The 72089-nt window shown below is 45.3% G+C and overlaps 3 protein-coding genes across 3 annotated transcripts; all 3 read left to right on the forward strand.

Annotated features, from left to right (window-relative positions):
- Positions 1-5527: 5527 nt before the first annotated feature.
- Positions 5528-20307, forward strand: LOC106597639 (CMRF35-like molecule 5). Its single transcript, XM_045714511.1, has 6 exons — positions 5528-5759; positions 6035-6388; positions 14498-14689; positions 15631-15726; positions 15939-15982; positions 17710-20307. Exons 1-6 carry the CDS (start codon positions 5714-5716, stop codon positions 18025-18027), a joined length of 1050 nt encoding a protein of 349 aa, XP_045570467.1. The 5' UTR covers positions 5528-5713; the 3' UTR covers positions 18028-20307.
- LOC106599184 (uncharacterized) lies at positions 19450-34018 on the forward strand. Its single transcript, XM_045714512.1, has 5 exons — positions 19450-19572; positions 29687-29878; positions 30820-30915; positions 31128-31171; positions 32900-34018. Exons 1-5 carry the CDS (start codon positions 19551-19553, stop codon positions 33215-33217), a joined length of 672 nt encoding a protein of 223 aa, XP_045570468.1. The 5' UTR covers positions 19450-19550; the 3' UTR covers positions 33218-34018.
- Positions 34019-34257: 239 nt separating this feature from the next.
- LOC106596963 (uncharacterized) lies at positions 34258-49207 on the forward strand. Its single transcript, XM_045714513.1, has 5 exons — positions 34258-34762; positions 44877-45068; positions 46010-46105; positions 46318-46361; positions 48088-49207. Exons 1-5 carry the CDS (start codon positions 34741-34743, stop codon positions 48403-48405), a joined length of 672 nt encoding a protein of 223 aa, XP_045570469.1. The 5' UTR covers positions 34258-34740; the 3' UTR covers positions 48406-49207.
- The last annotated feature ends 22882 nt before the right edge of the window (positions 49208-72089 follow it).

Here is a 72089-nt window from a genome sequence, read left to right on the forward strand (position 1 = left end):
CTTTACAATAAGGTATCCTTTCTGTAGTTTTACATGTTGGGAAATGTATATGCACACGATCAGTGGGATTAAACTTTATTTTAATGTATCCTCACAGTAGTTTTTTATGTAAATAATTTATTGATCAGAAATAGCATCCTAATTTGTGCACTGATTCCTGGACCATTGATATGTTGTAGGTCATTTTGAGATCTTGTGGAGTACATCACTGACATGATGTCAGCTGGTCCTTTTGTGGCAGGGCTGAAATGTAGTGGAAATGTTTTGGGGGGATTCAGTTAATTTGCATGGCAAAGAGGGACTTTGCAATTAATAGCAATTCATCTGATCACTCTTCATAACATTGTGGAGTATATGCAAATTGCCATCATACAAACTGAGGCAGCAAACTTTGTGAAAATTCATATTTGTGTCATTCTCTAAACTTTTGCCCACGACTGTACAGGGTCTAAAGAGACTTGAACTAGCTGGGAGCCACAAGTCATCATGGTTATCTTGCTGGTCCCCAAACTGAAGATTGTCCTCCTCTTAGGTGAGTACATCAGACTGAATGAACACATCTCCAGTGACTCCTCTCTATAGTTGGATACATTTGGTTATAACATTTTACAGTGTAACTCCATTCACTCACTGATAATGTTGTTAGATAAAGGGGAGGGGACACTGAGGAACACAAGGTCCATTATGTACTGATGGATGTGATGGATCACCAGTGGTGTACCAGACCAGAATCCACTCTTACAGTATGTGAAATGGAAGCTGGGGTGTTTGTACTGTTCGTAAGGAGACTGATGGTGTGTCCTACAGCTGCTGTGTGGAGTGTGTGTTCAGCAGAGTTGATCACAGTGGAAGGATATGAAGGAGGAGAGTTTCAGATCAGATGCTCCTATAGAGAGGAGTGGAGGAGCCACCAGAAATACCTCTGTAAAGGGGATTGTTCAGTTTATAATAAATAATTCACTGTCATGTCCTTGGAACCATTCCTTGACAATCCTAGCCTTGTGTCATGGGTCATTATCCTGCTGAAAAAATCAATTTGCAGATGGATACACCACTGCCGTGATTCACCTTATTGGCAATGATGTTCAGATATCTTGTGGCATTCAAACGTTGCTCCACTTTTATCAAGGGGCCCAAATGTTTGCCATGAAAACACACCGCTCACCACAACCACCTGCAATGTTGACATGCGGCATGATTGATGCACGTAGTCATGTGGTTTTTCTCCATATCCTAGTCCTCACATCAGCGTAAGACAGCAGCAACCGGGATTTATCAGACCAGGCCACGTTTTTCCAATTCTCCAGTGTCCAGTGTTTTTGTTTCTTAGAACCACTACAAATGCAGATTCTTGTTATTTGCTGAAAGAAGTGGAACTCCATGAAGTTGTTGGCTGCCATACCCAATTCGTGTCAACGTACGACAAGTTGTGCATTCATTTATGAGTCTTTGAGCACCAATGTTGTACTGGACTGTCAGTTGACTAACTGTAGCACGTCTGTTGCTCTGCACAATTCCTGTCAGCCACCTCTGTCCTCCTTAATCAATGACCCATTTTTCCCACTGGCCTGCTGTTGGCTGGATGTCCTTTGGGTGGTGGACCATTCTTGATACACACAGGAAACTGTTGAGCGTGAAAGACCCAGCAGCATTGCAGTTCTTGACACACTCAAACCGGTGCGCCTGGCACCTACTACTATACCCCGTTCACTGACATATTCTGTCTTGCCCATTCACCCTCTGAATGGCACACGTACACAATCCATGTCTCAAGGCTTAAAAATCATTCTTTAACCTGTCTCCCTCCCTTCATCTACACTGACAGAAGAGGATTTAACAAGTGACATAAATAAGGGATCATAGCTTTCACCTGGTCAGTCAAAGTCATGGAAAGAGCAGGTGTTCCTAATGTTTTGTGTAATCAGTGTATATTAAGGTTACGACTGCTTTTCCATTGTGAGACAGATTGATCAGGGCACAGTTGTATGTCAGTGAAGTGAGAAGCTTAGATGGAATACAATGAGGGAGAGGGCTGGGTGTGTCTGTCTGACTGGAAGCGTGACAAACAGCTGGACCACAACTTAACTTCCTGTGTGATGTATTACATGTTTCTACATCTGTCTCAGATTCAGAAACCTGTCAGTATTACTCAACTGTCTTCAGATGACCTATATTTAGGGCATCCTGTGTATGAGAGAGAGAGAGAGGGAGAGTTGATTTATTTTCCATTGTGTACTTTAACTATTTGCACGTCATTAAGGCACTTTACATAGCCATACTATGACATTTGAAATGTGTCTATTCCCTTGAAACTTGTGAATGTAATGTTTATTTCACTTTTGTTTATTATCTATTTCACTTGCTTTGGCAGTGTAAACATATGTTCCCATGCAAATAAAGCCCTTGAGAGAGAGAGAGAGAGAGAGAGAGAGATTTGCCAAAAGAGACAGACACTGGCTTGGGAAAACAGAGCACAAGCGGAACATTGTGTTAGGCGCTGATTCAGATTTAATGTCCAAAGAGAGAGAGAGACCAGATTTTTTTGAAAAAAAAATTCTGACAAGGAACATTTTTGAGAGAGAGAGGTGGTTAGCTAAATGACAACTAAAATATCTGACCAGGAAGATTCGAAACCACACTTCCTTCTTTACACCTGTCAGTTCAAGTTCAGGGTACATTTACATTTCAAATTCAGCAAGTACACTGACATTACAATTCTCTTCAATCAGAATCAGAATCATCTTTATTCACTAAGTACATTTACACATACTCAGAACATTGCTTGGTGTAATGGTGCTGCTAGTGATAGACAACATGCTAGTGATATACAACATGCTAGTGATATACAACATGCTAGTGATAGACAACATGCTAGTGATAGACAACATGCTAATCAGCCCCTCCAGGATAAAAACATTTTAAAAAGTGATTTCCTCGGCCAAAAATGCTTGATTTTGTGGCATCTTTTCTGAAATTCTGCAAAAAGAAATTAACGTTAATTTCATATAAAGCAATAAAAAGTTATATGTGCTCAGTTTTATGAAGATTTTAGCGGAATACATAATACAAAAACAATTAGAAACATCTAAAGTGCTCAATTTTGTTTATTTTCCTGAACAAACAGCTCTGTCAAAATCCACTCACACATTCACTCACACTCACCTTTCCTCTCCATCAGGCTTAGGGCTTGCTATCAACATGAGATATACCTCCCATTCCCACTCACACTCTCTCTCTCAAAAAATCCCATAGAGATTCAAATCTGATCAATCGCTTTCAATTTGAGGATCGATATTTCTTTTGCATAGATTGTCTTCAAAATACTTGAGATTGTGATTTTTTTCTGAAAGGGTTGTAAGGGAGATAAAGAACAGAAAATGTAGAAATAGAGTATTGTGGTTGATATGTACTTTTAAAACAGTATTACCATTTCAAAAAAATCTTGAAAGATTGTGTTTTCGTGATCCGTATTAAGTTTTACAGAGAGTTTAAAATGACAAAGAGGACATATTGCACTCAGTGCTTTGAGCAGCGCTCTCCATAGACAGACTGGGGAGAGCAGAGTGCCGACCACCCTACTAAATCCAAGGTTAGCGAAGTAAAAGTTTGAGCAGAACGCCACTCACCTTGATTCTTTCAGTGCTTGCCACAGTCTTCCCTGCTACCACTTCAGTCATGGTGATCTGCCTCTGCTGTGGGAACTGTTCTGACCTTCTCATATGCTTGCTGATTGGAAGTGACTGTTGATTGTCGACTTTCTCTTGTTTCCAAAAACATTTGGAAATTGTTTTGCACGGTCTTTAGCTGTTATTTTGTTGGCAAATGAGATTGATTTCTGTTCATTGATTGCACTGCCTGTCAGCCATCAACAATCACCCATCATCTTTGCATGTGAATGTGAAAACTTTGTTGATGTGTGGTTGGATTGGGCCATTTTCCATGGTAACAGTGCAGTAATTGGTCAAAATTACAAACCCGCTTTTGATTGGACCCTTTATTGAGCTAAAAGTGGGGGATTGGTCAAAATTGCGAGCTCTCACATAATATGCGCTGATTCGTTGGTTTTGCATTTAATTAATCGATCGCAGAATTGTGGAATCCTGGAGGGACTGGCTAGAGATAGACAACATGCGAATGATAGACAACATGCTAGTGATAGACAACATGCTAATGATAGTGATAGACAACATGCTAGTGATATACAACATGCTAGTGATAGACAACATGCTAGTGATAGACAACATGGCAGTGATAGATAACATTCTAATGATAGACAACATGCTAGTGATAGACAACATGCTAATGATAGTGATAGACAACATGCTAGTGATAGACAACATGCTAGTGATAGACAACATGGCAGTGATAGATAACATTCTAATGATAGACAACATGCTAATGATAGTGATAGACAACATTTAGAGACAGAATACAGACAAAAGAGTTTACATACAGTATACACAGCTAGGTAGAGTGAGCATAGAGCTATAAGAGAATGAGCACATATGTAAATGTATAGTGGCTATACGGCTGATCTTTCCTGTAAGCTTCTTTGCCCTGGAGTCGTAAAGGACCTCGATGGAATCAAATCAAATTGCATTTGTCACATGCTTCATAAACAACAGGTGTAGACTAACAGTGAAATGCTTATTTACGGACCCTTCCCAACAATGCAGAGAGAGAAAATAGAAATAATACAAAAATAGAAAAATAATAACACAAGGAATAAATACACAATGAGTAAGGATAACTTGGCTATGTACACGGCGTACCAGTACCGAGTCCATGTGCAAGGGTACGAGGTAATTTAGGTAGACCAGCCTTTCAAAGCACTTCATGGCTACAGACGTGAGTGCTACGGGTTAGTAGTCATTTAGGCAGGTTACCTAGGCATTCTGGGGCACAGGGACAACGGTGGCCTACTTGAATACATGTAGGTATTACAGACTCGGTCAGGGACAGATTGAAAATGTGAGTGAAGACACTTGCCAGTTGGTCAGAGCATGTTCTGAGTACACGTCCTGGTAATCCGTCTAGGACTGCTTTAAAGTCCCTGGCCACTAGGAGCGCCGCCTCTGAATGAGCATTTTCTTATTGGATTATGGCCTTATACAGCTTGTTGAGTGCGGTCTTAGTGCCAGGATCGTTTTGTGTTGGTGAATAGACAGCTAAAAATAACTCTTGGTAAATAGTGTGGTCCACAGCTTATGGTGGTTATGCCACACTTTTAAGCCAAGTTTATGAACCCTTTATAAAACAGGACATACGGTTATAGATGATTTATAACACATTCATGTAGTGGTTATGAAGCCTTTAAGAAGGCTTTATAAAGGCTTTATAAGGTGCACTTCATTTAAAGCAGGACTAGGTTTTTATTTAACATATATTGTTGGAATAAACTATTAATAAATGGTGAGCAAACTCTTTATAAATGTCTTGGTTTCAGGAAGTACTTAGTCAAACAGAAGGACTTCCGCGGCACAGCGTACACACACACACACACACACACACACACACACACACACACACACACACACACACACACACACACACACACACACACATTGAGAGTGGTTCTCATACACACTGCAGGAACAGACCTTCCTGTTCTGGAGGTGGTAAATGGACGTACTGTAGAAGTCTGAGGTGACTGGAGTAAGCAGGATGTACAGGGTCTAAAGAGACTTGAACTAGCTGGGAGCCACAAGTCATCATGGTTATCCTGCTGGTCCCCACACTGAAGATTGTCCTCCTCTTAGGTGAGTACATCAGACTGAATGAACACATCTCCAGTGACTCCTCTCTATAGTTGGATACATTTGGTTATAACATTTTACAGTGTAACTCCATTCACTCACTGATAATGTTGTTAGATAAAGGGGAGGGGACACTGAGGAACACAAGGTCCAGTATGTACTGATGGATGTGATGGATCACCAGTGGTGTACCAGACCAGAAACCACTCTTACAGTATGTGAAATGGAAGCTGGGGTGTTTGTACTGTTTGTAATGAGACTGATGGTGTGTCCTACAGCTGCTGTGTGGAGTGTGTGTACAGCAGAGTTGATCACAGTGGAAGGATATGAGGGGGGCAAAGCAGAGATCAGATGCCCCTATAGAGAGGAGTGGAGGAGCCACCAGAAGTACCTCTGTAAAGGGGTTTGTCCTGTTTTAAATAAAGACAAAGTTATTAAGACTGAGGCGGGGGAAAACAGTGCTTCTAAAGGGAGATACTCGCTGAAGGACAACAGAGAGGAAAGTGTCTTCATTGTGACCATCACCAACCTGACGTTAAAGGATGCTGGGAGATACTGGTGTGGAGTGGACAAATGGGGACAAGATAACTACATTAAAGTCAACCTTGAAGTCTCTGAAGTAGGGGCTACAGGTTAGCAATGAACCCCGAGTCGGGATTGCTAACAAGGCTGGAAATTCAAAACATCAAAAATCTAATAATTTCAGTTTCTCAAACAATCAACTATTTTACACAATTTAAAAGATAAACATCTCCTTAATCTAACCACATTGTTCGATTTTCAAAGAGGCTTTACGGCAAAAGCATAAAGTTAGATTATGTTTGGACAGTACATAGCCACAAAAGTACAAACATCCATTTTCAATTCAAGGTCAGGCGTCACCAAAAGCAGAAACCAGCTAGAATTATGCACTAACCTTTGTCAATCTCCATCAGATGACACTCCTAGGACATTATGTTATACAATACATGCATTTTTTGTTCCATCAAGTTCATATTTATATCCAAAAACAGCATTTTACAGTAGCGTGAAATTCAGATTTTTTTCTTCTCTGAAATGCTTCCGGTGAACATAACAAAATTACTATTCGAAAACATTGGTAAATTATAATATTGTCATTCAAAGAATAATATATTATCATCTCGTAATTGCTACCGAATGGCCAGATCTCAAAATAACTTTACTGGGAAATCACATTTTGCAATAAACGGGGTGCTATGCTAAGAACAATAAGCTATGCTATACAGTTAGCATCATCTAATATCGATAATAACATTGTAAATATCCCCTTACCTTTGATTATCTCCATCAGAAGGCACTGCCAGGATTTCCCAGGTCCGGAACAAATGTGGTTTCTTTTGACAAAGTTCATAATTTATGTCCAAATAACAACAAGTAGTTAGCGTTCATTATGCTCCCACAAAACGTGGTGGGGGGGGGTGTAAAATCACGCCGAAAAGCTAAAAAAAACTAGTAAATAATCTATTTACGTTCGTTCAAACATGTCAAACGTTGCTTAGCATTAATCTTTTGGTCCATTTTTAACGTTAAACATCAGTAATATTTTCACACAACCTATCCTATGTCTAGATAAACAATAATGACAAACTCACGCTTCTCAGATTTATGCGCAGGCGCAAAAAAATGAAGTGATGACATGTCAACTTCCTCGCATTCTAATTTGCTCTCTGTTTATCATAGACGCTTCAAACAACTTTATAAAGATCGTTGACATCTAGTGGAAGCCGTAGGTGTTGCGAAATGAATCCTTTCTCACTATGGTATCTATAAAACAATGACACTAAATAGTACAGTCACAAAATTCACATTTTTTTTTATCTATTTTTCACAGGTTTTTGCCTGCAATATGAGTTTTGTTATACTTACAGACACCATTCAAACTGTTTTAGAAAATTCAGAGTGTTTTCTATCCGAATGTGTTAATAATATGCATATCCTAGCTTCTGAGTTGGTGTAGGAGGCAGTTAAAAATGGGCACATATTTTTTTCAAAATTTCTCAATACTGCCCCCGAGCCCCAACAGGTAAAACCTTTGATTCTCATCCTCAAAACTTTACCACTTTCATACCCAACATATTACATTATACATTCCTAATCAAGCTTCTGCTATTGACCCAAATCCACTTTATTCTGTGTTTTTCATTCACTGTTGCAAACTGTTTTTTTTTATTAATGATGTATACCCATTTATCTCAAGTCAAAATTCCACCCTAAACGAGGCCAGGTCATTCAACTGGCGTGAACAATGGGATGAAAAACACACATTATAGTGCATGTATCGGAGGACAGATCACATAATGTCACGTTTGTGTGTAGAGAAGGACCAAGGCGCAGCGTGAGTATCATTCCACATCTTTATTAATAACCTCTTACATCTAGACGTTCCGCTATCGGAACACCTGCTCCAATATCCAATGATGGGCGTGGCGCGAAATACAAACTCCTCGAAAATCCGAAAACTTCCATTTTTCAAACATATGACTATTTTACATCATTTTAAAGACAAGACTCTCCTTTATCTAACCACACTGTCCGATTTCAAAAAGGCTTTACAGCGAAAGCAAAACATTAGATTATGTCAGCAGAGTACCCAGCCAGAAATAATCAGACACCCATTTTTCAAGCTAGCCTGTTAGGGCTAGGGGGCAGTATTGACACGGCTGGATAAAAAAACATACCCGATTTAATCTGGTTACCACTCCTACCCAGTAACTAGAATATGCATATACTTATTACATATGGATAGAAAACACCCTAAATTTTCTAAAACTGTTTGAATGGTGTCTGTGAGTATAACAGAACTCATTTGGCAGGCAAAACCCTGAGACATTTTCTGACAGGAAGTGGATACCTGATGTGTTGTATTACCTTTAAACCTATCCCATTGAAAAACACAGGGGCTGAGGAATATTTTGGCACTTCCTATTGCTTCCACTAGATGTCACCAGCCTTTACAAAGTGTTTTGAGTCTTCTGGAGGGAGATCTGACCGAACAAGAGCCATGGAACGATGATGGCCCATTAGACACCTGGCGCGAGTTCATGTTGGGTACCCTCGTTCCAATACGTTATAAAAGAGTATGCATTCGTCCACCTTGAATATTATTCATGTTCTGGTTAAAAAGGCCCTAATGATTTATGCTATACAACGTTTGACATGTTTGAACGAACGTAAATATATTTTTTCCCCTCGTTCATGACGAGAAGTCCGGCTGGCTTAGATCATGTGCTAACAAGACGGAGATTTTTGGACATAAATGATGAGCTTTTTTGAACAAAACTACATTCGTTATGGACCTGTGATACTTGGAAGTGACATCTGATGAAGAGAATCAAAGGTAATGGATTATTTACATAGTATTTTCGATTTTAGATCTCCCCAACATGACGTCTAGTCTGTATCGCAACGCGTATTTTTCTGGGCGCAGTGCTCAGATTATTACAAAGTGAGATTTCCCAGTAAGGTTATTTTTAAATCTGGCAAGTTGATTGGGTTCAAGAGATGTAAATCTATAATTCTTTAAATGACAATATAATATTTTACCAATGTTTTCTAATTTTAATTATTTAATTTGTGGTGTTGACTTGACTGCCGGTTATTGGAGGGAAACGATTTCCTCAACATCAATGCCATAGTAAAACGCTGTTTTTGGATATAAATATGAACTTGATAGAACTAAAAATGCATGCATTGTCTAACATAATGTCCTAGGAGTGTCATCTGATGGAGATTGTAAAAGGTTAGTGCATCATTTTAGCTGGTTTTATGGTTTTGGTGACCCTGTCTTTGAATTGACAAAACATTACACACAACTCTTGTAAATGTACTGTCCTAACATACTCTAAATTTATGCTTTCGCCGTAAAACCTTTTTGAAATCGTAAAACGTGGTTAGATTAAGGAGATGTTTATCTTTCAAAGGGTGTAAAATAGTTGTATGTTTGAAAAATTTGAATTTTGACATTTATTTGGATTCAAATTTGCCGCTCTTGAAATGCACCTGCTGTTGATGGAGTGCACCACGGGTGGGACGCTAGCGTCCCACCTAGCCCATAGAGGCTAGCATATAATGTCACAAAAAACAAAACCACAGCTAAATGCAGCACTAACATTTGATCTTCATCAGATGACACGCCTAGGACATTATGTTATACAATACATGCATGTTTTGTTCAATCAAGTTCATATTTATATCAAAAACCAGCTTTTTACATTAGCATGTGACGTTCAGAACTAGCATTCCCACCGAACACTTCCGGTGAATTTACTAAATTACTCACGATAAATGTTCACAAAAAACATAACAATTATTTTAAGAATTATAGATACAGAACTCCTTTATGCAATCGCGGTGTCCGATTTTAAAATAGCTTTTCGGTGAAAGCACATTTTGCAATATTCTGAGTAGATAGCCCGGCCATCATGGCTAGCTATTTTGACACCCACCAAGTTTGGTACTCACCAAACTCAGATTTACTATAAGAAAAATTGGATTACCTTTTCTGTTCTTCGTCAGAATGCACTCCCAGGACTTCTACTTCATCACCCAATGTTGTTTTGGTTCCAAATAATCCATAGTTATATCCAAATAGTGGCGTTTTGTTGTGCGTTCAAGACACTATCCGAAGGGTAACGAAGGGTGACGCGCCCGGCGCGTATCATGACAAAAAAATTCAAAATATTCCATTACCGTTCTTCGAAGCATGTCAAACGCTGTTTAAAATCAATTTTTATGCTATTTTTCTCGTAAAATAGCGATAATATTCCGACCGGGAGTCGTTTTCGTTCAAAGACTGAAAATGTAAACATGGAGTCGTCTCGTGCACGCGGGCACCCGTCTCATTGTTCTCAGATCGAAAACTTACCAAATGCGCTACTGTTTTTCAGCCAGAGACTGCAAAGTCATCATTCAACGTTCTCCCGCCTTCTGAGAGCCTATGGGAGCCTCAGGAAGTGTCACGTTACAGCAGAGATACTCTATTTTGGATAGAGATGGCAAAGAAGGCCAAGAAATAGTCAGACAGTGTACTTCCTGTACAGAATCTTCTCAGGTTTTGGCCTGCCATTTGAGTTCTGTTATACTCAGACACCATTCAAACAGTTTTAGAAACTTTGGAGTGTTTTCTATCCAAAGCCAATAATTATATGCATATTCTAGTTTCTGGGCAGGAGTAATAACCAGATTAAATCGGGTACATTTTTTATCCGGCCGTGAAAATACTGCCCCCTATCCATAACAAGTTAATGTGAAACTATGCAAGACATACAATAAACTATAAACAAAACAACAAACCGTGACGACAGAGTTAGTGCATGTTGCACACATGCACTAACTCAAAATAAGATCCCACAAACAACAGGTGGGAAAAGGCTGCCTAAATATCATCCCCAATCAGAGACAACGATAGACAGCTGCCTCTGATTGGGAACCATATCAGGCCAACATAGAAATAAGTAACATAGATTTCCCACCCTAGTCACACCCTGACCTAACCAAATAGAGAATAAAAGGGATCGACGACTCACTGCGAGCTCACAGAACAGGGCTCCGGGCAGCCGAGCGGAAATGGAGGAAAACTCGCCTCCCTGCGGACCTGGCATCCTTTCACTCCCTCCTCTCTACATTTTCCTCTTCTGTCTCTGCTGCTAAAGCCACTTTCTACCACTCTAAACTCCAAGCATCTGCCTCTAACCCTAGGAAGCTCTTTGCTACCTTCTCCTCCCTCCTGAATCCTCCTCCCCCTCCCCCCCCTCCTCCCTCTCTGCGGATGACTTCGTCAACCATTTTGAAAAGAAGGTTGACGACATCCGATCCTCGTTTGCTAAGTCAAACGACACCGCTGGTCCTGCTCACACTGCCCTACCCTGTGCTTTGACCTCTTTCTCCCCTCTCTCTCCAGATGAAATCTCGCGTCTTGTGACGGCCGGCCGCCCAACAACCTGCCCACTTGACCCTATCCCCTCCTCTCTTCTCCAGACCATTTCCGGAGACCTTCTCCCCTACCTCACCTCGCTCATCAACTCATCCTTGACCGCTGGCTACGTCCCTTCCGTCTTCAAGAGAGCGAGAGTTGCACCCCTTCTGAAAAAACCTACACTCGATCCCTCCGATGTCAACAACTACAGACCAGTATCCCTTCTTTCCTTTCTCTCCAAAACTCTTGAACGTGCCGTCCTTGGCCAGCTCTCTTGCTATCTCTCTCAGAATGACCTTCTTGATCCTAATCAGTCAGGTTTCAAGACTGGGCATTCAACTGAGACTGCTCTTCTCTGTGTCACGGAGGCTCCCCGCACTGCTAAAGCTAACTCTCTCTCCTCTGCTCTCATCCTTCTAGACCTATCTGCTGCCTTTGATACTGTGAACCATCAGATCCTCCTCTCCACCCTCTCCGAGCTGGGCATCTCTGGCGCGGCCCACGCCTGGATTGCGTCCTACCTGACAGCTCGCTCCTACCAGGTGGCGTGGCGAGAATCCGTCTCCGCACCATGTGCTCTCACCACTGGTGTCCCCCAGGGCTCTGTTCTAGGCCCTCTCCTATTCTCGCTATACACCAAGTCACTTGGCTCTGTCATATCCTCACATGGTCTCTCATATCATTGCTATGCAGATGACACACAATTAATCTTCTCCTTTCCCCCTTCTGACAACCAGGTGGCGAATCGCATCTCTGCATGTCTGGCAGACATATCAGTGTGGATGACGGATCACCACCTCAAGCTGAACCTCGGCAAGACGGAGCTGCTCTTCCTCCCGGGGAAGGACTGCCCGTTCCATGATCTCGCCATCACGGTTGACAACTCCCTTGTGTCCTCCTCCCAGAGTGCTAAGAGCCTCGGCGTGACCCTGGACAACACCCTGTCGTTCTCCACTAACATCATGGCGGTGACCCGATCCTGTAGGTTCATGCTCTACAACATTCGCAGAGTACGACCCTGCCTCACACAGGAAGCGGCGCAGGTCCTAATCCAGGCACTTGTCATCTCCCGTCTGGATTACTGCAACTCGTTGTTGGCTGGGCTCCCTGCCTGTGCCATTAAACCCCTACAACTCATCCAGAACGCCGCAGCCCGTCTGGTGTTCAACCTTCCCAAGTTCTCTCACGTCACCCCGCTCCTCCGCTCTCTCCACTGGCTTCCAGTCGAAGCTCGCATCCGCTACAAGACCATGGTGCTTGCCTACGGAGCTGTGAGGGGAACGGCACCTCCGTACCTTCAGGCTCTGATCAGGCCCTACACCCAAACAAGGGCACTGCGTTCATCCACCTCTGGCCTGCTCGCCTCCCTACCTCTGAGGAAGCACAGTTCCCGCTCAGCCCAGTCAAAACTGTTCGCCGCTCTGGCACCCCAATGGTGGAACAAGCTCCCTCACGACGCCAGGACAGCGGAGTCAATCACCACCTTCCGGAGACACCTGAAACCCCACCTCTTTAAGGAATACCTGGGATAGGATAAAGTAATCCTTCTAACCCCCCCTTAAAAGATTTAGATGCACTATTGTAAGTGGTTGTTCCACTGGATATTATAAGGTGAATGCACCAATTTGTAAGTCGCTCTGGATAAGAGCGTCTGCTAAATGACTTAAATGTAAATGTAAATGTAATCTCTAAGGTCAGGGCGTGACAGTTTCATGGTGTGCAAGTCTTTGTCATTGTAGTTTCCAAACCACTCTTGTTCTGTTATGGTATGTATTTATTTGATAATAAATCGGCTGAACTTCTTTCTGAGCGCTAGGCCTACATGTTTGTTTAAAATGACAGATTGGTGCTGTGAGAATCTCATTGCAGTGACTGGCTACAGTATGAAGAATGGTCAGTCTCCATCCACTGTGTTAATGATGAAAAGTATGAAGACAATCAGAAATACTTCTGCAAAGAGAAGACAATTTAAATGTCTAGGTGATGTGAAAGTGACAACAACCAAAAGCCAGAACGGGAGGTTCTCACTGTTCCACAACAAGACAGACAGAGTTTTCACCATGACCATCACCAGACTAACCCAAGAGGACGCTGGGAGATATCTATGTGGAGTACAGAACAACCACACATTTGATACCATGTCAGCAGTCAGGCTATGACTGCGTGTACAAAACGTTAGGAGCACTTTTCTAATAATGAGTTGCACCCCCTTATGCCCTCAGAACAGCCTCAATTTGTCAGAGCATGGACTTTCCAAGGTTTCGAAAGCATTCCACAGGGATGCTGGCCCATGTTGACTCCAATGCTTCCAACAGTTGTGTCAAGTTGGTTGGTAGTGGATCTCTACTCCGAATATCTTGTTCCATCTCATCCCACAGATAATCAATTAGATTGAGATCTGGTGACTGGGCAGGCCACTGCAGTGAGCTGAATTCACTGTTGTGTTCGTGGTCCAGACATCACTAGAGCACACAGATCATATTATCACCATTCAGATAAGTGAAGAGCATATTACTTCCTGGTACACATTATGATGCTGTGTTATTATTTAGTTATTATTAAGGCACATTTCATTCTATCACATAAACATATTTGTGTATTGTACATAGATGGATCTGGCGTCAAATCTGACTTTGGAATCAGATCCCCCCTCTTAGTGGTGTAGTGTAAAGACATGGTGCTCCGACAACACATCTCTGTGTAATAACTACTTTAATACCAGTAGACAACATTTTGTTGTGTTAGCCCAGTGAAAAATGTCCACACATTGTCACAACAACTGTGTTTTGTGGTCCTTTGTTTTTAGCGACACCAACAATAACCACCACAAGAAAACCTGCTACAACAACAACAGCATCAAACCGAGGTTTACCAACGCTGTCATCCTTAACCACCTCCATCTCACCATCATCATCCATCTCATCATCATCATCCATCTCACCACCATCATCCATCTCACCACCATCATCCATCTCATCATCAACACAAAATGGATTTGGTAAATAAACTTTATGACTGCTTTTAAACAGGCATCTAAACACAGCCAAAAAATCTGACCACTCAGATCAGCCCCGAAAAAGATAGGATGTGAAAAGATCTGATATCCTTGGTCAAAAGACCAATTAGTGGAAAAAACTGTGTCAATGCAGCCTATGAGCCTTTTTACGCTGCACTAGTTTAAAACCAGTTTCTCAACACATCATTTTGTAATGTAAAGAGACTGATCTGGCGTCAAATCTGACTTTAGGTAATGTGTGACACTTCTATACCAGATTCCTCCTTCTGAGTGGTAGTGAAAAGACAATGTCTCTCCGATTCCACATGCCCCTGCAATAATTACTTTAATACCAGTAGACTGTCACGCCCTGACCGTAGAGATCCTTATTATTCTCTATGTTTGGTTAGGTCAGGGTGTGACTCGGGTGGGGAGGTCTATGTTTTCTGTTTCTTTGTTTTTGGGCCAGTGTGGTTCCCAATCAGAGGCAGCTGTCTATCGTTGTCTCTGATTGGGAATCATACTTAGGCAGCCTGTTTTCCACCTGTGTTTGTGGGAGGTTATTTTCTGTTTAGCATTCTGAGCCTGACAGAACTGTGCGCTTTCGTTTTTTCACCGTTTGTTATTTTGTTTGAGTGCTTCTTGTAATAAAGTATCATGAACACTTACAACGCTGCGCCTTGGTCCACTTCTCCCTCTTATGACGAGCGTTACATAGACAGCATTTTTGTTGTGTGAGGCTGCGTTTACACATTGTTGGCCACCACATCCAAGGCTAATGTCAGAACAGGAAGTAAACAGAAAAGTTACACATCTGATGAGGAAGAGAGGCAGATCTTACTTCACATATTAGTGTAAAAGGCCCTATGTAAGTTGAACAGAAGTGCTGATTGTAAAGTATGTGTTCTAATGGTACTGTTTGTGTCTGTGTTCTGATACATCAGTGGTCATCATAGTATCTGGGATTCTGGTCATGCTGCTATTGGTGCTTGTGGTCAGCCTGCTCATAGTCTATAGATGGAAACTCAACAAGGAAACAGGTGGGTAACAATCTCTCACACAGGCAAGGGGAAGTTACTCAAACCCCGTCTTCAATTCCAAGAAACCATTTGCATGTACAATCATCCTTTGGCCCTGGTTGAGAAATAGAGGTCTCATTGAGAACAGGGCTCTGAAAACCACCTGAACAGACTGCTGCGGCACAATAGTGACACGTGTGAAGTGTATGACACTCTGTGTGTGTGTTCCACAGCTGACTCCTCAGCACCCAGGGTGAACACTGGGATCAACATAGAGGTCAGTGTGTGTGCGTGCAAAGCCTGCCTGCATGCATCATTGCATGTCTGTGTGATGTGTATATATATATCTATATAAAGAGAGAGAGTTATAGATATATATATATATACTGCTCAAAAAAATAAAGGGAACACTTAAACAACACATCCTAGATCTGAATGAAAGAAATAATCTTATTAAATACTTTTTTCTTTACATAGTTGAATGTGCTGACAACAAAATCACACAAAAATAATCAATGGAAATCCAATTTATCAACCCATGGAAGGCTGGATTTGGGGTCCAACTATGATGTAATGTCCTTAAAACAAGTCAAAATGAGGCTCAGTAGTGTGTGTGGCCTCCACGTGCCTGTATGACCTCCCTACAACGCCTGGGCATGCTCCTGATGAGGTGGCGGATGGTCTCCTGAGGGATCTCTTCCCAGACCTGGACTAAAGCATCCGCCAACTCCTGGACAGTCTGTGGTGCAACGTGGCGTTGGTGGATGGAGCGAGACATGATGTCCCGGATGTGCTCAATTGGATTCAGGTCTGGGGAACGGGCGGGCCAGTCCATAGCATCAATGCCTTCCTCTTGCAGGAACTGCTGACACACTCCAGCCACGAGGTCTAGCATTGTCTTGCATTAGGAGGAACCCAGGGCCAACCGCACTAGCATATGGTCTCACAAGGGGTCTGAGGATCTCATCTCGGTACCTAATGGCAGTCAGGCTACCTCTGGCGAGCACATGGAGGGCTGTGCGGCCCCCAAAGAAATGCCACCCCACACCATGACTGACCCACCGCCAAACCGGTCATGCTGGAGGATGTTGCAGGCAGCAGAATGTTCTCCACGGCGTCTCCAGACTCTGTCACGTCTGTCACGTGCTCAGTGTGAACCTGATTTCATCTGTGAAGAGCACAGGGCGCCAGTGGCGAATTTGCCAATCTTGGTGTTCTCTGGCAAATGCCAAACGTCCTGCACGGTGTTGGGCTGTAAGCACAACCCCCACCTGTGGACGTTGGGCCCTCATACCACCCTCATGGAGTCTGTTTCTGACCGTTTGAGCAGACACATGCACATTTGTGGCCTGCTGGAGGTCATTTTGCAGGGCTCTGGCAGTGCTTCTCCTGCTCCTCCTTGCACAAAGGCGGAGGTAGCGGTCCTGCTGCCGGGTTGTTGCCCTCCTACGGCCTCCTCCACGTCTCCTGATGTACTGGCCTGTCTCCTGGTAGCGCCTCCACACTACGCTGACAGACACAGGAAACCTTCTTGCCACAGCTCGCATTGATGTGCCATCCTGGATGAGCTGCACTACCTGAGCCACCTGTGGTGGTTGTAGACTCCGTCTCATGCTACCACTAGAGTGAAAGCACCGCCAGCATTCAAAAGTGACCAAAACATCAGCCAGGAAGCATAGGAACTGAGAAGTGGTCTGTGGCCCACACCTGCAGAACCACTCCTTTATTGGGGGTGTCTTGCTAATTGCCTATAATTTCCACCTGTTGTCTATTCCATTTGCACAACAGCATGTGCAATTTATTGTCAATCAGTGTTGCTTCCTAAGTGGACAGTTTGATTTCACAGAAGTGTGATTGACTTTTAGTTACATTGTGTTTAAGTGTTCCCTTTATTTTTTTGAGCAGTGTATATACATATAGAGAGAGAGAGAAAGCATGTTCTAATCTATGTTCTTCCGTCTCTCATCATGTCCTTATGTCCCTCCTCCTTTTCCTCCTCTCCAGGGTTGTCATGGTGATGGTGACAATAAGGAGGTAAAGGACCACACCAGCTCAGGTAGTGAGACCACCACCATCTACTCCACCGCCAACTTACCCACAAGCCCCTCTGACTGTCTCAACTACGCCAGCGTCAACTTCCACAAGAACCCCAGCTGCCCCAATGAAGCCACTGCCGCCATCGCTAAAGAGGGCACCTCTTCTGGTGACTATGCCACTGTCAACGTCAGTCAAAAGCCTGCCTACTCTACTGTCAATCATCCACACAGCTCCTCTGAGGCTCCTCCCATCTACTCCACATTGAGCATAACCAGAGACACCTGAGTCACTGACAACCAATCACAAGGGACATACACTCACTGGCAACCAATCACAAGAAACATGTCATGAACTACTTTTACCACTAACAGCCTCTTGAGCACTGAGCTCTGTTTTTAGCAGACAGCTGCATAATGTGCTTCATGTCCTCACAATCAGATGTTACCCTGACTTCTCTCTTCCATCAGATGTGTTTCCCTGACTTCTCTCTTTCCATCAGATGTGTTACCCTGACTTCTCTCTTCCATCAGATGTGTTACCCTGACTTCTCTCTTCCATCAGATGTGTTACCCTGACTTCTCTCTTCCATCAGATGTGTTTCCCTGACTTCTCTCTTCCATCAGATGTGTTAACCTGACTTCTCTCTTCCATCAGATGTGTTTCCCTGACTTCTCTCTTCCATCAGATGTGTTTCCCTGACTTCTCTCTTCAACTTGTCTTAATGTCAGTTAATTTTTTGTTCATATCTGCAGATAAATATTGGCTCACTATTTGGCAAGCATTGAAAAAGGTATCACACGTTTTTGACCAAGGCATTGTAACAGTCTATTAATGTTTTTTTTACAAATGTATAATTGATTAAATAACCATGAATGATGTATTTGGAAAGTCCTTATAAAGGGTGCCTTTAAAAACACCCCCTTTTAGCTTGGCCTTTAACCAGTGATTGTTTTAGACATCCTCTGTGTTTTATGTTATTTTATTCATCCTTTTTACTGCTTCCTGTTTGCTTCTACTTTTTTAATGTGATTGTTTTATTGTGTTGCGATTGTAAATGCAATTTAAATTAAAGGATAAGTGCAGATAACTTCCTTTTTTATGATATTACCACACTATGAGGTGGAAATAACACTAGGAAATTGTGAAAATTATGATAATTACCTTTTTGTGTGAGAGCTGTTTTAAAAGAATGCCTGGAATTTCAGCCTGTTCATGATCCCACAATCTCATCTGATTATAAGGGAGTAATGACTGTTCATCTGGGTAAGTGGGTGGGCTCTAGGCCATCCTATCAGCCAATCAGGGCTGTGTTTGTTTCCTAACACCCACACGATCAACGGCCAAAAGAGGCTCAGGGAAATACATTATAAAAAATATACTTTTTACGTAATTTCATCAAATAAACACACACAGTGATTTATTAGAAGTACAGTGATTATAAAAAAATAAACATTGAAATAACTGCTTGGGGGCCTTAAGTTTGACTTTATATTTTCACATACAGTATGTTACAGTTGGTACAAAACAGAGCAGCACGTATTGCACTTAGATGTACACGGAGGGCAAATGTCAACGACATGCATGTCAATCTCTCCTGACTCAAAGTTGAGGAGAGATTGACTGCATCACTATTGGTCTTTGTGTGAGATGTTGATGTGTTGAAGCTACTGAACTGTCTGTTTAGGCAGTTGGTTCACAGTTCAGACACTCATTGGTACCAGACAAGACATGCAACCAGAGGTCCCTTCACATTCCCCAGGGCCAGAACAGAGGCTGGGAAACACAGTATTAAATAGAGCCATGACTACATGGAACTCTCTGCCACCCCAGGTAACTCAAACTAACAGATACAAGACCATCTAATTGCAGGATGGAGACTGTGAAGAGACACAGACATGTTTATGCATTTTGTATTTTATATTATGTATGTGATACGTGGTTAGGATACGACTTTGATATGTGGTTGTCTCGTCTGGCTATCTTAAGATGAATCCACTGGCTGTGGGTCACTGTGGATGGGAGCGTCTGCTGTATGGCTCAATTGTAATGTAAATGTAGTTCTGTATATTATGTACTTTATTTGTTATTTTGTTTCATGTTTGGACCCTATTGTGATTTTTTTCAGTACATATGTGGCAATTATTTATTTCAGAAAACTAGTTCCCTCTATTGCTCTAGGTCATTGGACACCGTTAGACATGCACCTGGTTATTCTTGTAACTGTTATTGCCAACTATGGTTACACCGCTTGGGTTTTTTCCAGAACAGGGGTTCCCCTTTCAGTGGAGTCAGCAGGATGTCATGTACTGGTTAATCCTGTAGAGTGCCAAGGTCTGTTGCTATGAAACTATTTCTGTGACTCTACAGGTTGCATGTCCTAATATGAAGGCAATAAAATAACAGTGGCTAAATGCCAGTGGTGATAAGCCATTAAGAGGAGTTACTATGAGCATGACATAAGAAGGACAAATGTATAAGTATTCTGTGCCAAGGTTGGAAGGCAGTTGTTTTCATGATTCCAGCTCGGCTTTTATTATGAAGTAATAAAAAGTCTATTTGAACTCACATGCTCCGGTATTTGTGAAATTTGATTGACCAAATATTTCCACGACAACCCCAGGAAGAGTAGTTGCAACAGCTAAAGGGGATCCTAATAAATAGTAAATACTACTAAATACATCAATGTGAAAATTTAAATGTTTATTAATGTGCGTTGTCCCTGTCAACTAGATACATAAACACACTGCCTCTCAAAATTATTTTTCATTTGCCTGAGAAAATTACTATGATTGGTGGTCATATGGTGAACTGATAAAACAGTCTCTTCCTGTATGTCTGTAACCCTGGTGCTGGACTCCACCTAGTGATGGTCTATAGTCTTTGCAGTCTTTGACTTCTGTCCAGTGGGACAGAGGGGTAATACTCACCATCAATGTTGCCTCTAAACTGCACCTCGCGCTGGCGAAGCAGTACCCCCGAGACTGCCATGCAGAAGAAATATCAGCACACGGAGAGAAGCATGAGATTGAACTTTACTCAACTTTCTAGAGCTGTAGTAACCAACCGGTGGATTGCAATCGACTGGTCGATCTCTGAGCATTTCTGTACAACGCCCAACGATAAAGCCTTGTGTTCCTATTTTTTTTACTGTCTCGGGCTGTTATTCATCTTGGGCTGTTAGCGGTAGGAGAATTGTTGCCATGTGGAACCATTTCATGTGTCTGAAGGTTCAAACTCTGCCTTCCCGGCGGGCCCAGAGAGCAAATCAAGTGCACTAAATAGGGCTACCGCTGGCCAATCGGATGGCTTAGAATACCGTGTCTGCAGTAACCTAGCAGGCGTAAGAGAAAGCTTCAGAAAAAAATCCTAGTGTGAGAATTCAAAACATTTAAAACCATGACTAGAAAGAGGCTGTCAACGAATACAGCAAATGGCTGTGATATGTGGTTGTCCCACCTAGCTATCTTAAGATGAATGCACTAACTGTAAGTTGTTCTGGATAAGAGCGTCTGCTAAATGACTAAAATGTAAAAAGTAGAACTGCTGTTTTTATGAGTGAGTTCATGTTTAACTTCTTACTCGCCACTGTCAACACTTTGTATTCAACACTTTTATAAGCCACAAAATACGCATTCTTCCTATTTCCACTCAGCGCTACAACAAGCACTGCAGCAGTAATGAATGAGTAGGAAAGTGTATCTATAGGCTTGCGTTGATGTTATTATTAGCGCATTGGGTCTTTTTTAATATCGAGGAATATTTAACTTTCTCTGTTCATAGGAATAACATTAATTTGTTCCTGAGGCAGAAATAATGCTGTGCGACTCGAGTTTTGCCATCAGCTGAAAGAAGGTGTCCCTTTTTGGTCAGTGTCAGTGGAGGAAAGGGAGAGAGGAGGGATGTTGAGAAACGAACCCTCTGTTTGCTGCTGTCTCCCTCCGCTGAAACTGACCATCAGATACAGGCATCAACAGCCCAGTAAAATACAAATAAAAAGTACATTATTTAATTGTATGCACACTCAGTTGTGCCTCACAAGTAATACAACAAAGGATGTATTACCGGTGTGATCATACAGCCTACCTCAAATTTTGAAATAATATTTTTTTGAATGGCCCGGACAACAATGCATTGGCAGGGCAATTCAAGCAAAGCAAACATGCGATGATAATGTATCGGGCTTAAATTGTAGCTTACTGCACAAACCTCATTGCTGCAGAACTGTTTTTATTGGTTAATGTTGCATAGGCTTATGTTTTGTAAGTCATGCTAAAAAGAACCTGAGCTTGTCACAGTATCCAACGAAGGTGGCGCCCCTCCTCGGTCGGGCGGCGCTCGGCGGTCGTCGTCGCCCGGCCTATTAGCTGCCACCGATCTATGTTTCTGTCTTTTGGTTTTGTCTGTCTATCCCGCACCTGTTTCGTGTCTGTCATTAGTGGGGGGTTATTTAGTGTGTATTTTCAGTTTGGGTTCTCGTGCGGGATTGTTTATTGTCCACTCAGGACAGTTGTGTGTGTGGCCTGTTTCGCTGGCCTGTGTCAGATTTATTGCCGGGCTGCGCCCCGTGCGCTTTTTTCTCGTGTTTATTTTGGGAATGTGTTTTCCCTGGCGGACTTTATTGAGCGCCCTCTGCCTTTCGGCTATTGTGTTTTTTCCCGTTGCATTAAAACACTGTTGCTCCGGCCCTCTGACTCCTGCGCCTGATTCCGCATCTCCACTGGTCCTAGAATTCCGTGACAGAATCCCGCACCACTCATGGAGTCAGCAGGAGCAGAAGCGCCGTCCATGGCTGAGCAGGTCTCTCAACACGCCAGCCTCCTCCACCGCCTAGGCTCGGCCATGGACCAGGTGTTGGCCCGGTTGGAGAGCTGGGAGAGAGGTGCTTCCCCAGCCAGACCAGCTCCGGTTCCTCACCCTGCGCCCCTACCCACACCCACTGAAGCGGGTGCCGGCAGTATCCGGATCACACCTCCCAGGGAGTTCGATGGGACGGCCGCTGGGTGCAAGGGGTTCTTGCTCCAGTTGGAACTGTACCTGGCGACCGTCCGCCCCCCTCCCTCCGACGAAGAGAGGGTGAGCGTCCTCGTCTCGTGTCTCACGGGTCGAGCCCTGGAATGGGCCAATGCGGTCTGGGATGGTCCAGACTCGGCTCGGGGCGACTACCCTGAGTTCACCCACCACTTCCGGGCGGTTTTCGATCATCCCCCAGAGGGCAGGGCGGCGGGTGAGCGGCTATTTCATCTGAGACAGGAGACGAGGAGCGCTCAGGATTTCGCCCTGGAATTCCGGACTCTCGCCGCTGGATCGGGGTGGAACGAGCGGGCCCTGATAGACCACTATAGGTGTAGTCTTCGTGAGGACGTCCGCCGGGAGCTGGCTTGTAGGGACAACACCTCCACACTAGACCAACTGGTGGATTTGTCCATTAGATTGGACAACCTACTGGCTGCCCGGAGACGTTCCAGTCGGGGCATGTTCGTTCCGCCTCCCAGTCCTCCTGCTCCACAGCCCATGGAGATAGAGGGGGCTGCGTCGAGGAGGACCGGAGGGGGGGTCTCTCCTGCACCCGCTGTGGGCGCAGAGGACACACTGTGGACCGGTGCTGGAGAGGTCCACCTGGGAGTTTCGGAGGGCAGGCAGAGCACTACTTCGACCCCCCAGGTGAGTCCGCACCAGCCACACCCAGAGCCCCCTGTTGACCACATGTACACCTCCATTTGTTTTCCTGATTTTTCCCCTCACTTTCAGTATAGGGCACTAGTCAATTCAGGTGCAGCTGGGAGTTTTATGGACCGTGGGTTAGCTAAGAGATTAGGGATTCCCCTGGTTCAGCTGGACCACCCCTTCCCCGTGCATGCCCTAGATAGTCGACCGCTAGGGTCAGGCCAAGTAGGGGAGGTCACAGTGCCACTGGTTATGCAGACGTGGGGGGTCATGAGGAACGTATCAGCCTGTTTCTCATTGACTCCCCAGCGTTTCCGGTGGTACTGGGAATCCCCTGGCTAGCCACTCACAACCCTCAGATTTCGTGGAGGCAGAGGGCTCTTACGGGGTGGTCGAGGGAGTGCTCAGGTAGGTGCATAGGAGTTTCCATCGGTGCGACTACGGTGGAGAGTCCAGACCAGGTCTTGTTATAGGAATTTTAGATCTTGATGATAATAATCAATAATCAATTCGCCTTGACTAATGCCCAAGATTTGTAAGACAATGGGTAAAAATAATTAGGCAAGGACTCAGCTTTCTGCAAAAGGTTTCTGTAGCTTTATTCAGAGAACGTTCTGGCGTCAGGATAACAAAACAGTCATTATATAGTTCTTGCTTACTTACGTACATGCATTTACACACAATCTGTTGGTGACCTGCAACCCCCATAAACTTCTCACACTGTTTATCACCTTCTGGCTCAGCCTGTTCCTTTCCTTCAAGGTTAGGAACTCTCTGAGGATTTACTCCCTTGACCATCTGCTTCTCTATCTCTCTATACTAATTGCATACACACATTTCTTTCCCTCTCCAGTGGTTCCTGGACTTTCCGGAACTAATCAGACTAATCGATCCCTACATTGATCATTACATTGATTATTCATTAACCCTGCTGTATGACTAATAATTCATCATGGTTTATTGATTCATTTACCTTTATTAGATAATTCTCTTATCAGGTCTCCACCGTGCACATTCCCTCAGAGTATGCCGATTTGGCTATCGCCTTCAGTAAGACGAAGGCGACTCTATTACCCCCCCCATCGACGAGGGGATTGTGCGATAAACCTCCAGGCCGACGCGGCCCTTCCTAGGAGTCACGTGTATCCTCTGTCTCAGGAGGAGACAGCGGCTATGGAGACATACGTCACTGAGTCCTTGAGACAGGGAGACATTCGGCCATCCAAGTCCCCCGTCTCCTCTAGCTTTTTTTTCGTGAAGAAGAAGGAGGGAGGTCTGCGCCCGTGCATTGACTATAGAGGTCTAAATGCTATCACAGTGGGTTTCAGTTACCCGCTACCTCTCATTGCTACGGCAGTGGAGTCATTTCACGGGCGCGCTTCTTCACGAAATTAGATCTCAGGAGCGCGTATAACCTAGTGCGTATCCGAGATGGAGACGAGTGGAAAACCGCATTTAGTACCACATCGGGCCATTATGAGTAGCTCGTCATGCCGTATGGGTTAAAGAACGCTCCCGCTGTCTTCCAATCCTTTGTGGACGAGGTCCTTAAGGACATGCTCGGGCAGGGTGTGGTGGTGTACATCAATGACATCCTGATCTACTCCGCCACATGCGCCGAGCATGTGTCCCTGGTGCGTAAAGTGCTTGGGCGGCTGCTGGAGCATAACCTATACGTCAAGGCTGAGAAATGTGAGTTCTCCAAACGAGCCGTCTCTTTTCTGGGATACCGCATTTCCACCTCGGGGGTGGTGGTGGAATGTGACCGCGTTACGGCTGTGCGTAATTGGCCAACCCCAACCACTGTGAAGGAGGTGCAGCGGTTCTTGGGGTTCGCTAATTATTATCGGAGGTTTATCCGGGGTTTTGGCCAGGTGGTGGCTCCCATTACCTCACTGATGAAGGGGGGTCCGGTGCGGCTACGATGGTCAGCAGAGGCGGACAGAGCCTTCCATCGTCTGAAGGTGCTGTTTACCAACGCTCCTGTCCTGGCGCATCCGGATCCCTCTTTGCCATTCATAGTGGAGGTGGATGCGTCCGAGGCTGGGGTAGGAGCTGTGCTATCGCAGCGCTCGGGCGTTCCTCCGAAGCTCCGCCCATGTGCATTCTTTTCCAAGAAGCTGAGCCCGGCGGAGTGCAACTATGATGTGGGGGACCGGGAGCTGTTAGCCGTGGTCAGGGCTTTGACGGTGTGGAGACATTAGCTTGAGGGGGCACGTCACCCTTTTCTCATCTGGACCGACCACCGTAACCTGGAGTATATCCGGGCAGCGAGGAGGCTTAACCTCTTACATCTAGACGTTCCGCTAGAGGAACACCACTCCAATATCCAATGATAGGGCGTGGCGCGAAATACAAACTCCTCGAAAATCCCAAAACTTCAATTTTTCAAACATATGACTATTTTACACCATTTTAAAGACAAGACTCTCCTTTATCTAACCACACTGTCCGATTTCAAAAAGGCTTTACAACGAAAGCAAAACATTAGATTATGTCAGGAGAGTACCCAGCCAGAAATAATCAGACACCCATTTCTCAAGCTAGCATATAATGTCACAAAAACCAAAACCACAGCTAAATGCAGCACTAACCTTTGATGATCTTCATCAGATGACACACCTTCAGTTCTGTTATACTCAGACACCATTCAAACAGTTTTAGAAACTTTGGAGTGTTTTCTATCCAAAGCCAATAATTATATGCATATTCTAGTTTCTGGGCAGGAGTAATAACCAGATTAAATCGGGTACATTTTTTATCCGGCCGTGAAAATACTGCCCCCTATCCATAACAAGTTAATGTGAAACTATGCAAGACATACAATAAACTATAAACAAAACAACAAACCGTGACGACAGAGTTAGTGCATGTTGCACACATGCACTAACTCAAAATAAGATCCCACAAACAACAGGTGGGAAAAGGCTGCCTAAATATCATCCCCAATCAGAGACAACGATAGACAGCTGCCTCTGATTGGGAACCATATCAGGCCAACATAGAAATAAGTAACATAGATTTCCCACCCTAGTCACACCCTGACCTAACCAAATAGAGAATAAAAGGGATCGACGACTCACTGCGAGCTCACAGAACAGGGCTCCGGGCAGCCGAGCGGAAATGGAGGAAAACTTCGCCTCCCCTGCGGACCTGGCATCCTTTCACTCCCTCCTCTCTACATTTTCCTCTTCTGTCTCTGCTGCTAAAGCCACTTTCTACCACTCTAAACTCCAAGCATCTGCCTCTAACCCTAGGAAGCTCTTTGCTACCTTCTCCTCCCTCCTGAATCCTCCTCCCCCCTCCCCCCCTCCTCCCTCTCTGCGGATGACTTCGTCAACCATTTTGAAAAGAAGGTTGACGACATCCGATCCTCGTTTGCTAAGTCAAACGACACCGCTGGTCCTGCTCACACTGCCCTACCCTGTGCTTTGACCTCTTTCTCCCCTCTCTCTCCAGATGAAATCTCGCGTCTTGTGACGGCCGGCCGCCCAACAACCTGCCCACTTGACCCTATCCCCTCCTCTCTTCTCCAGACCATTTCCGGAGACCTTCTCCCCTACCTCACCTCGCTCATCAACTCATCCTTGACCGCTGGCTACGTCCCTTCCGTCTTCAAGAGAGCGAGAGTTGCACCCCCTTCTGAAAAAAACCTACACTCGATCCCTCCGATGTCAACAACTACAGACCAGTATCCCTTCTTTCCTTTCTCTCCAAAACTCTTGAACGTGCCGTCCTTGGCCAGCTCTCTTGCTATCTCTCTCAGAATGACCTTCTTGATCCTAATCAGTCAGGTTTCAAGACTGGGCATTCAACTGAGACTGCTCTTCTCTGTGTCACGGAGGCTCCCCGCACTGCTAAAGCTAACTCTCTCTCCTCTGCTCTCATCCTTCTAGACCTATCTGCTGCCTTTGATACTGTGAACCATCAGATCCTCCTCTCCACCCTCTCCGAGCTGGGCATCTCTGGCGCGGCCCACGCCTGGATTGCGTCCTACCTGACAGCTCGCTCCTACCAGGTGGCGTGGCGAGAATCCGTCTCCGCACCATGTGCTCTCACCACTGGTGTCCCCCAGGGCTCTGTTCTAGGCCCTCTCCTATTCTCGCTATACACCAAGTCACTTGGCTCTGTCATATCCTCACATGGTCTCTCATATCATTGCTATGCAGATGACACACAATTAATCTTCTCCTTTCCCCCTTCTGACAACCAGGTGGCGAATCGCATCTCTGCATGTCTGGCAGACATATCAGTGTGGATGACGGATCACCACCTCAAGCTGAACCTCGGCAAGACGGAGCTGCTCTTCCTCCCGGGGAAGGACTGCCCGTTCCATGATCTCGCCATCACGGTTGACAACTCCCTTGTGTCCTCCTCCCAGAGTGCTAAGAGCCTCGGCGTGACCCTGGACAACACCCTGTCGTTCTCCACTAACATCATGGCGGTGACCCGATCCTGTAGGTTCATGCTCTACAACATTCGCAGAGTACGACCCTGCCTCACACAGGAAGCGGCGCAGGTCCTAATCCAGGCACTTGTCATCTCCCGTCTGGATTACTGCAACTCGTTGTTGGCTGGGCTCCCTGCCTGTGCCATTAAACCCCTACAACTCATCCAGAACGCCGCAGCCCGTCTGGTGTTCAACCTTCCCAAGTTCTCTCACGTCACCCCGCTCCTCCGCTCTACCACTGGCTTCCAGTCGAAGCTCGCATCCGCTACAAGACCATGGTGCTTGCCTACGGAGCTGTGAGGGGAACGGCACCTCCGTACCTTCAGGCTCTGATCAGGCCCTACACCCAAACAAGGGCACTGCGTTCATCCACCTCTGGCCTGCTCGCCTCCCTACCTCTGAGGAAGCACAGTTCCCGCTCAGCCCAGTCAAAACTGTTCGCCGCTCTGGCACCCCAATGGTGGAACAAGCTCCCTCACGACGCCAGGACAGCGGAGTCAATCACCACCTTCCGGAGACACCTGAAACCCCACCTCTTTAAGGAATACCTGGGATAGGATAAAGTAATCCTTCTAACCCCCCTTAAAAGATTTAGATGCACTATTGTAAGTGGTTGTTCCACTGGATATTATAAGGTGAATGCACCAATTTGTAAGTCGCTCTGGATAAGAGCGTCTGCTAAATGACTTAAATGTAAATGTAAATGTAATCTCTAAGGTCAGGGCGTGACAGTTTCATGGTGTGCAAGTCTTTGTCATTGTAGTTTCCAAACCACTCTTGTTCTGTTATGGTATGTATTTATTTGATAATAAATCGGCTGAACTTCTTTCTGAGCGCTAGGCCTACATGTTTGTTTAAAATGACAGATTGGTGCTGTGAGAATCTCATTGCAGTGACTGGCTACAGTATGAAGAATGGTCAGTCTCCATCCACTGTGTTAATGATGAAAAGTATGAAGACAATCAGAAATACTTCTGCAAAGAGAAGACAATTTAAATGTCTAGGTGATGTGAAAGTGACAACAACCAAAAGCCAGAACGGGAGGTTCTCACTGTTCCACAACAAGACAGACAGAGTTTTCACCATGACCATCACCAGACTAACCCAAGAGGACGCTGGGAGATATCTATGTGGAGTACAGAACAACCACACATTTGATACCATGTCAGCAGTCAGGCTATGACTGCGTGTACAAAACGTTAGGAGCACTTTTCTAATAATGAGTTGCACCCCCTTATGCCCTCAGAACAGCCTCAATTTGTCAGAGCATGGACTTTCCAAGGTTTCGAAAGCATTTCACAGGGATGCTGGCCCATGTTGACTCCAATGCTTCCAACAGTTGTGTCAAGTTGGTTGGTAGTGGATCTCTACTCCGAATATCTTGTTCCATCTCATCCCACAGATAATCAATTAGATTGAGATCTGGTGACTGGGCAGGCCACTGCAGTGAGCTGAATTCACTGTTGTGTTCGTGGTCCAGACATCACTAGAGCACACAGATCATATTATCACCATTCAGATAAGTGAAGAGCATATTACTTCCTGGTACACATTATGATGCTGTGTTATTATTTAGTTATTATTAAGGCACATTTCATTCTATCACATAAACATATTTGTGTATTGTACATAGATGGATCTGGCGTCAAATCTGACTTTGGAATCAGATCCCCCCTCTTAGTGGTGTAGTGTAAAGACATGGTGCTCCGACAACACATCTCTGTGTAATAACTACTTTAATACCAGTAGACAACATTTTGTTGTGTTAGCCCAGTGAAAAATGTCCACACATTGTCACAACAACTGTGTTTTGTGGTCCTTTGTTTTTAGCGACACCAACAATAACCACCACAAGAAAACCTGCTACAACAACAACAGCATCAAACCGAGGTTTACCAACGCTGTCATCCTTAACCACCTCCATCTCACCATCATCATCCATCTCATCATCATCATCCATCTCACCACCATCATCCATCTCACCACCATCATCCATCTCATCATCAACACAAAATGGATTTGGTAAATAAACTTTATGACTGCTTTTAAACAGGCATCTAAACACAGCCAAAAAATCTGACCACTCAGATCAGCCCCGAAAAAGATAGGATGTGAAAAGATCTGATATCCTTGGTCAAAAGACCAATTAGTGGAAAAAACTGTGTCAATGCAGCCTATGAGCCTTTTTACGCTGCACTAGTTTAAAACCAGTTTCTCAACACATCATTTTGTAATGTAAAGAGACTGATCTGGCGTCAAATCTGACTTTAGGTAATGTGTGACACTTCTATACCAGATTCCTCCTTCTGAGTGGTAGTGAAAAGACAATGTCTCTCCGATTCCACATGCCCCTGCAATAATTACTTTAATACCAGTAGACTGTCACGCCCTGACCGTAGAGATCCTTATTATTCTCTATGTTTGGTTAGGTCAGGGTGTGACTCGGGTGGGGAGGTCTATGTTTTCTGTTTCTTTGTTTTTGGGCCAGTGTGGTTCCCAATCAGAGGCAGCTGTCTATCGTTGTCTCTGATTGGGAATCATACTTAGGCAGCCTGTTTTCCACCTGTGTTTGTGGGAGGTTATTTTCTGTTTAGCATTCTGAGCCTGACAGAACTGTGCGCTTTCGTTTTTTCACCGTTTGTTATTTTGTTTGAGTGCTTCTTGTAATAAAGTATCATGAACACTTACAACGCTGCGCCTTGGTCCACTTCTCCCTCTTATGACGAGCGTTACATAGACAGCATTTTTGTTGTGTGAGGCTGCGTTTACACATTGTTGGCCACCACATCCAAGGCTAATGTCAGAACAGGAAGTAAACAGAAAAGTTACACATCTGATGAGGAAGAGAGGCAGATCTTACTTCACATATTAGTGTAAAAGGCCCTATGTAAGTTGAACAGAAGTGCTGATTGTAAAGTATGTGTTCTAATGGTACTGTTTGTGTCTGTGTTCTGATACATCAGTGGTCATCATAGTATCTGGGATTCTGGTCATGCTGCTATTGGTGCTTGTGGTCAGCCTGCTCATAGTCTATAGATGGAAACTCAACAAGGAAACAGGTGGGTAACAATCTCTCACACAGGCAAGGGGAAGTTACTCAAACCCCGTCTTCAATTCCAAGAAACCATTTGCATGTACAATCATCCTTTGGCCCTGGTTGAGAAATAGAGGTCTCATTGAGAACAGGGCTCTGAAAACCACCTGAACAGACTGCTGCGGCACAATAGTGACACGTGTGAAGTGTATGACACTCTGTGTGTGTGTTCCACAGCTGACTCCTCAGCACCCAGGGTGAACACTGGGATCAACATAGAGGTCAGTGTGTGTGCGTGCAAAGCCTGCCTGCATGCATCATTGCATGTCTGTGTGATGTGTATATATATATCTATATAAAGAGAGAGAGTTATAGATATATATATATATACTGCTCAAAAAAATAAAGGGAACACTTAAACAACACATCCTAGATCTGAATGAAAGAAATAATCTTATTAAATACTTTTTTCTTTACATAGTTGAATGTGCTGACAACAAAATCACACAAAAATAATCAATGGAAATCCAATTTATCAACCCATGGAAGGCTGGATTTGGGGTCCAACTATGATGTAATGTCCTTAAAACAAGTCAAAATGAGGCTCAGTAGTGTGTGTGGCCTCCACGTGCCTGTATGACCTCCCTACAACGCCTGGGCATGCTCCTGATGAGGTGGCGGATGGTCTCCTGAGGGATCTCTTCCCAGACCTGGACTAAAGCATCCGCCAACTCCTGGACAGTCTGTGGTGCAACGTGGCGTTGGTGGATGGAGCGAGACATGATGTCCCGGATGTGCTCAATTGGATTCAGGTCTGGGGAACGGGCGGGCCAGTCCATAGCATCAATGCCTTCCTCTTGCAGGAACTGCTGACACACTCCAGCCACGAGGTCTAGCATTGTCTTGCATTAGGAGGAACCCAGGGCCAACCGCACTAGCATATGGTCTCACAAGGGGTCTGAGGATCTCATCTCGGTACCTAATGGCAGTCAGGCTACCTCTGGCGAGCACATGGAGGGCTGTGCGGCCCCCCAAAGAAATGCCACCCCACACCATGACTGACCCACCGCCAAACCGGTCATGCTGGAGGATGTTGCAGGCAGCAGAATGTTCTCCACGGCGTCTCCAGACTCTGTCACGTCTGTCACGTGCTCAGTGTGAACCTGATTTCATCTGTGAAGAGCACAGGGCGCCAGTGGCGAATTTGCCAATCTTGGTGTTCTCTGGCAAATGCCAAACGTCCTGCACGGTGTTGGGCTGTAAGCACAACCCCCACCTGTGGACGTTGGGCCCTCATACCACCCTCATGGAGTCTGTTTCTGACCGTTTGAGCAGACACATGCACATTTGTGGCCTGCTGGAGGTCATTTTGCAGGGCTCTGGCAGTGCTTCTCCTGCTCCTCCTTGCACAAAGGCGGAGGTAGCGGTCCTGCTGCCGGGTTGTTGCCCTCCTACGGCCTCCTCCACGTCTCCTGATGTACTGGCCTGTCTCCTGGTAGCGCCTCCACACTACGCTGACAGACACAGGAAACCTTCTTGCCACAGCTCGCATTGATGTGCCATCCTGGATGAGCTGCACTACCTGAGCCACCTGTGGTGGTTGTAGACTCCGTCTCATGCTACCACTAGAGTGAAAGCACCGCCAGCATTCAAAAGTGACCAAAACATCAGCCAGGAAGCATAGGAACTGAGAAGTGGTCTGTGGCCCACACCTGCAGAACCACTCCTTTATTGGGGGTGTCTTGCTAATTGCCTATAATTTCCACCTGTTGTCTATTCCATTTGCACAACAGCATGTGCAATTTATTGTCAATCAGTGTTGCTTCCTAAGTGGACAGTTTGATTTCACAGAAGTGTGATTGACTTTTAGTTACATTGTGTTTAAGTGTTCCCTTTATTTTTTTGAGCAGTGTATATACATATAGAGAGAGAGAGAAAGCATGTTCTAATCTATGTTCTTCCGTCTCTCATCATGTCCTTATGTCCCTCCTCCTTTTCCTCCTCTCCAGGGTTGTCATGGTGATGGTGACAATAAGGAGGTAAAGGACCACACCAGCTCAGGTAGTGAGACCACCACCATCTACTCCACCGCCAACTTACCCACAAGCCCCTCTGACTGTCTCAACTACGCCAGCGTCAACTTCCACAAGAACCCCAGCTGCCCCAATGAAGCCACTGCCGCCATCGCTAAAGAGGGCACCTCTTCTGGTGACTATGCCACTGTCAACGTCAGTCAAAAGCCTGCCTACTCTACTGTCAATCATCCACACAGCTCCTCTGAGGCTCCTCCCATCTACTCCACATTGAGCATAACCAGAGACACCTGAGTCACTGACAACCAATCACAAGGGACATACACTCACTGGCAACCAATCACAAGAAACATGTCATGAACTACTTTTACCACTAACAGCCTCTTGAGCACTGAGCTCTGTTTTTAGCAGACAGCTGCATAATGTGCTTCATGTCCTCACAATCAGATGTTACCCTGACTTCTCTCTTCCATCAGATGTGTTTCCCTGACTTCTCTCTTTCCATCAGATGTGTTACCCTGACTTCTCTCTTCCATCAGATGTGTTACCCTGACTTCTCTCTTCCATCAGATGTGTTACCCTGACTTCTCTCTTCCATCAGATGTGTTTCCCTGACTTCTCTCTTCCATCAGATGTGTTAACCTGACTTCTCTCTTCCATCAGATGTGTTTCCCTGACTTCTCTCTTCCATCAGATGTGTTTCCCTGACTTCTCTCTTCAACTTGTCTTAATGTCAGTTAATTTTTTGTTCATATCTGCAGATAAATATTGGCTCACTATTTGGCAAGCATTGAAAAAGGTATCACACGTTTTTGACCAAGGCATTGTAACAGTCTATTAATGTTTTTTTACAAATGTATAATTGATTAAATAACCATGAATGATGTATTTGGAAAGTCCTTATAAAGGGTGCCTTTAAAAACACCCCCTTTTAGCTTGGCCTTTAACCAGTGATTGTTTTAGACATCCTCTGTGTTTTATGTTATTTTATTCATCCTTTTTACTGCTTCCTGTTTGCTTCTACTTTTTTAATGTGATTGTTTTATTGTGTTGCGATTGTAAATGCAATTTAAATTAAAGGATAAGTGCAGATAACTTCCTTTTTTATGATATTACCACACTATGAGGTGGAAATAACACTAGGAAATTGTGAAAATTATGATAATTACCTTTTTGTGTGAGAGCTGTTTTAAAAGAATGCCTGGAATTTCAGCCTGTTCATGATCCCACAATCTCATCTGATTATAAGGGAGTAATGACTGTTCATCTGGGTAAGTGGGTGGGCTCTAGGCCATCCTATCAGCCAATCAGGGCTGTGTTTGTTTCCCTAACACCCACACGATCAACGGCCAAAAGAGGCTCAGGGAAATACATTATAAAAAATATACTTTTTACGTAATTTCATCAAATAAACACACACAGTGATTTATTAGAAGTACAGTGATTATAAAAAAATAAACATTGAAATAACTGCTTGGGGGCCTTAAGTTTGACTTTATATTTTCACATACAGTATGTTACAGTTGGTACAAAACAGAGCAGCACGTATTGCACTTAGATGTACACGGAGGGCAAATGTCAACGACATGCATGTCAATCTCTCCTGACTCAAAGTTGAGGAGAGATTGACTGCATCACTATTGGTCTTTGTGTGAGATGTTGATGTGTTGAAGCTACTGAACTGTCTGTTTAGGCAGTTGGTTCACAGTTCAGACACTCATTGGTACCAGACAAGACATGCAACCAGAGGTCCCTTCACATTCCCCAGGGCCAGAACAGAGGCTGGGAAACACAGTATTAAATAGAGCCATGACTACATGGAACTCTCTGCCACCCCAGGTAACTCAAACTAACAGATACAAGACCATCTAATTGCAGGATGGAGACTGTGAAGAGACACAGACATGTTTATGCATTTTGTATTTTATATTATGTATGTGATACGTGGTTAGGATACGACTTTGATATGTGGTTGTCTCGTCTGGCTATCTTAAGATGAATCCACTGGCTGTGGGTCACTGTGGATGGGAGCGTCTGCTGTATGGCTCAATTGTAATGTAAATGTAGTTCTGTATATTATGTACTTTATTTGTTATTTTGTTTCATGTTTGGACCCTATTGTGATTTTTTTTCAGTACATATGTGGCAATTATTTATTTCAGAAAACTAGTTCCCTCTATTGCTCTAGGTCATTGGACACCGTTAGACATGCACCTGGTTATTCTTGTAACTGTTATTGCCAACTATGGTTACACCGCTTGGGTTTTTTCCAGAACAGGGGTTCCCCTTTCAGTGGAGTCAGCAGGATGTCATGTACTGGTTAATCCTGTAGAGTGCCAAGGTCTGTTGCTATGAAACTATTTCTGTGACTCTACAGGTTGCATGTCCTAATATGAAGGCAATAAAATAACAGTGGCTAAATGCCAGTGGTGATAAGCCATTAAGAGGAGTTACTATGAGCATGACATAAGAAGGACAAATGTATAAGTATTCTGTGCCAAGGTTGGAAGGCAGTTGTTTTCATGATTCCAGCTCGGCTTTTATTATGAAGTAATAAAAAGTCTATTTGAACTCACATGCTCCGGTATTTGTGAAATTTGATTGACCAAATATTTCCACGACAACCCCAGGAAGAGTAGTTGCAACAGCTAAAGGGGATCCTAATAAATAGTAAATACTACTAAATACATCAATGTGAAAATTTAAATGTTTATTAATGTGCGTTGTCCCTGTCAACTAGATACATAAACACACTGCCTCTCAAAATTATTTTTCATTTGCCTGAGAAAATTACTATGATTGGTGGTCATATGGTGAACTGATAAAACAGTCTCTTCCTGTATGTCTGTAACCCTGGTGCTGGACTCCACCTAGTGATGGTCTATAGTCTTTGCAGTCTTTGACTTCTGTCCAGTGGGACAGAGGGGTAATACTCACCATCAATGTTGCCTCTAAACTGCACCTCGCGCTGGCGAGCAGTACCCCCGAGACTGCCATGCAGAAGAAATATCAGCACACGGAGAGAAGCATGAGATTGAACTTTACTCAACTTTCTAGAGCTGTAGTAACCAACCGGTGGATTGCAATCGACTGGTCGATCTCTGAGCATTTCTGTACAACGCCCAACGATAAAGCCTTGTGTTCCTATTTTTTTTACTGTCTCGGGCTGTTATTCATCTTGGGCTGTTAGCGGTAGGAGAATTGTTGCCATGTGGAACCATTTCATGTGTCTGAAGGTTCAAACTCTGCCTTCCCGGCGGGCCCAGAGAGCAAATCAAGTGCACTAAATAGGGCTACCGCTGGCCAATCGGATGGCTTAGAATACCGTGTCTGCAGTAACCTAGCAGGCGTAAGAGAAAGCTTCAGAAAAAATCCTAGTGTGAGAATTCAAAACATTTAAAACCATGACTAGAAAGAGGCTGTCAACGAATACAGCAAATGGCTGTGATATGTGGTTGTCCCACCTAGCTATCTTAAGATGAATGCACTAACTGTAAGTTGTTCTGGATAAGAGCGTCTGCTAAATGACTAAAATGTAAAAAGTAGAACTGCTGTTTTTATGAGTGAGTTCATGTTTAACTTCTTACTCGCCACTGTCAACACTTTGTATTCAACACTTTTATAAGCCACAAAATACGCATTCTTCCTATTTCCACTCAGCGCTACAACAAGCACTGCAGCAGTAATGAATGAGTAGGAAAGTGTATCTATAGGCTTGCGTTGATGTTATTATTAGCGCATTGGGTCTTTTTTAATATCGAGGAATATTTAACTTTCTCTGTTCATAGGAATAACATTAATTTGTTCCTGAGGCAGAAATAATGCTGTGCGACTCGAGTTTTGCCATCAGCTGAAAGAAGGTGTCCCTTTTTGGTCAGTGTCAGTGGAGGAAAGGGAGAGAGGAGGGATGTTGAGAAACGAACCCTCTGTTTGCTGCTGTCTCCCTCCGCTGAAACTGACCATCAGATACAGGCATCAACAGCCCAGTAAAATACAAATAAAAAGTACATTATTTAATTGTATGCACACTCAGTTGTGCCTCACAAGTAATACAACAAAGGATGTATTACCGGTGTGATCATACAGCCTACCTCAAATTTTGAAATAATATTTTTTGAATGGCCCGGACAACAATGCATTGGCAGGGCAATTCAAGCAAAGCAAACATGCGATGATAATGTATCGGGCTTAAATTGTAGCTTACTGCACAAACCTCATTGCTGCAGAACTGTTTTTATTGGTTAATGTTGCATAGGCTTATGTTTTGTAAGTCATGCTAAAAAGAACCTGAGCTTGTCACAGTATCCAACGAAGGTGGCGCCCCTCCTCGGTCGGGCGGCGCTCGGCGGTCGTCGTCGCCCGGCCTATTAGCTGCCACCGATCTATGTTTCTGTCTTTTGGTTTTGTCTGTCTATCCCGCACCTGTTTCGTGTCTGTCATTAGTGGGGGTTATTTAGTGTGTATTTTCAGTTTGGGTTCTCGTACGGGATTGTTTATTGTCCACTCAGGACAGTTGTGTGTGTGGCCTGTTTCGCTGGCCTGTGTCAGATTTATTGCCGGGCTGCGCCCCGTGCGCTTTTTTCTCGTGTTTATTTTGGGAATGTGTTTTCCCTGGCGGACTTTATTGAGCGCCCTCTGCCTTTCGGCTATTGTGTTTTTTCCCGTTGCATTAAAACACTGTTGCTCCGGCCCTCTGACTCCTGCGCCTGATTCCGCATCTCCACTGGTCCTAGAATTCCGTGACAGAATCCCGCACCACTCATGGAGTCAGCAGGAGCAGAAGCGCCGTCCATGGCTGAGCAGGTCTCTCAACACGCCAGCCTCCTCCACCGCCTAGGCTCGGCCATGGACCAGGTGTTGGCCCGGTTGGAGAGCTGGGAGAGAGGTGCTTCCCCAGCCAGACCAGCTCCGGTTCCTCACCCTGCGCCCCTACCCACACCCACTGAAGCGGGTGCCGGCAGTATCCGGATCACACCTCCCAGGGAGTTCGATGGGACGGCCGCTGGGTGCAAGGGGTTCTTGCTCCAGTTGGAACTGTACCTGGCGACCGTCCGCCCCCCTCCCTCCGACGAAGAGAGGGTGAGCGTCCTCGTCTCGTGTCTCACGGGTCGAGCCCTGGAATGGGCCAATGCGGTCTGGGATGGTCCAGACTCGGCTCGGGGCGACTACCCTGAGTTCACCCACCACTTCCGGGCGGTTTTCGATCATCCCCCAGAGGGCAGGGCGGCGGGTGAGCGGCTATTTCATCTGAGACAGGAGACGAGGAGCGCTCAGGATTTCGCCCTGGAATTCCGGACTCTCGCCGCTGGATCGGGGTGGAACGAGCGGGCCCTGATAGACCACTATAGGTGTAGTCTTCGTGAGGACGTCCGCCGGGAGCTGGCTTGTAGGGACAACACCTCCACACTAGACCAACTGGTGGATTTGTCCATTAGATTGGACAACCTACTGGCTGCCCGGAGACGTTCCAGTCGGGGCATGTTCGTTCCGCCTCCCAGTCCTCCTGCTCCACAGCCCATGGAGATAGAGGGGGGCTGCGTCGAGGAGGACCGGAGGGGGGGTCTCTCCTGCACCCGCTGTGGGCGCAGAGGACACACTGTGGACCGGTGCTGGAGAGGTCCACCTGGGAGTTTCGGAGGGCAGGCAGAGCACTACTTCGACCCCCCAGGTGAGTCCGCACCAGCCACACCCAGAGCCCCCTGTTGACCACATGTACACCTCCATTTGTTTTCCTGATTTTTCCCCTCACTTTCAGTATAGGGCACTAGTCAATTCAGGTGCAGCTGGGAGTTTTATGGACCGTGGGTTAGCTAAGAGATTAGGGATTCCCCTGGTTCAGCTGGACCACCCCTTCCCCGTGCATGCCCTAGATAGTCGACCGCTAGGGTCAGGCCAAGTAGGGGAGGTCACAGTGCCACTGGTTATGCAGACGTGGGGGGGTCATGAGGAACGTATCAGCCTGTTTCTCATTGACTCCCCAGCGTTTCCGGTGGTACTGGGAATCCCCTGGCTAGCCACTCACAACCCTCAGATTTCGTGGAGGCAGAGGGCTCTTACGGGGTGGTCGAGGGAGTGCTCAGGTAGGTGCATAGGAGTTTCCATCGGTGCGACTACGGTGGAGAGTCCAGACCAGGTCTTGTTATAGGAATTTTAGATCTTGATGATAATAATCAATAATCAATTCGCCTTGACTAATGCCCAAGATTTGTAAGACAATGGGTAAAAATAATTAGGCAAGGACTCAGCTTTCTGCAAAAGGTTTCTGTAGCTTTATTCAGAGAACGTTCTGGCGTCAGGATAACAAAACAGTCATTATATAGTTCTTGCTTACTTACGTACATGCATTTACACACAATCTGTTGGTGACCTGCAACCCCCATAAACTTCTCACACTGTTTATCACCTTCTGGCTCAGCCTGTTCCTTTCCTTCAAGGTTAGGAACTCTCTGAGGATTTACTCCCTTGACCATCTGCTTCTCTATCTCTCTATACTAATTGCATACACACATTTCTTTCCCTCTCCAGTGGTTCCTGGACTTTCCGGAACTAATCAGACTAATCGATCCCTACATTGATCATTACATTGATTATTCATTAACCCTGCTGTATGACTAATAATTCATCATGGTTTATTGATTCATTTACCTTTATTAGATAATTCTCTTATCAGGTCTCCACCGTGCACATTCCCTCAGAGTATGCCGATTTGGCTATCGCCTTCAGTAAGACGAAGGCGACTCTATTACCCCCCCCCCCATCGACGAGGGGATTGTGCGATAAACCTCCAGGCCGACGCGGCCCTTCCTAGGAGTCACGTGTATCCTCTGTCTCAGGAGGAGACAGCGGCTATGGAGACATACGTCACTGAGTCCTTGAGACAGGGAGACATTCGGCCATCCAAGTCCCCCGTCTCCTCTAGCTTTTTTTTCGTGAAGAAGAAGGAGGGAGGTCTGCGCCCGTGCATTGACTATAGAGGTCTAAATGCTATCACAGTGGGTTTCAGTTACCCGCTACCTCTCATTGCTACGGCAGTGGAGTCATTTCACGGGGCGCGCTTCTTCACGAAATTAGATCTCAGGAGCGCGTATAACCTAGTGCGTATCCGAGATGGAGACGAGTGGAAAACCGCATTTAGTACCACATCGGGCCATTATGAGTAGCTCGTCATGCCGTATGGGTTAAAGAACGCTCCCGCTGTCTTCCAATCCTTTGTGGACGAGGTCCTTAAGGACATGCTCGGGCAGGGTGTGGTGGTGTACATCAATGACATCCTGATCTACTCCGCCACATGCGCCGAGCATGTGTCCCTGGTGCGTAAAGTGCTTGGGCGGCTGCTGGAGCATAACCTATACGTCAAGGCTGAGAAATGTGAGTTCTCCAAACGAGCCGTCTCTTTTCTGGGATACCGCATTTCCACCTCGGGGGTGGTGGTGGAATGTGACCGCGTTACGGCTGTGCGTATTGGCCAACCCCAACCACTGTGAAGGAGGTGCAGCGGTTCTTGGGGTTCGCTAATTATTATCGGAGGTTTATCCGGGGTTTTGGCCAGGTGGTGGCTCCCATTACCTCACTGATGAAGGGGGGTCCGGTGCGGCTACGATGGTCAGCAGAGGCGGACAGAGCCTTCCATCGTCTGAAGGTGCTGTTTACCAACGCTCCTGTCCTGGCGCATCCGGATCCCTCTTTGCCATTCATAGTGGAGGTGGATGCGTCCGAGGCTGGGGTAGGAGCTGTGCTATCGCAGCGCTCGGGCGTTCCTCCGAAGCTCCGCCCATGTGCATTCTTTTCCAAGAAGCTGAGCCCGGCGGAGTGCAACTATGATGTGGGGGACCGGGAGCTGTTAGCCGTGGTCAGGGCTTTGACGGTGTGGAGACATTAGCTTGAGGGGGCACGTCACCCTTTTCTCATCTGGACCGACCACCGTAACCTGGAGTATATCCGGGCAGCGAGGAGGCTTAACCTCTTACATCTAGACGTTCCGCTAGAGGAACACCACTCCAATATCCAATGATAGGGCGTGGCGCGAAATACAAACTCCTCGAAAATCCCAAAACTTCAATTTTTCAAACATATGACTATTTTACACCATTTTAAAGACAAGACTCTCCTTTATCTAACCACACTGTCCGATTTCAAAAAGGCTTTACAACGAAAGCAAAACATTAGATTATGTCAGGAGAGTACCCAGCCAGAAATAATCAGACACCCATTTCTCAAGCTAGCATATAATGTCACAAAAACCAAAACCACAGCTAAATGCAGCACTAACCTTTGATGATCTTCATCAGATGACACACCTTCAGTTCTGTTATACTCAGACACCATTCAAACAGTTTTAGAAACTTTGGAGTGTTTTCTATCCAAAGCCAATAATTATATGCATATTCTAGTTTCTGGGCAGGAGTAATAACCAGATTAAATCGGGTACATTTTTTATCCGGCCGTGAAAATACTGCCCCCTATCCATAACAAGTTAATGTGAAACTATGCAAGACATACAATAAACTATAAACAAAACAACAAACCGTGACGACAGAGTTAGTGCATGTTGCACACATGCACTAACTCAAAATAAGATCCCACAAACAACAGGTGGGGAAAAGGCTGCCTAAATATCATCCCCAATCAGAGACAACGATAGACAGCTGCCTCTGATTGGGAACCATATCAGGCCAACATAGAAATAAGTAACATAGATTTCCCACCCTAGTCACACCCTGACCTAACCAAATAGAGAATAAAAGGGATCGACGACTCACTGCGAGCTCACAGAACAGGGCTCCGGGCAGCCGAGCGGAAATGGAGGAAAACTCGCCTCCCTGCGGACCTGGCATCCTTTCACTCCCTCCTCTCTACATTTTCCTCTTCTGTCTCTGCTGCTAAAGCCACTTTCTACCACTCTAAACTCCAAGCATCTGCCTCTAACCCTAGGAAGCTCTTTGCTACCTTCTCCTCCCTCCTGAATCCTCCTCCCCCTCCCCCCCTCCTCCCTCTCTGCGGATGACTTCGTCAACCATTTTGAAAAGAAGGTTGACGACATCCGATCCTCGTTTGCTAAGTCAAACGACACCGCTGGTCCTGCTCACACTGCCCTACCCTGTGCTTTGACCTCTTTCTCCCCTCTCTCTCCAGATGAAATCTCGCGTCTTGTGACGGCCGGCCGCCCAACAACCTGCCCACTTGACCCTATCCCCTCCTCTCTTCTCCAGACCATTTCCGGAGACCTTCTCCCCTACCTCACCTCGCTCATCAACTCATCCTTGACCGCTGGCTACGTCCCTTCCGTCTTCAAGAGAGCGAGAGTTGCACCCCTTCTGAAAAAAACCTACACTCGATCCCTCCGATGTCAACAACTACAGACCAGTATCCCTTCTTTCCTTTCTCTCCAAAACTCTTGAACGTGCCGTCCTTGGCCAGCTCTCTTGCTATCTCTCTCAGAATGACCTTCTTGATCCTAATCAGTCAGGTTTCAAGACTGGGCATTCAACTGAGACTGCTCTTCTCTGTGTCACGGAGGCTCCCCGCACTGCTAAAGCTAACTCTCTCTCCTCTGCTCTCATCCTTCTAGACCTATCTGCTGCCTTTGATACTGTGAACCATCAGATCCTCCTCTCCACCCTCTCCGAGCTGGGCATCTCCGGCGCGGCCCACGCCTGGATTGCGTCCTACCTGACAGCTCGCTCCTACCAGGTGGCGTGGCGAGAATCCGTCTCCGCACCATGTGCTCTCACCACTGGTGTCCCCAGGGCTCTGTTCTAGGCCCTCTCCTATTCTCGCTATACACCAAGTCACTTGGCTCTGTCATATCCTCACATGGTCTCTCATATCATTGCTATGCAGATGACACACAATTAATCTTCTCCTTTCCCCCTTCTGACAACCAGGTGGCGAATCGCATCTCTGCATGTCTGGCAGACATATCAGTGTGGATGACGGATCACCACCTCAAGCTGAACCTCGGCAAGACGGAGCTGCTCTTCCTCCCGGGGAAGGACTGCCCGTTCCATGATCTCGCCATCACGGTTGACAACTCCCTTGTGTCCTCCTCCCAGAGTGCTAAGAGCCTCGGCGTGACCCTGGACAACACCCTGTCGTTCTCCACTAACATCATGGCGGTGACCCGATCCTGTAGGTTCATGCTCTACAACATTCGCAGAGTACGACCCTGCCTCACACAGGAAGCGGCGCAGGTCCTAATCCAGGCACTTGTCATCTCCCGTCTGGATTACTGCAACTCGTTGTTGGCTGGGCTCCCTGCCTGTGCCATTAAACCCCTACAACTCATCCAGAACGCCGCAGCCCGTCTGGTGTTCAACCTTCCCAAGTTCTCTCACGTCACCCCGCTCCTCCGCTCTACCACTGGCTTCCAGTCGAAGCTCGCATCCGCTACAAGACCATGGTGCTTGCCTACGGAGCTGTGAGGGGAACGGCACCTCCGTACCTTCAGGCTCTGATCAGGCCCTACACCCAAACAAGGGCACTGCGTTCATCCACCTCTGGCCTGCTCGCCTCCCTACCTCTGAGGAAGCACAGTTCCCGCTCAGCCCAGTCAAAACTGTTCGCCGCTCTGGCACCCCAATCGTGGAACAAGCTCCCTCACGACGCCAGGACAGCGGAGTCAATCACCACCTTCCGGAGACACCTGAAACCCCACCTCTTTAAGGAATACCTGGGATAGGATAAAGTAATCCTTCTAACCCCCCCTTAAAAGATTTAGATGCACTATTGTAAGTGGTTGTTCCACTGGATATTATAAGGTGAATGCACCAATTTGTAAGTCGCTCTGGATAAGAGCGTCTGCTAAATGACTTAAATGTAAATGTAAATGTAATCTCTAAGGTCAGGGCGTGACAGTTTCATGGTGTGCAAGTCTTTGTCATTGTAGTTTCCAAACCACTCTTGTTCTGTTATGGTATGTATTTATTTGATAATAAATCGGCTGAACTTCTTTCTGAGCGCTAGGCCTACATGTTTGTTTAAAATGACAGATTGGTGCTGTGAGAATCTCATTGCAGTGACTGGCTACAGTATGAAGAATGGTCAGTCTCCATCCACTGTGTTAATGATGAAAAGTATGAAGACAATCAGAAATACTTCTGCAAAGAGAAGACAATTTAAATGTCTAGGTGATGTGAAAGTGACAACAACCAAAAGCCAGAACGGGAGGTTCTCACTGTTCCACAACAAGACAGACAGAGTTTTCACCATGACCATCACCAGACTAACCCAAGAGGACGCTGGGAGATATCTATGTGGAGTACAGAACAACCACACATTTGATACCATGTCAGCAGTCAGGCTATGACTGCGTGTACAAAACGTTAGGAGCACTTTTCTAATAATGAGTTGCACCCCCTTATGCCCTCAGAACAGCCTCAATTTGTCAGAGCATGGACTTTCCAAGGTTTCGAAAGCATTCCACAGGGATGCTGGCCCATGTTGACTCCAATGCTTCCAACAGTTGTGTCAAGTTGGTTGGTAGTGGATCTCTACTCCGAATATCTTGTTCCATCTCATCCCACAGATAATCAATTAGATTGAGATCTGGTGACTGGGCAGGCCACTGCAGTGAGCTGAATTCACTGTTGTGTTCGTGGTCCAGACATCACTAGAGCACACAGATCATATTATCACCATTCAGATAAGTGAAGAGCATATTACTTCCTGGTACACATTATGATGCTGTGTTATTATTTAGTTATTATTAAGGCACATTTCATTCTATCACATAAACATATTTGTGTATTGTACATAGATGGATCTGGCGTCAAATCTGACTTTGGAATCAGATCCCCCCCTCTTAGTGGTGTAGTGTAAAGACATGGTGCTCCGACAACACATCTCTGTGTAATAACTACTTTAATACCAGTAGACAACATTTTGTTGTGTTAGCCCAGTGAAAAATGTCCACACATTGTCACAACAACTGTGTTTTGTGGTCCTTTGTTTTTAGCGACACCAACAATAACCACCACAAGAAAACCTGCTACAACAACAACAGCATCAAACCGAGGTTTACCAACGCTGTCATCCTTAACCACCTCCATCTCACCATCATCATCCATCTCATCATCATCATCCATCTCACCACCATCATCCATCTCACCACCATCATCCATCTCATCATCAACACAAAATGGATTTGGTAAATAAACTTTATGACTGCTTTTAAACAGGCATCTAAACACAGCCAAAAAATCTGACCACTCAGATCAGCCCCGAAAAAGATAGGATGTGAAAAGATCTGATATCCTTGGTCAAAAGACCAATTAGTGGAAAAAACTGTGTCAATGCAGCCTATGAGCCTTTTTACGCTGCACTAGTTTAAAACCAGTTTCTCAACACATCATTTTGTAATGTAAAGAGACTGATCTGGCGTCAAATCTGACTTTAGGTAATGTGTGACACTTCTATACCAGATTCCTCCTTCTGAGTGGTAGTGAAAAGACAATGTCTCTCCGATTCCACATGCCCCTGCAATAATTACTTTAATACCAGTAGACTGTCACGCCCTGACCGTAGAGATCCTTATTATTCTCTATGTTTGGTTAGGTCAGGGTGTGACTCGGGTGGGGAGGTCTATGTTTTCTGTTTCTTTGTTTTTGGGCCAGTGTGGTTCCCAATCAGAGGCAGCTGTCTATCGTTGTCTCTGATTGGGAATCATACTTAGGCAGCCTGTTTTCCACCTGTGTTTGTGGGAGGTTATTTTCTGTTTAGCATTCTGAGCCTGACAGAACTGTGCGCTTTCGTTTTTTCACCGTTTGTTATTTTGTTTGAGTGCTTCTTGTAATAAAGTATCATGAACACTTACAACGCTGCGCCTTGGTCCACTTCTCCCTCTTATGACGAGCGTTACATAGACAGCATTTTTGTTGTGTGAGGCTGCGTTTACACATTGTTGGCCACCACATCCAAGGCTAATGTCAGAACAGGAAGTAAACAGAAAAGTTACACATCTGATGAGGAAGAGAGGCAGATCTTACTTCACATATTAGTGTAAAAGGCCCTATGTAAGTTGAACAGAAGTGCTGATTGTAAAGTATGTGTTCTAATGGTACTGTTTGTGTCTGTGTTCTGATACATCAGTGGTCATCATAGTATCTGGGATTCTGGTCATGCTGCTATTGGTGCTTGTGGTCAGCCTGCTCATAGTCTATAGATGGAAACTCAACAAGGAAACAGGTGGGTAACAATCTCTCACACAGGCAAGGGGAAGTTACTCAAACCCCGTCTTCAATTCCAAGAAACCATTTGCATGTACAATCATCCTTTGGCCCTGGTTGAGAAATAGAGGTCTCATTGAGAACAGGGCTCTGAAAACCACCTGAACAGACTGCTGCGGCACAATAGTGACACGTGTGAAGTGTATGACACTCTGTGTGTGTGTTCCACAGCTGACTCCTCAGCACCCAGGGTGAACACTGGGATCAACATAGAGGTCAGTGTGTGTGCGTGCAAAGCCTGCCTGCATGCATCATTGCATGTCTGTGTGATGTGTATATATATATCTATATAAAGAGAGAGAGTTATAGATATATATATATATACTGCTCAAAAAATAAAGGGAACACTTAAACAACACATCCTAGATCTGAATGAAAGAAATAATCTTATTAAATACTTTTTTCTTTACATAGTTGAATGTGCTGACAACAAAATCACACAAAAATAATCAATGGAAATCCAATTTATCAACCCATGGAAGGCTGGATTTGGGGTCCAACTATGATGTAATGTCCTTAAAACAAGTCAAAATGAGGCTCAGTAGTGTGTGTGGCCTCCACGTGCCTGTATGACCTCCCTACAACGCCTGGGCATGCTCCTGATGAGGTGGCGGATGGTCTCCTGAGGGATCTCTTCCCAGACCTGGACTAAAGCATCCGCCAACTCCTGGACAGTCTGTGGTGCAACGTGGCGTTGGTGGATGGAGCGAGACATGATGTCCCGGATGTGCTCAATTGGATTCAGGTCTGGGGAACGGGCGGGCCAGTCCATAGCATCAATGCCTTCCTCTTGCAGGAACTGCTGACACACTCCAGCCACGAGGTCTAGCATTGTCTTGCATTAGGAGGAACCCAGGGCCAACCGCACTAGCATATGGTCTCACAAGGGGTCTGAGGATCTCATCTCGGTACCTAATGGCAGTCAGGCTACCTCTGGCGAGCACATGGAGGGCTGTGCGGCCCCCAAAGAAATGCCACCCCACACCATGACTGACCCACCGCCAAACCGGTCATGCTGGAGGATGTTGCAGGCAGCAGAATGTTCTCCACGGCGTCTCCAGACTCTGTCACGTCTGTCACGTGCTCAGTGTGAACCTGATTTCATCTGTGAAGAGCACAGGGCGCCAGTGGCGAATTTGCCAATCTTGGTGTTCTCTGGCAAATGCCAAACGTCCTGCACGGTGTTGGGCTGTAAGCACAACCCCCACCTGTGGACGTTGGGCCCTCATACCACCCTCATGGAGTCTGTTTCTGACCGTTTGAGCAGACACATGCACATTTGTGGCCTGCTGGAGGTCATTTTGCAGGGCTCTGGCAGTGCTTCTCCTGCTCCTCCTTGCACAAAGGCGGAGGTAGCGGTCCTGCTGCCGGGTTGTTGCCCTCCTACGGCCTCCTCCACGTCTCCTGATGTACTGGCCTGTCTCCTGGTAGCGCCTCCACACTACGCTGACAGACACAGGAAACCTTCTTGCCACAGCTCGCATTGATGTGCCATCCTGGATGAGCTGCACTACCTGAGCCACCTGTGGTGGTTGTAGACTCCGTCTCATGCTACCACTAGAGTGAAAGCACCGCCAGCATTCAAAAGTGACCAAAACATCAGCCAGGAAGCATAGGAACTGAGAAGTGGTCTGTGGCCCACACCTGCAGAACCACTCCTTTATTGGGGGTGTCTTGCTAATTGCCTATAATTTCCACCTGTTGTCTATTCCATTTGCACAACAGCATGTGCAATTTATTGTCAATCAGTGTTGCTTCCTAAGTGGACAGTTTGATTTCACAGAAGTGTGATTGACTTTTAGTTACATTGTGTTTAAGTGTTCCCTTTATTTTTTTGAGCAGTGTATATACATATAGAGAGAGAGAGAAAGCATGTTCTAATCTATGTTCTTCCGTCTCTCATCATGTCCTTATGTCCCTCCTCCTTTTCCTCCTCTCCAGGGTTGTCATGGTGATGGTGACAATAAGGAGGTAAAGGACCACACCAGCTCAGGTAGTGAGACCACCACCATCTACTCCACCGCCAACTTACCCACAAGCCCCTCTGACTGTCTCAACTACGCCAGCGTCAACTTCCACAAGAACCCCAGCTGCCCCAATGAAGCCACTGCCGCCATCGCTAAAGAGGGCACCTCTTCTGGTGACTATGCCACTGTCAACGTCAGTCAAAAGCCTGCCTACTCTACTGTCAATCATCCACACAGCTCCTCTGAGGCTCCTCCCATCTACTCCACATTGAGCATAACCAGAGACACCTGAGTCACTGACAACCAATCACAAGGGACATACACTCACTGGCAACCAATCACAAGAAACATGTCATGAACTACTTTTACCACTAACAGCCTCTTGAGCACTGAGCTCTGTTTTTAGCAGACAGCTGCATAATGTGCTTCATGTCCTCACAATCAGATGTTACCCTGACTTCTCTCTTCCATCAGATGTGTTTCCCTGACTTCTCTCTTTCCATCAGATGTGTTACCCTGACTTCTCTCTTCCATCAGATGTGTTACCCTGACTTCTCTCTTCCATCAGATGTGTTACCCTGACTTCTCTCTTCCATCAGATGTGTTTCCCTGACTTCTCTCTTCCATCAGATGTGTTAACCTGACTTCTCTCTTCCATCAGATGTGTTTCCCTGACTTCTCTCTTCCATCAGATGTGTTTCCCTGACTTCTCTCTTCAACTTGTCTTAATGTCAGTTAATTTTTTGTTCATATCTGCAGATAAATATTGGCTCACTATTTGGCAAGCATTGAAAAAGGTATCACACGTTTTTGACCAAGGCATTGTAACAGTCTATTAATGTTTTTTTTACAAATGTATAATTGATTAAATAACCATGAATGATGTATTTGGAAAGTCCTTATAAAGGGTGCCTTTAAAAACACCCCCTTTTAGCTTGGCCTTTAACCAGTGATTGTTTTAGACATCCTCTGTGTTTTATGTTATTTTATTCATCCTTTTTACTGCTTCCTGTTTGCTTCTACTTTTTTAATGTGATTGTTTTATTGTGTTGCGATTGTAAATGCAATTTAAATTAAAGGATAAGTGCAGATAACTTCCTTTTTATGATATTACCACACTATGAGGTGGAAATAACACTAGGAAATTGTGAAAATTATGATAATTACCTTTTTGTGTGAGAGCTGTTTTAAAAGAATGCCTGGAATTTCAGCCTGTTCATGATCCCACAATCTCATCTGATTATAAGGGAGTAATGACTGTTCATCTGGGTAAGTGGGTGGGCTCTAGGCCATCCTATCAGCCAATCAGGGCTGTGTTTGTTTCCTAACACCCACACGATCAACGGCCAAAAGAGGCTCAGGGAAATACATTATAAAAAATATACTTTTTACGTAATTTCATCAAATAAACACACACAGTGATTTATTAGAAGTACAGTGATTATAAAAAAATAAACATTGAAATAACTGCTTGGGGGCCTTAAGTTTGACTTTATATTTTCACATACAGTATGTTACAGTTGGTACAAAACAGAGCAGCACGTATTGCACTTAGATGTACACGGAGGGCAAATGTCAACGACATGCATGTCAATCTCTCCTGACTCAAAGTTGAGGAGAGATTGACTGCATCACTATTGGTCTTTGTGTGAGATGTTGATGTGTTGAAGCTACTGAACTGTCTGTTTAGGCAGTTGGTTCACAGTTCAGACACTCATTGGTACCAGACAAGACATGCAACCAGAGGTCCCTTCACATTCCCCAGGGCCAGAACAGAGGCTGGGAAACACAGTATTAAATAGAGCCATGACTACATGGAACTCTCTGCCACCCCAGGTAACTCAAACTAACAGATACAAGACCATCTAATTGCAGGATGGAGACTGTGAAGAGACACAGACATGTTTATGCATTTTGTATTTTATATTATGTATGTGATACGTGGTTAGGATACGACTTTGATATGTGGTTGTCTCGTCTGGCTATCTTAAGATGAATCCACTGGCTGTGGGTCACTGTGGATGGGAGCGTCTGCTGTATGGCTCAATTGTAATGTAAATGTAGTTCTGTATATTATGTACTTTATTTGTTATTTTGTTTCATGTTTGGACCCTATTGTGATTTTTTTCAGTACATATGTGGCAATTATTTATTTCAGAAAACTAGTTCCCTCTATTGCTCTAGGTCATTGGACACCGTTAGACATGCACCTGGTTATTCTTGTAACTGTTATTGCCAACTATGGTTACACCGCTTGGGTTTTTTCCAGAACAGGGGTTCCCCTTTCAGTGGAGTCAGCAGGATGTCATGTACTGGTTAATCCTGTAGAGTGCCAAGGTCTGTTGCTATGAAACTATTTCTGTGACTCTACAGGTTGCATGTCCTAATATGAAGGCAATAAAATAACAGTGGCTAAATGCCAGTGGTGATAAGCCATTAAGAGGAGTTACTATGAGCATGACATAAGAAGGACAAATGTATAAGTATTCTGTGCCAAGGTTGGAAGGCAGTTGTTTTCATGATTCCAGCTCGGCTTTTATTATGAAGTAATAAAAAGTCTATTTGAACTCACATGCTCCGGTATTTGTGAAATTTGATTGACCAAATATTTCCACGACAACCCCAGGAAGAGTAGTTGCAACAGCTAAAGGGGATCCTAATAAATAGTAAATACTACTAAATACATCAATGTGAAAATTTAAATGTTTATTAATGTGCGTTGTCCCTGTCAACTAGATACATAAACACACTGCCTCTCAAAATTATTTTTCATTTGCCTGAGAAAATTACTATGATTGGTGGTCATATGGTGAACTGATAAAACAGTCTCTTCCTGTATGTCTGTAACCCTGGTGCTGGACTCCACCTAGTGATGGTCTATAGTCTTTGCAGTCTTTGACTTCTGTCCAGTGGGACAGAGGGGTAATACTCACCATCAATGTTGCCTCTAAACTGCACCTCGCGCTGGCGAGCAGTACCCCGAGACTGCCATGCAGAAGAAATATCAGCACACGGAGAGAAGCATGAGATTGAACTTTACTCAACTTTCTAGAGCTGTAGTAACCAACCGGTGGATTGCAATCGACTGGTCGATCTCTGAGCATTTCTGTACAACGCCCAACGATAAAGCCTTGTGTTCCTATTTTTTTTACTGTCTCGGGCTGTTATTCATCTTGGGCTGTTAGCGGTAGGAGAATTGTTGCCATGTGGAACCATTTCATGTGTCTGAAGGTTCAAACTCTGCCTTCCCGGCGGGCCCAGAGAGCAAATCAAGTGCACTAAATAGGGCTACCGCTGGCCAATCGGATGGCTTAGAATACCGTGTCTGCAGTAACCTAGCAGGCGTAAGAGAAAGCTTCAGAAAAAAATCCTAGTGTGAGAATTCAAAACATTTAAAACCATGACTAGAAAGAGGCTGTCAACGAATACAGCAAATGGCTGTGATATGTGGTTGTCCCACCTAGCTATCTTAAGATGAATGCACTAACTGTAAGTTGTTCTGGATAAGAGCGTCTGCTAAATGACTAAAATGTAAAAAGTAGAACTGCTGTTTTTATGAGTGAGTTCATGTTTAACTTCTTACTCGCCACTGTCAACACTTTGTATTCAACACTTTTATAAGCCACAAAATACGCATTCTTCCTATTTCCACTCAGCGCTACAACAAGCACTGCAGCAGTAATGAATGAGTAGGAAAGTGTATCTATAGGCTTGCGTTGATGTTATTATTAGCGCATTGGGTCTTTTTTAATATCGAGGAATATTTAACTTTCTCTGTTCATAGGAATAACATTAATTTGTTCCTGAGGCAGAAATAATGCTGTGCGACTCGAGTTTTGCCATCAGCTGAAAGAAGGTGTCCCTTTTTGGTCAGTGTCAGTGGAGGAAAGGGAGAGAGGAGGGATGTTGAGAAACGAACCCTCTGTTTGCTGCTGTCTCCCTCCGCTGAAACTGACCATCAGATACAGGCATCAACAGCCCAGTAAAATACAAATAAAAAGTACATTATTTAATTGTATGCACACTCAGTTGTGCCTCACAAGTAATACAACAAAGGATGTATTACCGGTGTGATCATACAGCCTACCTCAAATTTTGAAATAATATTTTTTTGAATGGCCCGGACAACAATGCATTGGCAGGGCAATTCAAGCAAAGCAAACATGCGATGATAATGTATCGGGCTTAAATTGTAGCTTACTGCACAAACCTCATTGCTGCAGAACTGTTTTTATTGGTTAATGTTGCATAGGCTTATGTTTTGTAAGTCATGCTAAAAAGAACCTGAGCTTGTCACAGTATCCAACGAAGGTGGCGCCCCTCCTCGGTCGGGCGGCGCTCGGCGGTCGTCGTCGCCGGCCTATTAGCTGCCACCGATCTATGTTTCTGTCTTTTGGTTTTGTCTGTCTATCCCGCACCTGTTTCGTGTCTGTCATTAGTGGGGGGTTATTTAGTGTGTATTTTCAGTTTGGGTTCTCGTGCGGGATTGTTTATTGTCCACTCAGGACAGTTGTGTGTGTGGCCTGTTTCGCTGGCCTGTGTCAGATTTATTGCCGGGCTGCGCCCCGTGCGCTTTTTTCTCGTGTTTATTTTGGGAATGTGTTTTCCCTGGCGGACTTTATTGAGCGCCCTCTGCCTTTCGGCTATTGTGTTTTTTCCCGTTGCATTAAAACACTGTTGCTCCGGCCCTCTGACTCCTGCGCCTGATTCCGCATCTCCACTGGTCCTAGAATTCCGTGACAGAATCCCGCACCACTCATGGAGTCAGCAGGAGCAGAAGCGCCGTCCATGGCTGAGCAGGTCTCTCAACACGCCAGCCTCCTCCACCGCCTAGGCTCGGCCATGGACCAGGTGTTGGCCCGGTTGGAGAGCTGGGAGAGAGGTGCTTCCCCAGCCAGACCAGCTCCGGTTCCTCACCCTGCGCCCCTACCCACACCCACTGAAGCGGGTGCCGGCAGTATCCGGATCACACCTCCCAGGGAGTTCGATGGGACGGCCGCTGGGTGCAAGGGGTTCTTGCTCCAGTTGGAACTGTACCTGGCGACCGTCCGCCCCCCTCCCTCCGACGAAGAGAGGGTGAGCGTCCTCGTCTCGTGTCTCACGGGTCGAGCCCTGGAATGGGCCAATGCGGTCTGGGATGGTCCAGACTCGGCTCGGGGCGACTACCCTGAGTTCACCCACCACTTCCGGGCGGTTTTCGATCATCCCCCAGAGGGCAGGGGCGGCGGGTGAGCGGCTATTTCATCTGAGACAGGAGACGAGGAGCGCTCAGGATTTCGCCCTGGAATTCCGGACTCTCGCCGCTGGATCGGGGTGGAACGAGCGGGCCCTGATAGACCACTATAGGTGTAGTCTTCGTGAGGACGTCCGCCGGGAGCTGGCTTGTAGGGACAACACCTCCACACTAGACCAACTGGTGGATTTGTCCATTAGATTGGACAACCTACTGGCTGCCCGGAGACGTTCCAGTCGGGGCATGTTCGTTCCGCCTCCCAGTCCTCCTGCTCCACAGCCCATGGAGATAGAGGGGGGCTGCGTCGAGGAGGACCGGAGGGGGGGTCTCTCCTGCACCCGCTGTGGGCGCAGAGGACACACTGTGGACCGGTGCTGGAGAGGTCCACCTGGGAGTTTCGGAGGGCAGGCAGAGCACTACTTCGACCCCCCAGGTGAGTCCGCACCAGCCACACCCAGAGCCCCCTGTTGACCACATGTACACCTCCATTTGTTTTCCTGATTTTTCCCCTCACTTTCAGTATAGGGCACTAGTCAATTCAGGTGCAGCTGGGAGTTTTATGGACCGTGGGTTAGCTAAGAGGTTAGGGATTCCCCTGGTTCAGCTGGACCACCCCTAGATAGTCGACCGCTAGGGTCAGGCCAAGTAGGGGAGGTCACAGTGCCACTGGTTATGCAGACGTGGGGGGGTCATGAGGAACGTATCAGCCTGTTTCTCATTGACTCCCCAGCGTTTCCGGTGGTACTGGGAATCCCCTGGCTAGCCACTCACAACCCTCAGATTTCGTGGAGGCAGAGGGCTCTTACGGGGTGGTCGAGGGAGTGCTCAGGTAGGTGCATAGGAGTTTCCATCGGTGCGACTACGGTGGAGAGTCCAGACCAGGTCTTGTTATAGGAATTTTAGATCTTGATGATAATAATCAATAATCAATTCGCCTTGACTAATGCCCAAGATTTGTAAGACAATGGGTAAAAATAATTAGGCAAGGACTCAGCTTTCTGCAAAAGGTTTCTGTAGCTTTATTCAGAGAACGTTCTGGCGTCAGGATAACAAAACAGTCATTATATAGTTCTTGCTTACTTACGTACATGTATTTACACACAATCTGTTGGTGACCTGCAACCCCCATAAACTTCTCACACTGTTTATCACCTTCTGGCTCAGCCTGTTCCTTTCCTTCAAGGTTAGGAACTCTCTGAGGATTTACTCCCTTGACCATCTGCTTCTCTATCTCTCTATACTAATTGCATACACACATTTCTTTCCCTCTCCAGTGGTTCCTGGACTTTCCGGAACTAATCAGACTAATCGATCCCTACATTGATCATTACATTGATTATTCATTAACCCTGCTGTATGACTAATAATTCATCATGGTTTATTGATTCATTTACCTTTATTAGATAATTCTCTTATCAGGTCTCCACCGTGCACATTCCCTCAGAGTATGCCGATTTGGCTATCGCCTTCAGTAAGACGAAGGCGACTCTATTACCCCCCCCCATCGACGAGGGGATTGTGCGATAAACCTCCAGGCCGACGCGGCCCTTCCTAGGAGTCACGTGTATCCTCTGTCTCAGGAGGAGACAGCGGCTATGGAGACATACGTCACTGAGTCCTTGAGACAGGGATACATTCGGCCATCCAAGTCCCCCGTCTCCTCTAGCTTTTTTTCGTGAAGAAGAAGGAGGGAGGTCTGCGCCCGTGCATTGACTATAGAGGTCTAAATGCTATCACAGTGGGTTTCAGTTACCCGCTACCTCTCATTGCTACGGCAGTGGAGTCATTTCACGGGCGCGCTTCTTCACGAAATTAGATCTCAGGAGCGCGTATAACCTGGTGCGTATCCGAGATGGAGACGAGTGGAAAACCGCATTTAGTACCACATCGGGCCATTATGAGTAGCTCGTCATGCCGTATGGGTTAAAGAACGCTCCCGCTGTCTTCCAATCCTTTGTGGACGAGGTCCTTAAGGACATGCTCGGGCAGGGTGTGGTGGTGTACATCAATGACATCCTGATCTACTCCGCCACATGCGCCGAGCATGTGTCCCTGGTGCGTAAAGTGCTTGGGCGGCTGCTGGAGCATAACCTATACGTCCAGGCTGAGAAATGTGAGTTCTCCAAACGAGCCGTCTCTTTTCTGGGATACCGCATTTCCACCTCGGGGGTGGTGGTGGAATGTGACCGCGTTACGGCTGTGCGTAATTGGCCAACCCCAACCACTGTGAAGGAGGTGCAGCGGTTCTTGGGGTTCGCTAATTATTATCGGAGGTTTATCCGGGGTTTTGGCCAGGTGGTGGCTCCCATTACCTCACTGATGAAGGGGGGTCCGGTGCGGCTACGATGGTCAGCAGAGGCGGACAGAGCCTTCCATCGTCTGAAGGTGCTGTTTACCAACGCTCCTGTCCTGGCGCATCCGGATCCCTCTTTGCCATTCATAGTGGAGGTGGATGCGTCCGAGGCTGGGGTAGGAGCTGTGCTATCGCAGCGCTCGGGCGTTCCTCCGAAGCTCCGCCCATGTGCATTCTTTTCCAAGAAGCTGAGCCCGGCGGAGTGCAACTATGATGTGGGGGACCGGGAGCTGTTAGCCGTGGTCAGGGCTTTGACGGTGTGGAGACATTAGCTTGAGGGGGCACGTCACCCTTTTCTCATCTGGACCGACCACCGTAACCTGGAGTATATCCGGGCAGCGAGGAGGCTTAACCTCTTACATCTAGACGTTCCGCTAGAGGAACACCACTCCAATATCCAATGATAGGGCGTGGCGCGAAATACAAACTCCTCGAAAATCCAAAAACTTCAATTTTTCAAACATATGACTATTTTACACCATTTTAAAGACAAGACTCTCCTTTATCTAACCACACTGTCCGATTTCAAAAAGGCTTTACAACGAAAGCAAAACATTAGATTATGTCAGGAGAGTACCCAGCCAGAAATAATCAGACACCCATTTCTCAAGCTAGCATATAATGTCACAAAAACCAAAACCACAGCTAAATGCAGCACTAACCTTTGATGATCTTCATCAGATGACAACCCTAGGACATTATGTTATACAATACATGCATGTTTTGTTCAATCAAGTTCATATTTATATCAAAAACCAGCTTTTTACATTAGCATGTGACGTTCAGAAATTACTCACGATAAACGTTCACAAAAAGCATAACAATTATTTTAAGAATTATAGATACAGAACTCCTCTATGCACTCGATATGTCCGATTTTAAAATAGCTTTTCGGTGAAAGCACATTTTGCAATATTCTAAGTAGATAGCCCGGCATCACAGGGCTAGCTATTTAGACACCCAGCAAGTTTAGCCTTCACCAAACTCCGATTTACTATTAGAAAAGTTTGATTACCTTTCCTGTTCTTCATCAGAATGCACTCCCAGGACTTCTACTTCAATAACAAATGTTGGTTTGGTCCTAAATAATCCATAGTTATGTTCCAACAGTGGCGTTTTGTTCGTGCGTTCAAGACACTATCCGAATGGTAAATAAGGGTCACGCGCACGGCGCATTTCATGACAAAAGATTTCTAAATATTTCATTACCGTACTTCAAAGCATGTCAACCGCTGTTTAAAATCAATTTTTATGCCATTTTCTCATAAAAAAGCGATAATATTCCGACCAGGAATCTGCAATTAGGTAAACAGACGAAAGAAAATACAGCATGGGGTCGACTCGGGCACGCGCCTAAGCCCTTTGTCCTCTGATCGGCCACTTGGAAAAGGCGATAATGTGTTTCAGCCAGAGGCTGCCTCGATATCGTTCAGCTTTTTCCCGGGCTCTGAGAACCTATGGGAGCCGTAGGAAGTGTCACGTTACAGCTAAGATCCTGAGTCTTCAATAAACAGAGGCAAGAACAACAACACCGTGTCAGACAGGCCACTTCCTGCATGAAATCTCAGGTTTTTGCCTGCCATATGAGTTCTGTTATACTCACAGACACCATTCAAACAGTTTTAGAAACTTTAGGGTGTTTTCTATCCAAAGCCAATAATTATATGCATATTCTAGTTACTGGGCAGGAGTAGTAACCAGATTAAATCGGGTACGTTTTTTATCCGGCCGTGTAAATACTGCCCCCTAGCCCTAACAGGTTAACCAGGATGTGGGCAGGTTCCTGCGGTCGTATTGCTGGGACCGGCCAGTGGAGTGGGCGCAGTTCGTACCATGGGCCGAGATGGCCCAGAACTCTCAGCGCCACTCCTCTACTAACCTGTCACCCTTCCAGGTTGTATTGGGGTATCAGCCGGTCCTGGTGCAATGGCAACAGAGCCAGACGGAGGCTCCTGCGGTGGAGGCATGGGTGAAGCGTTCTCAGGAGACCTGGAATGCGGTCCAGGAGTGTGTAAGGAGGGCTGGTGAACGACACAAAGAGAGCGCTGACCACCACCACAGTGAAGCCCCCGTGTTTAACCCGGGGGACAGAGTCTGGCTCTCGACCCGGAACCTGCCCCTCCGCCTGCCCTGCCGGAAGCTTGGTCCGCGGTTTGTGGGGCCGTTCAAAGTCCTGAGGAGGATAAACGAGGTGTGTTACAGGTTACAACTCCCTTCATATTACCGCATTGACCCCTCGTTTCATGTGTCTCTCCTCAGGCTGGTGGAAGCTGGTCCGTTGCAGGACGATGAGGTGCTGGAGGTCCCCCCGCCCCCCCTGGACATCGGGGGGGCCCCGGCGTAACCAGTCCGAGCCATCCTGGACTCCCGACGTCGGGTAGCTGGGGGTACGGTCCGAAGGAGAGGTGCTGGGTGCCGGCAGTGGACGTTCTGGATCCACCTATGCTGCAGGAATTCCACCGTCGGCGTCTGGATCGGCCGGCGCCTCGCCCTCTGGGCCGTCCCCGAGGCCGGCGTCGGCGCGCGGCTAAGGCCGCGCATCAGGGGAGGGGTACTGTCACAGTATCCAACGAAGGTGGCGCCCCTCCTCGGTCGGGCGGCGCTCGGCGGTCGTCGTCGCCGGCCTATTAGCTGTCACCGATCTATGTTTCTGTGTCTTTTGGTTTTGTCTGTCTATCCCGCACCTGTTTCGTGTCTGTCATTAGTGGGGGGTTATTTAGTGTGTATTTTCAGTTTGGGTTCTCGTGCGGGATTGTTTATTGTCCACTCAGGACAGTTATGTGTGTGGCCTGTTTCGCTGGCCTGTGTCAGCTTTATTGCCGGGCTGCGCCCCGTGCGCTTTTTTCTCGTGTTTATTTTGGGAATGTGTTTTCCCTGGCGGACTTTATTGAGCACCCTGTGCCTTTCGGCTATTGTGTTTTTTCTCGTTGCATTAAAACACTGTTGCTCCGGCCCTCTGTCTCCTGCGCCTGATTCCGCATCTCCACTGGTCCTAGAATTCCGTGACAGAGCTGTAGATTTACATTTACATTTAAGTCATTTAGCAGACGCTCTTATCCAGAGCGGCTTGCATTTTGACTCAGAAAGTAATCTTGACTCAGTAAAGGTAGGTGACCACTGTTCTAGAGTTTTCCCTGTTAAAACTATCAAAGTTTCCCTTTACTGTGGCAATTGTGATTGAATCAACGCAATATTAGCCACTTTCAATGCAACATACTGAAACAAAATGAATTAGGCAAGAGATTTTGTTGTAGACAGAATGATTCAGATTATATTGCATTGACACACACGACTCAGCCCTTACACTACACAGACCAGTGCGGCATTATATTTTTTTGAAATGTTCCTACATTCTTTAAAAATGTAATGCGGAAATGTCTTGAGTCTATAAGTGTTCAACCCCTTTGTTATGGCAAGACTAAATAAGTTCAGGAGGAAAAATTGGCTTAACAAGTCACATAATAAGTTGCATGGACTCACTGTGTTAAAAACTTCTTAAGGCTAGGGGGCAGTATTTTGACGTCCGGATGAAAAGTGTGCCCAAAGTAAACTGCCTGCTACTCAGGCCCAGAAGCTAGGATATGCATATTATTAGTAGATTTGGATAGAAAACACTCAGAAGTTTCTACAACTGTTTGCATAATGTCTGTGAGTATAACAGAACTGATTTGGCAGGCGAAACCCCGAGCACAATCCATCCAGGGAATTTATTTTTTGACATCAATCTGTTTTCCATTGCGTTTTCTATGGGAAGACCTTTTTAATAGGAATATGGTTGCAGTTCCTATGGCTTCCTCTATATGTCAACAGTCTTTAGAAAATGGTTGATGTTTTTCTTTTGAGAAATGAAGAAGTAGTCCTGTTATTTCCATGTGTCACTCAGAGGGACTCAAGTCTTTCGGTGCGCATGACCTGGAATGCGCTTCACATTGTTTTTATCCGGTATTGAACACAGTATTTCCCGTCTTAAATTTTATCAATTATTTACGTTTTAGGGTACCTAAGTTTGGATTAGGAAAGTTGTTTGAAATGTTTGGACCAAGTTTACAGGTAACTTATTAGATACTTCGTAGGCATGTTGTGCGAGTTGAAACCGGTGTATTTCTGAATCAAACTCGCCAAATAAATGGACATTTTGGGGATATAAAGAAGGAATTTATCAAACAAAAGGACCATTTGTGATGTTTCTGAGACATTTTGGAGTGCCAACAGAAGAAGATCTTCAAAGGTAAGGCATGAATTATATAGTTAATTCTGACTTTTGTGTCGCACCTGGCTGGTTGAAATATGATTTTCATGTGTTTGTATGCAGGGTGCTGTCCTTAGATAATCGCATGGTCTGCTTTCGCCGTAAAGACTTATTGAAATCTGACACTGCGGCTGGATTAACAAGAAGTTAAGTTGTATTTTGATGTATAACACTTGTATGTTTTATGAATTCTTATTATGAGTATTTCTGTTTTTGAATTTGGCGAGCTGCAATTTCACTGGATGTTGTCAAATCAATCCCGTTAACGGGATTCGAGCGGGAATGGGGGTGAAGGGATCCCTAAGAGGTTAAATAATAGTGTTTAACATTATTTTAAAATGACTACCTCATCTCTGTACCGCCACATACAATTACTGTATCTGTAAGGTTTGGACCAAGGAGGATGGCTTTCACTTCAGCAGTAAAACATTTATGAACTTCTTTGAGGAAAAGATCATGATCATTAGAAAGCAAATTACAGACTCCTCTTTAAATCTGGGTATTCCTCCAAAGCTCCATTGTCCTGAGTCTACACAACTCTGCCAGGACCTAGGATCAAGGGAGATACTAAAGTGTTTTAGTACTATATCTCTTGACGCAATGATGAAAATAATCATGGCCTCCAAACCCTCAAGCTGCATACTGGACCCTATTCCAACTAAACTACTGAAAGAGCTGCTTCCTGTGCTTGGCCCTCCTATGTTGAACATAATAAACGGCTCTCTATCCACCGGATGTGTACCAAGCTCACTAAAAGTGGCAGTAATAAAGCCTCTCTTGAAAAAGCCGAATCTTGATCCAGAAATTATAAAAAACTATCGGCCTATATCGAATCTTCCATTCCTCTCAAAAAATTTTGAAAAAGCTGTTGCACAGCAACTCACTGCCTTCCTGAAGACAAACAATGTATACGAAACGCTTCAGTCTGGTTTTAGACCCCATCATAGCACTGAGACTGCACTTGTGAAGGTGGTAAATGACCTTTTAATGACGTCAGACCGAGGCTCTGCATCTGTCCTCGTGCTCCTAGATCTTAGTGCCGCTTTTGATACCATCGATCACCACATTCTTTTGGAGAGATTGGAAACCCAAATTGGTCTACATGGACAAGTTCTGGCCTGGTTTAGATCTTATCTGTCGGAAATATATCAGTTTGTCTCTGTGAATGGTTTGTCCTCTGACAAATCAATTGTAAATTTCGGTGTTCCTCAAGGTTCCGTTTTAGGACCACTATTGTTTTCACTATATATTTTACCTCTTGGGGATGTCATTCGAAAATATAATGTTAAATTTCACTGCTATGCGGACGACACACAGCTGTACATTTCAATGAAACATGGTGAAGCCCCAAAATTGCCCTCGCTAGAAGCCTGTGTTTCAGACATAAAGAAGTGGATGGCTGCAAACTTTCTACTTTTAAACTCGGACAAAACAGAGATGCTTGTTCTAGGTCCCAAGAAACAAAGAGATCTTCTGTTGAATCTGACAATTAATCTGGATGGTTGTACAGTCGTCTCAAATAAAACTGTGAAGGACCTCGGCGTTACTCTGGACCCTGATCTCTCTTTTGAAGAACATATCAAGACTGTTTCAAGGACAGCTTTTTTCCATCTACGTAACATTGCAAAAATCTGAAATGTTCTGTCCAAAAATGACGCAGAAAAATTAATCCATGCTTTTGTTACTTCTAGGCTGGACTACTGCAATGCTCTACTTTCCGGCTACCCGGATAAAGCACTAAATAAACTTCAGTTAGTGCTAAATACGGCTGCTAGAATCCTGACTAGAACCAAAAAATTTGATCATATTACTCCAGTGCTAGCCTCCCTACACTGGCTTCCTGTTAAGGCAAGGGCTGATTTTAAGGTTTTACTGCTAACCTACAAAGCATTACATGGGCTTGCTCCTACCTATCTTTCCGATTTGGTCCTGCCGTACATACCTACACGTACGCTACGGTCACAAGACGCAGGCCTCCTAATTGTCCCTAGAATTTCTAAGCAAACGGCTGGAGGTAGGGCTTTCTCCTATAGAGCTCCATTTTTATGGAATGGTCTGCCTACCAATGTGAGAGACGCAGACTCAGTCTCAACCTTTAAGTCTTTACTGAAGACTTATCTCTTCAGTAGGTCCTATGATTAAGTATAGTCTGGCCCAGGAGTGTGAAGGTGAACGGAAAGGCTGGAGCAACGAACCGCCCTTGCTGTCTCTGCCTTGCCGGTTCCCCTCTTTCCACTGGGATTCTCTGCCTCTAACCCTTTTACAGGGGCTGAGTCACTGGCCTACTGGTGTTCTTCCATGCCGTCCATGGGAGGGGTGCGTCACTTGAGTGGGTTGAGTCACTGACATGGTCTTCCTGTCTGGGTTGGCGCCCCCCCTTGGGTTGTGCCATGGCGGAGATCGTTGTGGGCTATACTCGGCCTTGTCTTAGGACGGTAAGTTGGTGGTTGGAGACATCCCTCTAGTGGTGTGGGGGCTGTGCTTTGGCAAAGTGGGTGGGGTTATATCCTGCCTGTTTGGCCCTGTCCGGGGTATCATCGGATGGGGCCACAGTGTCTTCTGATCCCTCCTGTCTCAGCCTCCAGTATTTATGCTGCAGTAGTTTATGTGTCGGGGGCTAGGGTCAGTCTGTTACATCTGGAGTATTTCTCTTGTCTTATCCGGTGTCCTGTGTGTATTTAAATATGCTCTCTCTAATTCTCTCTTTCTCTCTTTCTGTCTTTCTCTCGGAGGACCTGAGCCCTAGGACCATGCCTCAGGACTACCTGGTATGATGTCTCCTTGCTGTCCCCAGTCCACCTGGCCGTGCTGCTGCTCCAGTTTCAACTGTTCTGCCTGCGGCTATGGAACCCTGACCTGTTCACCGGACGTGCTTGTTGCACCCTCGACAACTACTATGATTATTATTATTTGACCATGCTGGTCATTTATGAACATTTTAACATCTTGACCATGTTCTGTTATAATATCCACCCTGCACAGCCAGAAGAGGACTGGCCACCCCTCATAGCCTGGTTCCTCTCTAGGTTTCTTCTTAGGTTTTTGGCCTTTCTAGGGAGTTTTTCCTAGGGAGTTTTTCCTAGCCACCGTGCTTCTTTCACATGCTTTGCTTGCTGTTTGGGGTTTTAGGCTGGGTTTCTGTACAGCACTTTGAGAATATCAGCTGATGTACGAAGGGCTATATAAAAATAAATTTGATTTGATTAAGGTCCCTCAGTCAAGCAGTGAATTTCAAACAGGTTCAACCACAAAGACCAGGGAGGATTTCCAATGCCTCGCGATGAAGGGCACCTATTGGTAGATGGTTAAGAATTTAAAAAAAGAAGACATTGAATACCTATTTGAGCATGGAAAAGTTAATCATTCCACTTTGGATGGTGTATCAATACACCCAGTCACTACAAAGATATAGGCGTCCTTCCTAACTCAGTTGCCGGAGAGGAAGGAAACCGCTCAAGGATGTTACTATGAGGCCATTGGTGATTTTAAAACAGTTACAGAGTTTAATGGCTGTGAATGGAGAAAACTGAGGATGAATCAACAACATTGTAGATACTCCACAATACTAACCTAATTGACAGAGTGAATAGAAAGAAGCCTGTACAGAATAAAGATATTTCAAAACATGAATCCTGTTTGCAACAAGCACTAAAGTAATATTGCAAAAAATGTGGCAAAACAATTCACTATTTGTCGTGAATACAAAGTGTTATGTTTGGGCTGTACATTAGCCGGAAGCTGTTGCTGCGGGACCGGATTGTCTGAGAACCCGAGTGTGAGGATTACCCCTGGAAAACGGAACGGACAATGTAAACGACTTGTGGACTGTGAGGTGATTGGTGAATTCCCCCTTCTTCCCCGTGTTCAAAAATCCATAATCAACTTCCTATTTGCATTTTATTTGGGCTAATGGTGCATGTTTTGGTATTGAACTTGGTGACATGGAAACCCCACGCCCTTGAGCCTGCCACAATATATAGAAGGGATGGATACAAAATTATCATTGTGTAAATCAACATGAAAACATTTGAATCAACTACTATAGTAGTCATACTGTAGCACAGAAAGCACACTTGACATTTGGAGTGAAGAGCTTTGCTCTATGAGTAACAAGATGTTTGGAATGGAAGCACGGTGGTTATTTCTCGACTTGAGACACCAGAGGACTTTGAATCACTGAGAAGGCCTTTGCTCCATCATTACTCCCTTCTGTCCAATCAGCAATCAACAGTCAGGCTCTAGTAATGTGCTTCCCAAATGGGTCCCTTTTTCCAACATAGAGCTCTAGTCAAAAGTAGTGCACTGAAGTAAGAGGGTGCCATTTTGGACGCATACGTAGTGTACACGGTCGCCATGGAGCCCCCTCAGCTCATGGGGAGCCGCAGCCGTGTTCCAACGCCACGCAGAAATTCCCCATCGTCCTTCACGCCATGCAGTGTTAATCCTTAGAGCAAACTTCCATATGTTTGGACAAACTTAATTAACACCAAACACTTCCTAACAGAGCTGCAGGAGTCTAAGCTGATATTTCTTTTCTTCTAATTAGATCATTTTTATATGTGCGACAATGTTCAGGCGATGTTTAATGGCCATCGAATACTACTAACGTACATTGTGGTCTTCATTTCAATTCCTCCTCTGGCTTTTGCATCAGCCATCAGTCATCAGCCATCAGCTCAAGTGATGCAAAGCCACAGCACCAAGGCAATTAATCACTAAGTCATTAGCTATGCATCAATTACTCAAGACGCCTGCCACGTTTTTGATTAGAGTGAACGAATCATGGAAGGCTGACTAACTGAATATTTAACAGTCCGCTCCAATACGCTCTTTAATCACTCTCTGTCTGACGACCCCTGACAGAAGGCAGAGCACATCTGTCCATGATGCAGGAACTTATTGATCAGAACAACCCTATATCGATAGACTGATACACATACATTCCAATGGTGGGTTCCCCAGTTCCTTTTGTCAGAAACTTAGTCCACTTGCTGCATGGTGCCAGCTCAGTGGTGTGGCTGTATACCTGTCTGCCAGATATCTGTATGCTACTTCTTGTAGATTAAATCATATATTTAGTTGGACAATAATCAGATCTGTAGCCCATAACCTGTATGGTTCAAGTATCACTGCCCCTCCCCTGGGATGTGTGCTCACTGTGCTGCTATGGGCTGTGGTGCTATGGTCCCACTCAGTACTCAATAGTGGTATGAAACATAACCCTGGGTATTAGTGAATAATTGTTCACTAGCCAGATGATAGAAAGTCATTGCTCATCAGTAGGGCCATAAACAAAAACAGATACATTAACAGTAGGGCTACATCCCTGGCACCCTATTCCCTATGTAGTGCACTACTTTGGACCAGGACCCATAGTGGGGTGCCATTTAGGACACATTTATTGCTCACCAGACAAACTCATTGCTCATCAGTAAGGCCATAAACAAAAACAGATACATTATATTACAATTTGTTAATAGGACTGGTCCTGCATGAAATGGAATCTTCAACACCAATGGCTTTTGCAGATCAAAATACTAATGCAGATGTGAATATGAAAATATAACTGTTGTAAAGAGGTAGTAATAGAGGACAACAAAAAACAAAAATCTGTGGCTCTGTTCATCCTCATGTATCCCCCAAGGCCAGTGATATCCAAGTAGTGTTCCAGTGTAGATTGGATGAAGGGCACCTTCAGCGTGAAACACAGTTGGCGTCTGGGAATTGTCTTGCTTGAAGGCTTTAATGAAATTGATGAAAAGTACACACATCACTGAGTACCACTCTTCATATTTTCAAGCATAGTGATGCCTGCATCATGTTATGGGTATGCTTGTAACTGTTAAGGACTGGGGAGTTTTTCAGGATAACACATCAATGTAATGGAGCTAAGCACAGGAAAAATCCTAGAGGAAAACATGGTTCAGTCTGCTTTCCATCAGACACTGGGAGATGAATTCAACTTTCAGCTGGACAATAACCTAAAACATAAGGCCAAGTCAACACTGTAGTTGCTTACCAAGAAGACAGTGAATTTTCCTGAGAGAACGAGTTACAGTTTTGGCTTAAATCTGCTTGAAAATCTATGGAAAGACCTGAAAATAGCAATGATCAAAGTCTAGCAATGATCAACAACCAATTTGACAGAGCTTGAAGAATTTTGAAAAGAATGATGGGCAAATATTGCACAATTCAGGTGTGCACAGCTCTTAGAGACTTACCCAGAAACACTGTACAGCTGTAATTGTGATTCGAACATTCGCAGCGGTCTAAGGCACTGCATCTCAGTGCAAGAGGCGTCACTACAGTCCCTGATTTGAATCCAGGCTGTATCACATCCGGTCATGGTTGGGAGTCCTATAGGGCCGCGCACAATTGGCCCAGGGTCAACAGGGTGTGGCCAGGGTAAGACGTCATTGTAAATAAGAATTTGTTCTTAACTGACTTGCCTAGTTAAAAGGTTAAATGAAAAACAATTATTGAGTCAGGGGGTTGAATACTTATCTAATCAAGATAATGTTTAATAGTGTTCTATTTTACATGTATATATTTTTTTACAAATGGTAAAATGTTTCTTCCAATTTGACAGAGTATTTTGTGTACATTGTTGACAGAAAAAGCGACAATCCATTTTAATCCCACTGTCACGTGTGCTCCCTCTCCGGTCTCTAGGTCACCAGGCTGCTCGTTATGGCGCCTACCTGTCACCATCGTTACACACACCTGCGTGCCATCAGACTCACCTGGACTCCATCACCTCCTTGATTACCTGCCCTATATATGTCACTCTCTTTGGTTCCTTCCCCAGGTGCCATTGTTTCTGTTCCTTGTCTGTGTGTTGTTTGTGTTTTCTTGTTTAGGGTTAAGTTTATTTATTAAAACACTCACTCCCTGAACTTGCTTCCCAACTCTCAGCACACTCATTACACCCACTTTGTAACACAACAAAATGTGGAAAACATCAAGGGGTGTGAATAGTTGCTGAAGGCACTGTAGCAGACGCTCTTATTCAGAGCATTTAGGATTAAGTGCCTTGCTGAATGAACAGATTTTTACTTAGTCAGCTCAGGGATTCAAACCAGCATCCTTTCCGTTACTGGACCACCCCTATTAACCACTAGGCTACATGCCACCCTAATTACAAAATCATTAACAAATTATTTAAAAGTTGTTGTCACATCTGCTCCTGCTATGCCCTCTTGTGTTCATCCGGTGTCTTCTTGACCTGCAATTACTCCCCCAGCACACTCTCTCTCTCTCTCCCTCTCCCTCTCTGTGTGATTGTGTGGTTGGAGACAGGTGTGCTGGAGTCAGAGCGCATTCCTACCAGCTGCAACTCATTCCATAATCAAGACCTCTACAAATACTCAGTCCTGCCACTTCCACTCTGCCAGATCGTAATCTCTGCTCAGTCAGTTTATGATTCTATCTATTCATGATTATTCAATAACCTGTTACCCTGCTGTGTCTGCCTGCCTGACGCTGTTTATCCTCTCATTGCAGTTTTGCCACTCTGGCTCCTGTCTCCTGTTCCACATCTCGCTACCCTGTTCTGGATTCACCACACCACCACTCCATTGGATTCCCCTCCAGACCTGTTTACCATGTTCCAACCCAGCTCACTCCAGCCTCAGCCTCCATCTAGTTTCCTACAACTCATCCGAGCTGCCCCGGATCTGCACTTCATATCTCCCTGTGTTACAATAAATACCTTGGTTCATTCATCCCTGTTTCCTCGTATGAGTCTGCTCTTGGGTTCCCCTGTGCCGCTCCGCCTAACAGTTGTTTGAACAACTGTCTATATACATTGTTTTTATTTAATATGTATTGTAGGAATACATGATTACTAAATGGTGAGTGAGCTATTTATAAATGTCTTAGAAATTGTTTATTGCCGGACATTATTATCAAGTGTTACTGAGAAGTGAAATGGTTTCAGGAAGTACTTAGTCAAACAGCAGGACTTCCATGGCTCAGCGTGGACACACACACTCAGAGTGGTTCTCATGCACACTGCAGGAGCAGACCTTCCTGTACTGGGGTGGTAACTGGACGTAGAAGTATTCAGGGGACTGGAGTAAACAGGGTTTAAAGAGACTTGAACTAGCTGGGAGCCACAAATCATCATGGTTATCCTGCTGAAGATTGTCCTCCTCTTAGGTGAGTACATCAGACTTAATGAACACATCTCCAGTGACTCCTCTCTATAGTTGGATACATTTGGTTTTAACTCCATTCACTCAGTGATAATGTTAGATGGAGGGGACACTGAGGAACACAAGGTCCAGTATGTACTGATGGATGTGATGGATCACCAGTGGTGTACCAGACCAGAATCCACTCTTACAGTATGTGAAATGGAAGCTGGGGTGTTTGTACTGTTTTTAATAAGACTGTTGGTGTGTCCTACAGCTGCTGTGTGGAGTGTGTGTACAGCAGAGTTGATCACAGTGGAAGGATATAAGGGAGGCAAGGCAGAGATCAGATGCCCCTATAGAGAGGAGTGGAGGAGCCACCAGAAGCACCTCTAAAGGCAGCAAAATGGAGTGTATAACATTTTTGGGAGACAACGATATTGAGACTGAGGATGAAGAATGGACCTCTAAATGGAGATACTCCCTACATGATGACAAAGGGGTCAGTCTTCATTGTGTCCATCACCAACATGATGTCAGATGGTGCTGGAACATACTGGTGTGGAGTGGAACGATTTGGACTGGACCCTGAAGTGAATGGAGGTACTGTAAATCTTTGATTCTCATCCTCAAAACTTTACCACTTTCATACTCAACATTTTACTTAAAATATTCCTAGTGAGGCCTCTGCAACTGGCCCGAATCCTAACTTGAGATCCCTACACATTACTCAAGATTTCAGGCAAATTTTTTATTGGCTCAACCTCAATGCGTGATTTACATGATCATCCACAAGATGAAGGAAAAAGGAAACCGCACACTGCTCTTGATCGTATCACTGATCTTAAAAAGCTTACGTATCAACCTCACTGCCTTCGTCAGAGCTTTTGTGAGTAAATTTTTTTTTTGCACCCTTATGTGCAAAAAGCCTTCCCTGTAGCTCAGTTGGTAGAGCATGGTGTTTGCAACGCCAGGGTTGTGGGTTCGATTCCCACGGGGGCCAGCACAAAAAAAAATAAAAAATGTATGCATTCACTACTGTAAGTTGCTCTGGATAAGAGCGTCTGCTAAATGACTAAAATGTAATGTAGACCTAGCCCCACCCACATCCATTCCACGCATCAAAAGGGGTTGAGGTGAAGGAAAAACAAATAAGTGCTACCAAATATATTAATATTCATTTCATAAATATTAGAATAAAGTGTGTAAATAAGACGTATTAAACACATCTGTAAAACCACAATGAGGACATAGACCTCCCGAGCAAGTTTTCATTAATCATTGGGTACGTCGTACAAAAAACAGAGTCATCTTAAATAGGAGCATAATTCATGTTCAAATTCATAACATACATAGGCATTTCATCATTAAGACCTTTAGGAAATAATGTCTGGAGGGTGAAAATCCAAAAACATTCTCTTTTACTCAGAGTATTATTGTCACCTCCCCTGTCTAACTTTCTCTATGCCACAAAATCTAAAGGTAGAAACGTCATGCTTTAGATCATTCAAATGTACTTCGACTGGATAATCCCTGTCATTTCTCCTGATTTAACTTTTATGTTCACTGATTCTCTGTTTGAGAGAACGAGAGGTTTTACCGACATAGCACAGCCCACGTGGACATTTAATAATGTAAATAACATGGGTGGTGGAACATGTAGTAATGTCATTTAATGGGTGTAATGGGTGGCAGAAATATTCACACTTCATCATATAGTTGCACTGTGCGCATCCTCTGCATTTATAGCTACCATTTGGCAGAGGGCATTAAAGAGCCTGGCTGATTTTCTTTTGTGGCTGGCAGTTGGCATGAACCAATTTATCGCGTAAATTGCGACCTCTCCTATACACCATAAGTGGTGGATTTTTAAATTCAGCCGCAAAACTGGGTCCGATGATAAAATATGCCAGTGTTTCTTGACTGCATCTCCCACTTTTCGCGGGTTCATGGTGGTTGTGAACATTACGGAGTGTTCTTTAGCTTTAGCGGGTCTTTTTTGTTGCAGTTCATCTCGTGTTTTTCCCAATGCCAAATTAAGAGCTTCATCCACACATTGTGGCGATTAGCCTCTTCTTAGAAACCTAGTGCGCATTTCCCCTGTTTTTTCTAGATAATCCTCTGTGGAGTGACATATACGACACAGTCTGAAACTGGCTTCTTGGAAGTCCTCTTTAATGGCTTAGGATGGAAGCTGTCGCCCTATAATAGAGTATTTCTGTCCATTTCCTTTCTACACAGTTGTAAACAGGGTTCCATTTGATTTCTCAATCCACATATCGAGGTAATGAACACGTTGAGTGTCACATTCAATAGTGAATTTGAGATTGGTCCATTCCTGACGACAGATGTGACAGAACTACCCACCATACCAGGACCAAGCAGCGGAGGAATTCTGGCGAGGACTGGGGAATACGGCGGGTAAGGGAGCCCGAGAGGCAGCTCCAATAATTTTTTTGCGGGGGGCACAAGGGCTGTTTGGCGGGGCGAGATTGGAGACCCAGGCCAGCTCCCCGTACCCTTTTTGGACAGAAAGAGACTGGACAGGTCCCGTGCTATGGGGTAGGTGCTGTGGTGAGGCCTGGTATTTTCAGGCCGGGACGCGCAGTACCAGCGCCCCGCATGTGCCAGGGGAGAGTGGGCATCGAGCCTGAAGGGATGATGCCAACCCTGCGCTCGAGACCGCCAGTGCGCCTCTGCGGTCCAATGTTTCCCGCTACACGCACTAGCCTTGAGGTGCGTGTCTCCAGGCTGGCACATCCTGTACCAGCCCCACGCATCAGGCATCTAGTGCGTCAGCCCATGCCCGCCAGTCAGGAGTCGCCAGAGCTGCCCGCCTGTCCTCCGGCCCAGCCCGAGTGGCCCGCCTGTCCTCCGGCCCAGCCCGAGTGGCCCGCCTGTCCTCCGGCCCAGCCCGAGTGGCCCGCCTGTCCTCCGGCCCAGCCCGAGTGGCCCGAGTGGCCCGTCTGCCCGGGTCAGCCAGAGTGGCCCATCTGCCCGGCGCAGCCAGGGGCGCCACCTAAGTGGGCGACGCCGAAGGTGGAGTGAGCTCCACGTCCCGCACCTGAGCCGCCTCCTATATAGGTGGGTTGGGGAGGGGGGGTGTAGCACAGTGCCGTCGTTGACGGCAGCCACCCTCCCTTCCCTCCCTTTAGTTTAGGGGGATATTTTTGTTGTTTTGGGGTTTTTGTCTTTTCTTTTAGGTGCAGTCGGGGTCTGCACCTTTGGGGGGGGTACTGTCACGTCCTGACCAGCAGAGGGAGTAATTGTATTAGTTTTGATCAGGATGTGGCAGAGGGTTTGTGTTTTTGTATGTATTTCTACGTTCTGTCTAGTTTAGTTTTTCTATGTTTAGGTTTGGGTGTTGGACTCTCAATTGGAGGCAGGTGTTTCTAGTTGCCTCTGATTGAGAGTCCTATAATTAGGTGTGTGTTTGGTTTGGATTTTGTGGGTAGTTGTTTTTGCATTGCTTTTAGTATAGCCTGCAAGACTGTTGTACTGTCGTGTTTCTTAGGTTTTTTTTGTGTTCACTAATAAATAACAATGATGAGCGCGCAACCCGCTGCGCCTTGGTCCATTCCTGACGACAGATGTGACAGATAAGGTTGTTTAATAGGGCTTGCTCCAGATTAGAGCATATTTCCCTTTGGAACACCTGTGTGGGATCAACACTCAGTTTTCTATAGAAATGTTCATTGCTGAGTTGTCTCTGAATATCTTCTTTATATTTTTCATAGTCTAAAGCAACCACAGCACCCCCCGTATCTACAGGTTTAATAACCAAAGATGAATCTTTCATTAATTCATTAAGTGCCTGTTCTTCTGTTCTAGTGAGATTCTTCTGAATGTGGATTGTTTGTCTCGTATATACTGACATGGCTTCTTGTTCGACTAACCTACAATAGGTATTAATCCAGGAGTTGTTAACCATAGGACAGAATTTGCTATTGGGCTTAAAATGGGTACAAGTTCTTTGATCTGTTTCTAGGCCCGAAACAGTGTTTTG

The sequence above is a fragment of the Salmo salar genome, chromosome ssa03 (genome assembly GCF_905237065.1).
Source record: "Salmo salar chromosome ssa03, Ssal_v3.1, whole genome shotgun sequence".
In the NCBI taxonomy this organism is placed as follows: Eukaryota; Metazoa; Chordata; class Actinopteri; order Salmoniformes; family Salmonidae; genus Salmo; species Salmo salar.

What these genes read in the sequence shown, in the direction of transcription:
- LOC106597639 (XM_045714511.1), top strand. Translation starts at nt 5,714, where the DNA reads ATGGTTATCCTGCTGGTCCCCACACTGAAGATTGTCCTCCTCTTAG. An exon ending in CTCTGAAGTAGGGGCTACAG is followed by an intron (nt 6,389 to 14,497) that starts GTTAGCAATGAA and finishes CTTTGTTTTTAG; the next exon opens with CGACACCAACAATAACCACC. An exon ending in GAAACTCAACAAGGAAACAG is followed by an intron (nt 15,727 to 15,938) that starts GTGGGTAACAAT and finishes TGTGTTCCACAG; the next exon opens with CTGACTCCTCAGCACCCAGG.
- LOC106599184 (XM_045714512.1), top strand. Translation starts at nt 19,551, where the DNA reads ATGGAACTCTCTGCCACCCCAG. An exon ending in ATCAACACAAAATGGATTTG is followed by an intron (nt 29,879 to 30,819) that starts GTAAATAAACTT and finishes CTGATACATCAG; the next exon opens with TGGTCATCATAGTATCTGGG. An exon ending in ACACTGGGATCAACATAGAG is followed by an intron (nt 31,172 to 32,899) that starts GTCAGTGTGTGT and finishes CCTCCTCTCCAG; the next exon opens with GGTTGTCATGGTGATGGTGA.
- LOC106596963 (XM_045714513.1), top strand. Translation starts at nt 34,741, where the DNA reads ATGGAACTCTCTGCCACCCCAG. An exon ending in GGAACTCTCTGCCACCCCAG is followed by an intron (nt 34,763 to 44,876) that starts GTAACTCAAACT and finishes CTTTGTTTTTAG; the next exon opens with CGACACCAACAATAACCACC. An exon ending in GAAACTCAACAAGGAAACAG is followed by an intron (nt 46,106 to 46,317) that starts GTGGGTAACAAT and finishes TGTGTTCCACAG; the next exon opens with CTGACTCCTCAGCACCCAGG.